This window comes from Nicotiana tabacum, chromosome 22 (assembly GCF_000715075.1).
Source record: "Nicotiana tabacum cultivar K326 chromosome 22, ASM71507v2, whole genome shotgun sequence".
In the NCBI taxonomy this organism is placed as follows: Eukaryota; Viridiplantae; Streptophyta; class Magnoliopsida; order Solanales; family Solanaceae; genus Nicotiana; species Nicotiana tabacum.
This window is the reverse complement of record NC_134101.1, coordinates 78,590,093-78,662,181: the sequence shown is the minus strand read 5'-3', so window position 1 is coordinate 78,662,181 and position 72,089 is coordinate 78,590,093. Positions and strand designations below refer to the sequence as shown.

The 72,089-nt window shown below is 40.1% G+C and overlaps 2 protein-coding genes across 2 annotated transcripts; one reads left to right on the top strand and one right to left on the bottom strand.

The window, feature by feature from the left end:
* Positions 1-29,802: 29,802 nt before the first annotated feature.
* LOC142176749 (mitochondrial pyruvate carrier 1-like) lies at positions 29,803-31,851 on the top strand. Its single transcript, XM_075245008.1, has 5 exons — positions 29,803-29,995; positions 30,820-30,934; positions 31,048-31,102; positions 31,295-31,430; positions 31,669-31,851. Exons 2-5 carry the CDS (start codon positions 30,842-30,844, stop codon positions 31,700-31,702), a joined length of 318 nt encoding a protein of 105 aa, XP_075101109.1. The 5' UTR covers positions 29,803-29,995; positions 30,820-30,841; the 3' UTR covers positions 31,703-31,851.
* Positions 31,852-46,585: 14,734 nt separating this feature from the next.
* LOC142175945 (uncharacterized) lies at positions 46,586-47,134 on the bottom strand. Its single transcript, XM_075242955.1, has one exon. It carries the CDS (start codon positions 47,132-47,134, stop codon positions 46,586-46,588), a length of 549 nt encoding a protein of 182 aa, XP_075099056.1.
* Between the last annotated feature and the right edge of the window lie 24,955 nt (positions 47,135-72,089).

The window sequence follows — 72,089 nt, the reverse complement described above, 5'->3', positions numbered from 1 at the left end:
TCCTCCATTGACCACGGGAGGGTCAAGCCTCTTAAAGCGCTCCTACCCCGTCTGCTCCTCATCAGTCATAAATGGACCAACCTCGTCCCGAGCAGCAACACCTGGCTGAATCGATAACACCTCTGGTGTTTGATAACCCTGAGCTAGCTACTCCGATGTAAGGGCGGCGGGAGTTTGGGCTCACCCCAAGCCTCTGAGGTAGCTGGTGCATCTGGTATTGTAACCGCCTGAGCCAAGCTCATCCATAGACTCAAGATCTGAGCCAAGGCCTCCTGAAGTCTAGGTGTTACAATAGGTACTGCTGGTGTTTGAACTGGTCCCACCGGCTCAACTATATCTATAACTTGCTCTTCCACTGGAGCGACTGGCGGCTCCACATGTGCTGCTCTAGCTGTATAATGAGCCCCACCTCGGCCTCTATCTCGAACCCGGCCTCTCTAGTGGTACTGGTGCCTGCCCGCCCTATCTGACTGAACATGTCCTCACTATCTGTGAGAGAATAGAAGAGTAAAGGTTCAAACTTCAGAAATAACAAATCTGCACGACAAGAATGCAAGAAAGTGAAGTTTTTTTTCCTAATAGTTCAGTAGCCTCTCGAAGATAAGTATAAACGTCTCTATACTGATCCACAAGAATCTACTAAAATTGCTCATGACCCGTAAAACCTATGAACCTGGGGCTCTGATACCAACTGTCATGACCAAAAATCACTAACTAACCGTGATGGTGCCTAACTCACTTGCTAGGCAAGCCAAGCATAACAAAAATGAAATGTAAATACTGAATTAATAGAAATAGTACAAATCTAAGGCTAATCAATATAAACAACAACATTGATACATAACAAATCCTCCCTAGAACATAAGCTTTAAAACGAAAATACAAGTCTAAAAAGCTAAATAATAATACAGTCCTAAATAAAGACAATAATACAAAATAAAAAGAGATGCCAAGACCGCGATCGAGATGCAGCTCTACCTTGTCTCTCGGATGACAACTTAGCAATAAGCCTCAGCTACTGTTGGCTTGGTCCAACAGAAAGATCTGCACAATTAAGTGCAGAGTATCGTATGAGCACAACCATTTACTTAGCAAGTATCATAACTAACTTCGGCGACATAATAGAAGCAGGAATTATAAATGATATTTGCTAATCAAATGTACAGTTCATGAATTCAACAAGTACAGAACAATAATACGACCAAGTCATAAATCTCATAAAGAACCACCTTGGTGCATATAGTTTCTGAACATACTTTGCTCAGTCAACGATCCAGCATATAAAGGAGATATGCAAATATATCATGTAAACAACCAAGGAAATTGCAAGTAATGATGTAATTTAATAACCAAATCAAACACTAGCCAGCTTTTCTTCAGAATTTCCTTAGCAGTACCAAACCACTAATCAATTCTCTTCAAACCCGCGTACACACCATCAAGAAGAAACATGTGAGGGTGACCCTAGGGGGATAGATCCATATCCGCACGATGCACGGCGTAGTCACGTGCAATCCACCCGATGTGGTCATAGGAAAAATATCACAATCCGCTCGGCATGGGCACAAGCTTAATAACACAATCCGCATGATGTGGTAACATACTTAATATCACATTCGCCCAGCATGGTCACATGCTTAATATCACAATCCACCCGACATGGTCACTGGATCAATATCACAATTATTCCGTTGTGGTCACAGGCTCAATATCACAATCCGCACAGCATGGTCACGTGCTACAAGTCCAATCCATATCACACAGAAATCAAATATACAAGAATATCTGTATATGGTATAAGTGATATGATAAGGTGTATGCATGTGCAAAGTGTTCTATCATAGCTCAAACCAGAAAATTACCTCACAAAAATAGTAATTAGTCAGGAGATTAACCTCTATGTAACCTCAAGCATGGCTCAAATAGTTTACAACACGGTACAAGTATAAGAAGCATCACAACATGAAACTTAGCAATAAATTCAAGGCATATTATAGCCCAAGCACTACCCTGAGCATGAAATATTTACCCTGGTGCACGCACATGGGCTCAACCCCGCACATGTGCGCCATCCATAGCATGTAGATATCATAAATAACTCAGTCAACTAGTACCTCAATCAAGTTTAAATAAGATACTTACTTCAAGCAAGCCAAATCAATCCTCTAATAAGCCCTCCCTTCGTGAATCAACCTACGGACGGCTTGAATCTAGCCAAAAAAAACTTAATATCATCAATAAAAGTCATAAGAAATGAATCAAAATGATAAAGCTACGATCTTTTAACCAACATAAAAAAATTCCCAAAAAGTCAACCCCGGGCTCGCACCCGGAACCTGACCAAACTCAAAACTTCTGAACATGCATTCCGATACGAGTCCAAATATATGTGTTTTATCCAAATCCGACCTCAAATCGACCATCAAATTATCAATTTATACTTTAGGTAAGTTTTTACTAAAATCCTCAACTCGCGATAATGAACAAATCTGAGTCAAAAACACATACCTCAATCCAAATCGTGAAAATCCCCTCCAAAGTCACCCAAATCTGAGCTCCACAACTCAAAATATGTTAAAATTGCTAAAAACCTAAAACAAATAGAGTATTTATGGTCTGCCTAGGCATACACTTTGCGATCGCGAAGCACAACTAAAATCTTCCTCAGAAAAGTCCTATGCAGACGCGAGCTCCTGGTCGCGAACGCCATGCACTGCGACTCTGAGGCTACGTGAATGCGGTCACACCGTCACGATCGCGAAGGCTAAAAGCCTGTTGACACCCCAGCCGTCCTCCCCTTCTACATGAACGCGCCCCCCTCATCACGATCACGAAGGCCACTGCCTCCAAACAGTTCGCGAATGCGATCACTCTTTTGCGAACACGAAGAACAACTCACCTTCCATCATAAATACCCTCCGCGAACGTGACTTCCCCATCACAATCGCGAAGAAGGAAACAAGAATTGAGAATCAATAGTTCTAAAGCATGGAGAAATGGTCTGAAACACACCCGAGGCCCCCGGGACCCCGTCCAATCACACTAACCAATCCCAAAACATAACATGCACTTACTCGAGACCTCAAATAATACATAACAACATTAAAATTACGAATCACACCTCAATTTAAGCCCAAAGAACTAATCCAATTGTCTATATTCAAAACTTACGTCGAACAAACCTAAATAACTCAGAATGACCTCAAATTTTGCATGCAAGTCCCAAATGACACAACAAAACCTATTCCAACTCCCATAATCAAAATCCAAACCCGATGCCATCAAAGTCAACTCTCATCCCAACCTATCGACCTTCCAAACCTTCAACTTTTTAATTTTTACCAAAAAGCACCAAATCAACCTACGGACCTCCAAATACACATACGGACATACTCCTAAGTCACAAAATTACCATACGAAGCTATTGGAACCATGAAAACTCCATTCTAGATTCGTCTACTCAAAAGTCAATCTCCAAGGTCAACTCATACAACTTAAGCTTCTAACCTTGGGACTAAGTGTTCCAATTCACTCAAAAACTTCTCTGAAACCAAAGTAACCACCCCGGAAAGTTGCGTAACCTCAAACACACATAAGTAAGGCATCAAATAGGGGAAACGAGGCTAAAGTATTCAAAATAACCGGCCGAGTCATTATATGCTCCTTACTAGTATATCTGTGACTCTATTTTGTTCCTTGTATTAGTGGCAGATCTCAGTCCCCAATGACATTATCAATGACTTGCATTCGTTTAGAATAGCAGAGTACGTAATATTATCATCTACAAACTTCTATTGAATCTGTGCTAATCTACAATGGTTTAAAATTCTTGTTTATTAGCTATCTGGAGGCCATGAAGAATTGCCAACAATTCTTCTCTAAAAATTGTTTAAATTCTTGTTTATATTTATTCGGAGGCCATGAAGAATTTCCAGAAATTCTGCTCTGTTATTCGTGGTTTTGGGTAGTCCTTTCATGTATCTAACCTCCTAGTTGCCATGTTGGTAAGGAAATATCTCCCTTCACCTCCCATTCTTGGATTGTCTTGCGTAGATCCCTCTGTGTTCAGTAAATAGTGATTTCACGTACCCAATATACTCCTAAAATCTATTTTAAAATTTAAATATTTTATTTATTACCTATTTTATAACTTTATCATGAGATATCATGAGTTAAAATAATCCTTTAATATTATTTCACTCATGATACTTATCTCAAACGCTATAATAAATTTTTATAATTTAAACTATGATAGTGTAAACTCTAGGAAAACATTATGGAGCTTGAGCTGCCATAGCTCAAATTTTGAGAATTTTTCTTGGAATTTGTACTGCATTTGTAACTCTAGAAATTTTTCGATCTTGATGGAGTTTTTGTAGGATTTCCGAGTATTTTGACAGAATTTTCTTCCGTATTATATTTTGTGTGTATGCTTTGTACATGACTGTTATACATATACATTAAAGAATGCTAAAAAGAATCTTACTCCTCACTAACTAACTCCAGTTGTCTATACATTATTGGTTGGTCTATAACTAATTTATATTCTCTATAAAAGAAAAAGGAAAAATACAGTATTAGCTATAACTTAGGATCCTATTTCTAGAAGCTGGTAACGTTCCTGAATATTCTTCAGAAGGCCTTAATGTATATGATCCTTTGGGCCTTTTATGTGTAACTTCTAGGCCCAACATTGATTATTCTAGTTTGTTGCTTTTGTCCTGCTCTGAAGTCCCAATAGAAGCTTTCCCTTTATCAGATATAGATAGTAACGAAGAAACCCTAACCTTGTTTTTATCGAACACTTTCCCTTTGTTGTATGATACCTTGTTCGTCTAATCCCCCTCCCCCCCCTCAAGTCGAAAGGGTGAGAATCAACCCCCAACTTGCCAATGATCTGCTGATAGTGAATGATAGTTAAGGGTTTAGTATACACATCGGCGAGTTGAGAAGCAGAGGGAATGCAATTTAGAGAAATGAGGTCAAGAAGGAACTGTTGATGGACAAAATGACAATCAAACTCCACTGCTTAGTTCGTTCATGGAAGACGGGATTTTTGGCGATATGGATGGCTGCTTGACTGTCTGAGTGAAGAGATACTGGAATCTACGGAGACACAGTGAGATAAAAAGAAGACAAACAAGCCAAGTGATTTCCGCAACAACTCGTTGCATAGACCTACTCTCTACTTCGTCAGATGAAAGGGAAATCAAAGGTTGCTTCTTTGATTTCCAAGAAACGGGTGAGCCACACAAAGAGATAAAGTACCCACTGACAGAGCGATGAGAGTCGGAACAAGAACCCCAGTCGAAGTCACAAAAAGCAACAAGCTTGAAGGAAGAATATGTCTGAAAAAACAACCCAAGGCCTGGATTGGTGAGAAGATAACGAAGACAGCGAAGTGCATCATGAAAATGGGGCTGACGAGGAGCTTGCATATACTGGCTCAGATGTTGAGCGGCAAAAGACATATCTGGACGAGTATGGGTTTAGAATTCAATTTTCCCAACTGACGCTGATAAGTAGTGGGATCTGGGAGTAATTCACCAACATCCGCACACAATTTCATTGAAGGTTCGAGCAGAGAAGCAACTGCCCTTTTATCAAGCCAGTCAAATTTAGAGAGCACCTCAAGGGTAAATTTCCTTTGTGTAACAATTAGACCATGAGATTCTCCAATGAGTTCCATCCACAGAAAACAAAGTGCATGCCCCAAGTCCTTAATTTTGAATTCTGAATGAAGAAACTCCTTTAAGCTAGTTATTTCCATTAGATCATCCCCTTTTAAGAGTATGTCGTCCATATACACTGCAAGAATACTAACTCCCCTAGCAGTCTTTTTAAAGAACAGAGAGTAGTCATTTAGGGAATGTGAAAAACACTTGAATCTTAGGGCTACAGTGAGCTTGGCATACCACTATCGTGAAGCTTGTTACAGCCCAAAGAGGGACTTCTTTAATTTGCAAACATGATGTGAAGTAGAAGATTTCATACCTGTAGGGAACTGCATATAAACTTCTTCCTGCAGGTCACCATGAAGAAAAGCATTGTTAAGATCTAATTGGAAAAGATCCTAATTCTTTTTGATCGCCACTGCAAAGAGACACCTCACAGTGGTCATTTTGACCACTGAAGAAAACGTTTTGGTGTAGTCAATCCCTTCCCTTTGGGTATGATCTCTAATGACCAATCGATCTTTAAACCTATCAACAGTCCCATTAGCTTTATACTTGACCTTGTAGACCCACTTTCAAGGCAAAGCCTTCTGTCCCCTAGGTAGTTCCATAACCTCCCAAGTTTGGTTGGCTTCCAAAGCCTCAAACTCTTGTGACATTGCCTCCTGCCAACAAGGATGTACAGATGCCTAGGAAAAACTAGTTGATTCTTGAATGTGTAAAACTGAATTCAAAAGAGTCTGATTTGAATGAGACAGAACAAAAAATGGGTAAGTAGAAGGGGAAGGTGAGGCTGCAAGACAAATAGTAGTTAGATTAGTTAAATAAACAACATTGCATATATAATCTGCCAAATAGGTGGGGGATTAGTTACTCTGTTTGAATTTCTGAGTTAAAGTATAGGACTATGTGATCCAGAGGAAGAAGGAGGAGAAATATACCTGGAAGTAAACTTGATTGACATAGGGGTGGAAGCGGAGGCAGAAGAGGAGGGCGTAGGTAAGGAAGAACTGGAGGCAAGTGAGGGGCTTGGAGTTGAGAGGGAGTTGTGAGAGGTATCAGAGGTAATAGGAGAAGAGGGAGGAGAAAAATAAGAGTGTGAATGTGGAGTGTTAGCAGAGGAATGAGAATCACTAGACAGAATAGGTGAGAAAGAGGTAGGGAAGATGTGAGAAGCGGAGGATAGGGAGGAAAAAGAATAGATATCCTCATATAACTTGACATCCCTGGAAACAAAAATCTTATGTGAATGAGATCTAGTAATTTATAGCCCTTTTGATTAAAGGGATAACCAATGAAAACACACTTGGTGGCTCTAGGATTAAGTTTAGATCTTAGGTGAGTAGGGGTAGATGCATAGAAGAGACAACTAAAACATCTTAAAGATGCATAAGAAGGTATTTTACCAAACAAAACTTCATAAGGACATTTGAAACTCAAAACTCTAGAATGGAATCTATTGATGAGGTAAGTGGCAGTTAAAAGGTATTCCCCTAGTAGGACATAGGCAAATGAGACTGAAAAAGAAGAGCCCTACAAGTTTCTAATAAGTGTTTGTGCTTTCTCTCCACTATCTCATTTGGTTGTAGTGTCCCAACACAAGTGGTTTGGTGTATAATTCCATGGGTTGTTAAATATTTTGAATGAGATAGGTTGGACCCTAATTCCTTTGTTGTCTGATCTAATGATATTAACTTTGGTGTTGAATTGTCTTTCCACCATAGCAAGGAAACATTTTAGGATAGGAAAGGCTACTTTTGGTTTTGAGCAGATAGGTCCAGGTTCCTCGGCTGAAGTCATCTACTATGTCATGATCCAAAATCCCGCCTTAGGCATCGTGATGGCACCTAATCTCTAAAACTAGGTAAGCTGATTACTTTCATTAATTAAGCCAGTTTAACAGTGATACTATAAAATAGAGTTTTATATAAATACCGAAAGAAATGTGAAACAAGCCTACATAACAATAATCACTACAACTCCCAAGACTAGGTGATATAGAGTCACGAACTCTAGCTGAATACATGGAAAGATCTCAAAGATCGAAATACAATACTGTTGAAATAACAAGCTGACAGTACAATGAAAGGAAAGGACTCCAAGGGACTGCGACAACCAAGCAACTCTTCCTTGAATCCTCGCGATCAATAAGCTAACTCTGCCTGAGTCCGATGTCTCCAATACCCGTATTTGCACAAAACAATGTGTAGAAGTGTAGTATGAGTACACCACGGTTGATACCTAGTAAGTATCAAGACTAACCTCGGTGGAGTAGTGACAACGTACATGTCAAGACACCTACTAGTCAAAATAACCGGTGCAGTATAGAAGTATAAAGCTAATAATGAAAGCAAGAATCAGTAAATAGCAACAAGAATAAACATGTCATATAAATAGTTAAGTAATAAGAACACCGTGAAAGTACAATTGAAACCAAATAAGGAAAAACAATAACAACCAATTAATCAAGTCGTTTTAACACAAGTTTCGCAAAGAAATTACTCTGAGACACCTCATCTCACAATCACAAGTCACGAGTCTCAGCCCACAATCATATGCTCACGGCACCTTGGGTCCACATTTCTAATCACAATCACACAAACAACTCACGTGCCAATACCTCAATCTGCCCGACATGATCACATGATCACAATCACAATCCGCACGGCATGGTCAGAGGCTCACTATCATAATCTGCCCGACATGGTCACAATCTTAATATCATGATCTGCCAGGCATGGTCACAGGCTCCATACCACAGTTCGCTCGGCATGGTCACGGGCTCATTATCAACATGAAAGCAGATAATACAAGAATACATGGGCATGATCAATAAATGTTAAGTTTCATACTCCTGACTAGTATAAATGCCCTGCTACGGTGTATGCTTGTGCGCGTGTACTAGTATAGAAGTCAACAAGTAATATCAAAGGCATCGAGTAGCTCATTGAAAGCAAATCTCTCTGATAGCCACCCGTATCACTCCACCCTGACAATATCATTAGCCACTTGTATCACTATGATAGCCACTCATATAACTCCGAATTGTAGCCACCCTTATGGCTCCACCCGGAACACAACTCAATAGCCACCCGTATCGCTCTGCACAATCAACAACAGTGAGATGTCACCCTTATGTTCTGCATAACAACAACAGTAAGTTGCCACCCTTATGCTCCACATAACAACAACCAATCCACACAAAAATTCACATGTGCTAACATTACAACAACACGATAAATCAACTCGTACCACAAGTGCCCATAGGCCACAACCTCTCTAAAAGAATCAACAATTTCAATATTTTCACAACAAATAGCCCACGGCTCGAACACAATATGTATAGAATCTCAATAACGACAAAATGAATGGGAAAGTAACTCAACAATAAACAAAACCCCCTGTAGACACAACTTCAATTAAAATAGATTAATGAACTTTCAATAACTTCAACTTTAATTAATTGTATAAGGATAACTTGATAGTGAAGGTATTTTCATGAAATGGAAAACTTCGGATTCTAGTGTATGAAATAAGCTAACAATGAAAGAGATGACATGAACTACCAACTACGTCTAAATGCATGAGAATAACCCGGAAACAAAAGGGATATGATGTAACAACAATTCCAATTAGGAATAACTCAACAATAAAGGAAGTCACATAATGATAAAAGAGGTATAACTTCAACTAAAGCATATAAGAGCAGACTTGACAAATAAATGATATGACAAGTGTTAACAACTTCAAATAAATCATGTGAGAGTAAACATGACAAATAAAAGATATAACATGGGCTAACAATTTCAAACAAATATATGAAAGAAGCCTAAGAATCTAAAATGGTCAATTTCCACCTGTAAGCCCGAGTACGCACTCGTCACCACGCGTACACGGCTTTCAAATAACACAAATAGCACCAACAACTCAAATCCTAAGGGGTAGTTCCCCCACATAAAGTTAGGCAAGTTACTTATCTCAAAGAAGCCTAATCAATACTCTAAAATGACCTTTTCGTGTGAAACAAACCTCCGAACGGCTCAAATCTAGTCAAAATAATTTCATGTCATAAATAAAAACAATTGGAAACAATTATGGATAATAAAGCTTCGATCTTTAATGAAAACTAAAAAGTCAACTCAAAAGATCAACCTCGAGCTTGCACCTCGGAACCCGACAAATCTCACAAAATCCGAACACCTATTCTTATACAAGTCCGACCATACCAAAACAATCCAATTCCGATATCAAATCGGCCTTCAAATACTCATTTTATATTTAAGAAAGTTTTATAAAAATTCCCAATTTTCTCCAACTCAAATCACTTATTTAATGATAAAAATAAAGATGGAATCATGAAATATAATCAAATACGGGTGAAGAACACTTACCACAATCCAAAGCACGAAAATGCTCTCCAAAATCGCCCAAAACCGAGCTCTCTAACCCAAAAAGTGATAAAATATCAAAAGCCCTCGAAATAGAGTACTTTATAATTTGCCCAGTGATTTACTCATCGCAAGAAAAGGCTTCGTGATCGCGAAACACAAAACATGAACTACCAACATTACATCTGCGCGATCGTGACAATGCGATCGTGAACACGGTGACCAGGACCACAGCAACATCGCGAACGCGCCAGCTCTCTCGCGAACACGGAGAGCAAACCCTGATAACCCCCTTCCATATTTCCTTGTACGGGATCGCGCATTCCATAACGCGAACGCGAAGACAAAAGTCCTCAAAGCTTCACGAACACGGTCGCCTCTTCACGACCGCGAATAACAAAATGCGTCCTCCACAGAAAGCTCTATGCGAACGCGGAAGTTTAGTCGTGAACGCGAATAAGGATACACCAGATGACAGAACAACAATCTAAAATGGGAGTAAATGGCATGTAGCCCATCTGACACACACCCGAGGCCCCCAGGACCTCGTCCAAACATACCAACAAGCTCCATAACATAACGCGGACCTGCTCAAGGCCTCAAATCACATCAAAACTACGAATCGCACCTCAAATTGAACTTAATGTACTTATGAACTTTCAACTTCTACAACTCGCGCCGAATCATGCCAAATCAACCCGGAATTATGTCAAATTTTGCATGCAAGTCCCAAATGACATAACGGAGCTATTCCAACTCCCGTAATTGCAATACGAACCCGATATCAACAAAGTCAACTCCCGGTCAAACCTCTTAATTTTCCAAATCTTAAACTTTCCAACTTTCCCCAAAATGCATTACATCAACCTACTGACCTTCAAATCTAAATCCGGGCTTACTCCTAAGTCTAAAATCACAATATAAAGCTTTTGGAATCATCAAAACACAATTCCGGAGTCGTCTACATAAAAGTCAAACTCCGATCAACTCTTGCCACTTAAGCTTCTAAAACAAGAATCATTCTTCCAAATCCATCCCGAATCATCCGAAAACCAAACTCGACCACACACGCAAGTCACAATACATAATACGAAGCTTTTCGAGACCTTAACCCACCGAACGGGATGCTAATTCTGAAAATGACCGGTCGAGTCGTTACATTCCCCCCCTCTTAAACAAACGTTCGTCGTCGATTATGCCAAGAATCGTTCCGAAGCCACAAAATCATTGAATGAACTCACCATACATATACTCGTAGGTGATCCCACATCACCCCAATCCACATAATATTTACAACACCATCTCAACTGAAGATTATTCCTTCCACCCACACCGATATGCCTTAGAACCAATAAGCACAACGGGAATATGATTGGATATGGAAAGAGAAACACATGAGAAAACTATCAAACACGTCCGACATGCATAACTCCCTATCAGTACCATACTACGAATCTATTCCATAAGGAAGAATCAAATCATATGAACTAGTCACAAGGATCTCATTCTAATATATCTCCACCATGACACGTAACCCGGTTCAAGCATATCAAACCACACGAAAATGCGAGGATGCCATCCTCAGCTCTGAATCATAAGTAGAATACACATCACACCAACCGAAACCTTCCACTAACTCTATTCCGCAAAACTAAATCACAACACGGAACAGACATCCTATACAAGTATAGCACCTAAATCACAAATCGTAACAAAACCATCCAGAAATCTCATCAAAACCTACAGTAATGAGTAAAAGAAAATTCATCCTAGTCTCATAACTCTCAATGGTGAACAAAATAAAATGATAGACACAAGCTACCACTATACAATCTCCCAATAGGGGTAAACATATAAGCAGAGTACAAGAATCACGAAGCTCACCCATATATGAAGTAATGTAGGAGAACTCACTCCGATAAGCAGAACCGAATCAAAATAAGAATGATGCTCCTCTATAACAAATCGAAACCATACCTCTAACGACACCACCTGGTGCAACGACCTCGATCCTACCATGTAAAGCATATCAACGGGTCGGGCCTCCCCCTCTAGGGAGCCCTTTAGCCGCCTATCCTCCATCCCTAGCTGGCTGTGCGGGTGGAGTAGCAACTGGGATGGATCCCATAGCCTGAGTGCTCTGATGAAATCCGCCTCTCCCGAGTCTGGGATAATCTCTCATGATGTGCCTAGTATCGCCACACTCATAACAACCCATCTGCAGGCGTGGCTACTGGTACTGAGTTTATGTCGAATATCTGGAATAACTCACTAAACCTGATGGAATATTCCGACACCGTCATGGTGCCATGCGCCACGCATCTCGGAGGGTCTAGGGAACAAACTCCCTCATAAACATCTCTAAAATTTGAGTCCATGTGAGTTTTGCTGCATCAACTGGTCTACCCTCCTCATAAACCTGCCACCACTGATACGCTGCTCCCGACAACTAAAATAAAGTAAAAGCAGCTCTACTAACCTCCACAATACCCATGGTACGGAGAATACGATGACACTTCGTTAGAAAACCCTATGCATCCTCAATATCTGTGCCACTAAAAGTAGGTGGGCCATACCTCTTAAACCTCTCAAGCCTCTTCTACTCCTCCTATGATGCCACTGTCTTGACCTGAGGCTGATTCAGAATAACAGGTTATACCGGCACCACACCCGGAACCTGACCAATGTGAGCCTGTTGCTCAGAAGTACGGGCGGTGGGAGTCTGAGCTCCTCGTCCAATCTGTGAAGTGGCTGGTGCAACTGAGATCAATCCCACCTGAGCTAATGTACCAAACATGATCAAGAACTATGCCAATCGGAGCTACTGGCGGCTCCTCAACTGCTGTTGTGACAGGTGCTATAGTTGCGGCACGTGCCTCTCCTCATCCTCTACCTCGGCCCTTGCATCTCATGGCATTAGTAGGGGCGCGGGTGTCTGCTCGGCTGATCCGATAGCGTGTGTCCTCACCATATGTGAGAGAATAGTGATACAAAGGCTCAACTAAACTTGCTCGTAACTCGTAAAACCTATGAACCTAGAGCTCTGATACCAGCTTGTCATGACCTAAAATCTCACCTCAGGCGTCATGATGGCACCTAGTCTCTAAGACTAGGTAAGCTGATTACTTTCAATAATTAAGCCAGTTTAACAGTGATAATATAAAACAGAGTTTAATATAAATACCGAAACAAATGTGAAACAAGCTTACGCGGCAATAATCACTACAACCTCCCAAGACTAGGTGATATAGAGTCACGAACTCTAGATGAATAAATGGAAAGATCTCAAAAATCAAAATGCAATACTGTACAAATAACAAGTTGACAGTACAATGAAAGAAAAGAACTCCAAGGGACTGCGATGACCAAGCAGCTCTACCTTAAATCCTCACGATCATTAAGCTAACTTTGCCTAAGTCCGATATCTCTAATACCCGGATCTGCATAGAAAATTGTGCAGAAGTGTAGTATGAGTACACCATGATTGTTACCCAATAAGTATCAAGACTAACCTCGGTGGAGTAGTGACGAGGTACAAGTTAAGACACCTACTAGTCAAAATAACATGTGCAGTATAGAAGTATAAAGCTAATAATGAAAGAAAGAATCAGTAAATGAAAACAAGAATCAACATGTGATATAAACAGTAAAGTAATAAGAACACTGTGAAAGTACCATTGAAACCAAATAAGGAAAACAAATAAAAAAACCAATTAATCAAGCCGTTCTAACACAAGTTTCACAACGAAATTACTCTGAGACACCTCATCACATAATCCCAAGTCACGAGTCTCAACCCACAATCATATGGTCACGGTACCTTGTGCCCACATTTCTAATCACAACAACATAGACAACTCACGTTCCAATACCTCAATCCGTTCGGCATGATCACAGGCTCACAATCACAATCCGCCTAGCGTGGTCACAGGATCACTATCATAATCCTCCGGGCATGGTCACATGCTCAATATCACAATCCACCCGCCATGGTCACAAGCTCAATATCACAATCCGCACAGCGTGGTCACAGGCTCCATATCACAATCTGCCTGGCATGGTCACAGGCTCAATATCAACATGAAAGCAGATAATTCAAAATTACATTGGCATGATCAATAAATGTTAAGTTTCATACTCCTGAACTAGTATAAGTGGCATGCTATGGTGTATGCTTGTGCAAGTGTACTAGTACAACCCAAGTCAACAAGTAATATCAAGGGCATCGAGTAGCTCATTGAAAGCAACACAACAAGTCACGTGAGGTGTATGACATACACAAGGAGAATCCACCCTAACACATGAATATCTTCAACATAATGCCCCCATGCTATCACACATCATCCCAGACATTTACCGCCTTTATCTCTCCGATAGCCACCCGTATCACTCCACCACTGACAATATCATTAGCCACCCGTATCACTCCGATAGCCACTTGTATCACTCTACATAATAGCCACCCTTATCACTCTGCCCGAACCATAAAACAATAGCCATGTGTATCTCTCTACACAATCAACAACGGTGAGATGCCACCCTTATGCTCCGCATAACAAAAAAAGTGAGATTCAACCCTTATGCTCCGAATAACAACAACAAATCTACACAAAAATTCACATGTGTTAACATCACAACAACACTACATATCAACTCGTACCACAAGTGCTCATTGGCCACAAACTTTCCAAAAGGATCAACAATTTTAATATTTCCACAACAAATAACCCACGGCTCAAAGACAGTGTGTATAGAATCTCAATAACAACAAAATGAACGGGAAAGTGACTCAACAATGAACAACACCCCCTGTAGACACAACTTCAATTAAAATAGATTAATGACTTTCGATAACTTCATCTTCAATTAATTGCTTAAGGATAACTCGATAATGAATGTATTTCTATGAAATGGAAACCTTCAGATTCCAGTGTATGAAATAATCTAACAATGAAAGAGATGGAATGAACTAGCAATTATGTCTAAATGCATGAGAATAACTAGGCAATGAAACCATACCTGTAACGACACCAACTGGTCCAGCGGCCTCAGTCCTACCATGGAAATTATATAAACGGGCTGGGCCTCCCCTTCTAAGGTGACCTTTACCCGCCTATCCTCCACCCCTAGCTAGCTGTGCGGGTGGAGTAGCAACTGGAATGGAGCCCAGAGCCTGAGTGCTCTGATAGAATCCGCCTCTCCCAAGGCTGGGACAATCTCTCATGATGTGCCTAGTATCGCCACACTCATAACAACCCATCTGCGAGCGTGGATGCTAGTATTGAGTTTGTGCCGAATAACTGGAATAACCGCTGTAGGAACCCCATGAAAGTGGTACAAGAAATGATGACTGCCCCATGTAAGTACCCTGAGGTCACTGACTAACTGAAGCACCACGAGTAGTCTGGAGTGCGAACTGGACTGGCCGACTGGCCGAGCCTCCACCGTGATGGGTCATAGCTGAAAGTAGAACCCACTAAATCTTCCAGAACCTCCAGACCTCTTGGTCTCCTTATCCTCCCTCTCCTCATCCCGAATATGCCTTAACCTTCCTGTAATCTCCACAACCTTCTGAAATGGAGTATCAGTCTCCAACTCCCCAGCCATGCTGAATCTACGACCATAACGGAGCCCCTCGATAAATCTACGAACTCACTCTCTGTCTGTAGGAACCAAAGTAGGTGCATGATAGTATAACTCACTGAACCTGGTGGAATTCTCTAACACCGCCATGGTGCCCTGACTTAGCTACTAAAACTATGTGGCCACGTATCTCGGAGGGTCTGGGGAACAAACTCCCTCAAAAATATCTTCAAAAACTGAGTCCTTGTGAGTGGTGCTGCATCCGCTGGTCTACCCTTCTCATAAACCTGCCAGCACTAATATGTTGCTCCCGACAGTTGAAATGTAGTAAAAGCAACTCCGCTCTTTCCACAATACCCATGGTGTGGAGATTACAATGACACTTCTCTAGAAAATCTTGCACATCCTCGGTAGTTGTGCCACTAAAAGTAGGTGGGCCATACCTCTTGAACCTCTCAAACCTCTTCTGCTCATCCACTAATGCCCCTAGACTGACCTCAAGCTGAACCAGAATAACAAGTTGTACCGGCACCACACCCAGAACCTGACCAATGTGAGCCTGCTGCTTAGGAGTACGAGCGGTGGGAGTCTGAGCTACTCCTCAAATCTGTGAAGTAGCTGGTGCAACAGAGATCAATCCTGCTTGAGCCAATGTACCAAACATGCTCTAGAACTGTGCTAAAGTCTCTTGAAGTACGGGGGTAACAACAGGCGCCTCAGGTGCCTGTCCCATAGCGGAGCTACTGGCAACTCCTCAACTGCCAATGTGGCAGGTGCTTTAGCTACGCCCCTCTCCTTGTCCTCTTTCTTGCCCCGGCCTCGCGCGGCTCTAGCAGGGGGCACGGGTGTCTGCTCGGTTGATTCGGTAGCGCGTGTCCTCACTATCTGTGAGAAAATTGAAGATATAAAGGCTCAATATTCGAAATCAACAAATCCGCATGATAGGAATAAAAGAAGTGGAGTTTTCCTAATAGTTATGTGTCCTCTCGAACATAAGTACAGATGTCTCCGTACGGATCTGCATAACTCTACTAAACTTGCTCGTGACTCGTAGAACTTATGAACCTAGAGCTCTGATACCAACTTGTCACGACCCAAAATTCCATCTCAGGCGTCATGATGGCACCTAGTCTCTAAGACTAGGTAAGCCGATTACTTTTAATAATTAAGCTAGTTTAACAGTGATAATATAAAACAGAATTTAATATAAATATCGAAATAAATGTGAAAAAAGCCTACGCGGCAATAATCACTATAACCTCCCAAGACTAGGTGATACAGAGTCACGAACTCTAGCTGAATACATGGAAAGCTCTCAAAGATCGAAATACAAAACTGTTCAAATAACAAGCTGACAGTAAAATGAAAGGAAAGGACTCCAAGGGACTATGACGACCAAGCAGCTCTTCCTTGAATCCTCCCGATCAATAAGCTAACTTTTCCTGAGTCCGATATCTCCAATACCCGGATCTGCACAAAAACTGTGCAGAAGTATAGTATGAGTACACCATGATCGGTACCCATTAAGTATCAAGACTAACCTCGGTGGAGTAATGACGAGGTACAAGTTAAGACACCAACTAGTCAAAATAATCTATGCAGTATAAAAGTATAAAGCTAACAATGAAAGCAGGAATAAGTAAATGGAAACAAGAATCAACATGTGATTTAAACATTAAAGTAATAAGAACACCGTGAAAATACCATTGAAACCAAATAAGGAAAACAAATAACAACCAATTAATCAAGTCATTCTAACACAAGTTTCGCAACGAAATTACTCCGAGACACCTCATCTCATAATCCCAGGTCACGAGTCTCAACCCATAATCATATGGCCACAGTATCTTGTGCCCATATTTCTAATCACAACCGCACGGATAACTTACGTGCCAATACCTTAATCCGTTCGACATGATCACAAGCTCACAATCACAATCCACCATGCGTGGTCACAAGATCACTATCACAATCGTTCGGGCATGGTCACAGGCTCAATATCACAATCCGCCTGGCATGGTCACAAGTTCAATATCACAATCCGCCCGGTGTGGTCACATGCTCATTATCACAGTCTGCCCGACATGGTCACAAACTCAATATTAACATGAAAGCAGATAATTCAAGAATACATTGGCATGATCAATAAATGTTAAGTTTCATACTCCTGAACTAGTATTAGTGGCATGCTATGGTGTATGCTTGTGCGATTGTACTAGCACATCCCAAGTCAACAAGTAATATCAAAGGCATCGAGTAGCTCATTGAGAGCAACACAACAGGTCACATAAGGTGTATGACATACACAAGGAGAATCCTCCCTAACACATTAATATCGTCAATATAATGCCCCCAGGTCATCACAGATCATTCCTCACATTTGCCACCCTTATCTCTCTGATAGTCACCCATATTACTCCAACCCTGACAATATCAGTAGTCACCTGTATCACTCTGATAGACACATGTATCACTCTGCATAACAGCCACCCTTATCGCTCTGCTCAGACCATAAAACAATAGCCACATGTATCTCTCTACACAATCAACAACGGTGAGATGCCACCCTTATGCTCCGCATAACAATAAAAGTGAGATTCAACCCTTATGCTCCGAATAACAACAACAAATCTACACAAAAATTCACATGTGTTAACATCACAACAACACTACATATCAACTCGTACCACAAGTGCTCATTGGCCACAAACGTTCCAAAAGGATCAACAATTTTAATATTTCCACAACAAATAGCCCACGGCTCAAACACAATGTGTATAAAATCTCAATAACAACAAAATGAACGGAAAAGTGACTCAACAATGAACAACACCCCATGTAGACACAACTTCAATTAAAATAGATTAATGACTTTGGATAACTTCATTTTCAAGTAATTGCTTAAGGATAACTCGATAATGAACGTATTTCTATGAAATGGAAAACTTCGGATTCCGGTGTATGAAATAAGCTAACAATGAAAGAGATGGCATGAACTAGCAACAACGTCTAAATGCATGAGAATAACTAGGCAACAAAAAGGATATCATGTAACAACAATTCCAATTAAGAATAACTCAACAATAAAGGAAGTCACATAATGATAAAAGAGGTACAACTTCAAATAAAGCATATAAGAGCAGACTTGACAAATAAATGATATTACAAGTGTTAACAACTTCCAAAAAAAATGTGAGAGTAAACATGACAAATAAAAGATATAACATGGGCTAACAATTTCAAACAAATATATGAAAGACGCCTAAGAATCTAAACCGGTCAATTTCCACCTATAAGCCCGAGTACGCACTCGTCACCTCGTGTTCACGGCTTTCACATAACAAAATAGCACAAACAACCCAAATCCTAAGGGGTAGTTCCCTCACACAAAGTTAGACTTGATACTTACCTCAAAGAAGCCAAATCAATACTCTAAAATGACCTTCTCGTGTGAAATAAACCTCCGGACGGCTCAAATCTAGCAAAAATAACTTAATATCATAAATAAAAATCGTAGGAAACAATTCCCGATAGTATTCCTCCAATCTTAAATGAAAACTAAAAAGTCAATTCAAAAGGTCAACCTCGGGTCTGCACCTTGGAACCCGACAAAACTCACAAAATCCGAACTCTTATTACGATGAATTCGACCATATCAAAATTATCCAATTCCGACATTAAATCGACCTTCAAATCCTCATTTTATATTTTAGAAAGTTTTTACAAAAATTCCCAATTTTCTCCAACTCAAATCACTAATTTAATGATAAAACCATATATTGAATCAGGAAATATAACCAAAACCGGGTGAAGAACACTTACCCTAATCCAAAGCAAGAAATCCCCTCCAAAATCGCCAAATATCTAGCTCTCTAACCCAAAAAGTGATAAAATATAAAAAGCCCTCGAAATAGAGTACTTTATATTCTGCCTACTGATTTACTCATCGCGATCGCGGAAAAGGCTTCGCGAAGTGATAAAATATAAAAAGCCCTCGAAATAGAGTACTTTATATTCTGCCTACTGATTTACTCATCGCGATCGCGGAAAAGGCTTCGCGATCGCGAAGCATGAACTGCGAACATTGCCTCCACGCGAACGCCACAATGTCGTCGTGAACGCGGTGACCAGGACCACAGCGACATCACGAAAGTGTTAGCTCTCTCGGGAATGCGGAGAGCAAACCCTGATGACCCCCGTCCATATTTCCTTGAATGGGATCGCGCATTCCATAACACGAACGCGAAGACAAAAGTCCTCAAAGCTTCGCGAATGCGGTCACCTCTTCGCGACCGCGAAGACCAAAATGCGGCCTCAATAGAAAGCTCTACGCGAACGCAGAAGTATAGTTGCGAACGCAAATAAGGATACACCATACGAAGAAATAGGAATCATCAAAACACCATTCCGGAGTCGTCTACACAAAAGTCAAACTCCGGTCAATTCTTGCCACTTAAGCTTCTAAAACAAGAATCATTCTTCCAAATCAATCCCGAATCATCCGAAAACCAAACTCGACCACCCACGCAAGTCATAATACATAATACGAAGCTTCTCGATACCTTAAGCCACCGAACGGGATGCTAATTCTCAAAATGACCGGTGGGGTCGTTACATTCTCCCCCTCTGAAACTAACGATCGTCCTCGAGCGTGCCAAGAACCGTTCTAAAGCCACAAAATCACTAAATGAACTCAACATACATATACTCACGGGTGATCCCATGTCACCCAATCCACATAAGCCCGACAACACCATATCAACTGAAGATTATTCCTTCTAACACACCGATAAGCCTTAGAACTAAATTCTTCACCATCCGATCATTTCCCACATACCCGATTCCCAAATATTCACACTATATCAACCTCAACCAACTACAACGGCTCATGCATACACCTATAAGGTATAACCACACTTCATAACACATCACACATATGTCCATAACAACAACTCTGAAAAGAATAGCTGCCCATAACCAAATCTAGCACCGGTAAATAATCTCATAGCAACTAGAACCCTGTTCCAAACCATCACAACACTAAAAACGATGCAGGAAACATGAAGATCCCATAACCAGTCACCCAAATAAACAAGTCACACCCAACGCCACTCGGGCACATTCCTCGCAAGCTAAATCCAATAAGCACAACGCGAATATGACTGAATATGGAAAGAGAAACACATGAGAAAACTATCAAACACGTCCGACAGGAACAACTCCCTATCAGTACCATACTACGAATCCATTACACAAGGGATAATCAAAACATATGAACTACTCACAGGGATCTCATTCTAATATATCTCTACCGCGGCACGTAGCCCGGTTCAAACATATCAAACCACACGAAAACACGAGGATCCCATCCTCAACTCTGAATCACAAGAAGAATACACATCACACCAACTGAAACCTTCTACTAACTCAATTCCACGAAACTAAACCACAACACGAAACAAACTTCCCATACCGGTATAGCACCTAAATCACAAATCGTAACAAAACCATCCAGAAATCTCATCAAAACCTACCGTAATGAGTAAAAGAAAATTCATCCTAGTCTCATAACTCTCAATGGTGAACAAAACAAAATGATAGACACAAGCTACCACTATACAATCTCCCAATAGGGGTAAACATATAAGCAGAGTACAAGAATCACGAAACTCACCCATATATGAAGCAACGTAGAAGGACTCTCTCTGATAAGCAGAACCGAATCAAAATAAGAATGATGCTCCTCTATAAAATATCGAAACCATACATGTAAAGACACCAAGTGGTGCACCGGCCTCAGTCCTACCATGGAAAGCATATCAACGGGCTGGGCCTCCCCCTCTAAGGTGCCCTTTACCCGCCTATCCTCCACCCCTAGCTAGCTATGCGGGTGGAGTAGCAACTGGAATGGAGCCCATAACCTAAGTGCTATGATAGAATCCGCCTCACCCGAGTTTGGGACAATCTCTCAAGATGTGCCTAGTATCACCACACTCATAACAACCCATCTGCGGGCGCGGATGCTGGTACTGAGTTTGTGTCGAATAACTGGAATAACAACTGTAGGAACCCCATGCAAGTGGTAGAAAAAAAAATGACTTCCCCATATAAGTAACCTAAGTTCCCTGACTAACTGGAGCACCACGAGTAGTCTGGAGTGCAAATTGGACTGGCCGACTGCCCGAGCCTCCACCGTGATGGGTTATAGCTCAAGGTAGAAACCACTGAATCTTCCAGACCCTCCAGACCTCTTGGTCTCCTTATCCTCCCTCTCCTCATCCCGAATACGCTCTAACCTTCTGGCAATCTCCACAACCTTCTGAAATGGAGTATCAGTCTCCAACTCCCAAGCCATGCTGAATCTAAGACCATAACGGAGCCCCTCGATAAATCTGCGGACTCGCTCTCCGACTGTAGGAACAAAATTAGGTGCATGACGGGTTAACTCACTGAACCTGATGGCATTCTCCGACACCGTCATGGTGCCTTGACGCAGCTGCTCGAACTCTGTGGCCACACATCTCGGAGGGTCTGGAGAACAAACTCACTTAAAAACATCTTCAAAAACTGAGTCCCTATGAATGGTGTTGCATCCGCTGGTCTACCCTCTTCATAAACCTTCCACCACTGATACGCTGCTCCCGACAGCTAAAATGTAGTAAGAGCAACTCCACTCACCTCCACAATACCCATGGTGCGGAGAATACAATGACACCTTCTCTAGAAAACCTTGCTCATCCTCGGTAGTTATGCCACTGATTGTAGGTGGGCCATACCTCTTGAACCTCTCAAGACTCTTCTGGTCCTCCTCTGATGCCCTTGGCCTAACATCAGGCTGAACCAGAATAACAAGTTGTACCGGCACCATACCCGGAACCTGACCAATGTGAGCCTGCTGCTCAAGAGTATGGGCGGTGGGAGTTTGAGCTACTCCTCCAATATGTGAAATAGATGGTGCAACGGATATCAATACCGCCTGAGCCAATGTACCAAACATGCTCAGGAACTGCGCTAAAGTCTCCTGAAGTCGGGGGTAACAACAGGAACCTTCGGTGCTTGTCCCCTAACCGAAGCTACTGGCAGCTCCTCAACTGCTGATGTGACAGGTGCTCTAGCTATGGCACGTGCCTCTCCTCGTCCTCTACCTCGCCCCGACCTCTCGCTGCTCTAGCAGGGGAAGGGGTGTCTACTCGGCTGATCCGGTAGCGCGTGTCCTCACCATCTGTGAGAGAATAAAATATACAAAGGCTAAAAATTCAGAATCAACAAATCTGCACGACATGAATGAAAGAAATGGAGTTTTCCTAATAGTTCTGTATCCTCTTGAAGATAAGTACAAACGTCTCCGTACTGATCCGCAAGACTCTACTAAACTTGCTCGTGACTCGTAGAACCTATGAACCTAGAGCTCTAATACGAACTTGTCACGACCCAAAATCCCACCTCAGGTGTCGTGATGGCATCTAGTCTCTAAGACTAGGTAAGTCGATTACTTTCAACAATTAAGCCATTTTAACAGTGATAATTTTAAACAAAGTTTAATATAAAGATCGAAATAAATGTGAAATAAGCCTATGCGGCAATAATCACTACAACCTCCCAAGACTAGGTGATACAGAGTCACGAACTCTAGCTGAATATATGGAAAGATCTCAAAGATTGAAATACAATACTGTTTAAATAACAAGTTGATGGTACAATGCAAGGAAAGGACTCCAAGGGACTGCGACAATCAAGCAGCTTTACCTTGAATCCTCGCGAATAAGTAGGCTAACTCTACCTGAGTCCGATATCTCTAATTCCCGGATCTGCACTAAAAATGTGCAGAAGTATAGTATGAGTACACCACGGTCGGTACCTAGTAAGTATCAAGACTAACCTCGGTAGAGTAGTGATGGGGTACAAGTCAAGACACCTACTAGTAAAAATAACTTGTGTAGTATAGAAGTATAAAGCTAATAGTCAAAGCAGGAATCAGTAAATGGCAATAAGAATCAACATGTAATATAAACAGTAAGGTAATAAGGAACACCGTGAAAGTATCATTAAAACCAAATAAGGAAAACAAATAACAACCAATTAATCAAGCCGTTCTAACACAAGTTTCGCAACGAAATTACTCTGAGATACCTTATCTCATAATCACAAATTACAAGTCTCAACCACAATCATATGCTCACAGCACCCTGTGCCCACATTTCTAATCACAACTGCACGGACAACTCACGTGTCAATACCTCAATCCGCCCGGCCTTATCACAGGCTCACAATCACAATTCGCCCGTCGTGGTCACAGGCTTACTATCACAATCCGCCCGGCATGATCACAGGCTTAATATCACAAACCGTCTGGCATGGTCACAGGCTCCATATCACAGTCCGCCCAGCATGGTCACATGCTCAATATCAACATGAAAGCAGATAATACAAGAAAATATGGGCATGATCAATAAATGTTAAGTTTCATACTCCTGAGCTAGTATAGTGGCATAATATGGTGTATGCTTGTATGAGTATACTAGTACAGCCCAAGTCAACAAGTAATATCAAAGGCATCGAGTAGCTCATTGAAAGCAACACAACAAGTCACGTAAGGTGTATGTCATACACAAGGAGAATCACCCTAACATACGAATATCGTAAAAATAATGCCCCCAGGCCATCACACATCATTCCTGATGTTTGCCACCCTTATCTCTCCGATAGCCACCCATATTACTCCGGCCTAATAATATCATTAGCCACCTGTATCGCCCTACATAATAGCCACCCTTATCACTCCGCCTGGACCATAACACAATAGCTACATGTATCGCTCCGCACAATCAATAACAATGATATGCCACCCTTATGCTCCGCATAACAACAACCAATCCACACAACAATTCACATGTGCTTACATCACAACAACACGACATATCAACTCGTACCACAAGTTCCCATAGGCTACAACCTTTATAAAAGAATAAATAATTTCAATATTTCCATAATAAATAGCACACGGCTCAAATATAGTGTGTATAGAATCTGAAAAATAATAAAATGAACGGGAAAGTAATTCAACAATGAACAACACCCCATGTAGACACAACTTTAATTAAATTAGATTAATGACTTTTGATAACTTCATCTTCAATTAATTGCTTAAGAATAACTCGATAATGAAGGTATTTCCATAAAATGAAAAACTTCGGATTCTAATGTATGAAATAAGCTAACAATGAAAGAGAGGGCATGAACTAGCAACAACGTCTAAATGCATGAGAATAACCCGCTAAAAAAAGGATATCGTGTAACAACAATTCCAATTAAGAATAACTCAACAATAAAGGAAGTCATATAATGATAAAAGAGGTGCAACTTCAAATAAAGCATATAAGAGCAGACTTAACAAATAAAGGATATGACATGTGTTAACAACTTCAAATAAAGTATGGGAGAGTAAACATGACAAATAAAAGATATAACATGGGCTAACAATTTCAAACAAATATATGAAAGAAACCTAAGAATCTAAACCGGTCAATTTTCACCTATAAGCCTGAGTACGCACTCGTCACCTTGCATACACGGCTTTCACAAAACACAAATTGCACAAACACCTAAAATCCTAAGGGGTAGTTCCCCCGCACAAAGTTAGGCAAGATACTTACCTCAAAGAAGCAAAATTATTACTCTAAAATGACCTTCTCGTGTGAATCAAACCTCCGGACGGCTCAAATCTAGCATAAATAACTTAATATCATAAATAAAAATCATAGGATATAATTTCGGATAATAAATCTTCTATCTTTAATGTAAACTGAAAAGTCAACTCAAAACGTCAACCCCGGGTCCGCACCTCAGAACTTAATAAAACTCATAAAATCCGAACACCCATTCCGATATGAGTTTGACCATACCAAAATTATCCAATTCCAACATCAAATCGGCCTTCAGATCCTCATTTTATATTTTAGAAAGTTTTTTTAAAAATTTCCAAGTTTCTCCAACTCAAATTACTAATTTAATGATAAAAACAAAGATGGAATCATGAAATATAATCAAATCTGGGTGAAGAACACTTACCATAACCAGATAATGAAAATCCCCTCAAAAATCGCCCAAAACCGAGCTCTATAATCCAAAACGTGATAAAATGTCAAAAGCCCTCGAAATAGAATACTTTATATTCTGCCCAGTGATTTACTCATCGCAATCGTGGAAAAGGCTTCACGATCATGAAGCACAAAACATGAACTGCCAACATTACCTCTACGCGAATGCAACAATGCGGTTGCGAACGCGGTGACCAGGACCACAGCAACATTGCGAAGGCGTCAACTCTCTCGCGAAGGTGAAGAACAAGCCCTGATGACCCCTATACATATTTCCTTGCACGCGATCGCGTATTCCATAATGAGAACGCGAAGACAAAAGTCCTCAAAGCTTTGCGAACGCGGTCGCCTCTTCGTGACAACGAAGAACTAAATGCGGCCTCCATAGAAAGCTTTACGCGAAGGCGGAAATATAGTTGCGAACGCGAATAAGGATACACTAGATGACAGAACAACAATCTAAAATGGAAGAAAATGGCCTGTAGCCCATCCGAAACACACCCGAGGCCCCCGGGACCAGGTCCAAACATACCAACAAGCTCCATTACATAACGCGGACCTGCTCGAGGTGTCAAATCATATCAAACAACATCAAAATTATGAATCGTACTTCAAATCAACTTATGAACTTATGAACTTTCAACTTCTACAACTCGCGCCGAATCATATCAAATCAACCCGTAATGACGTCAAATTTTGCATGCATGTCCCAAATGACACAACAGAGCTATTCCAACTCCTGGAATTGCAATCTGAACCCAATATCAATAAAGTCAACTCCCGGTCAAACCTCTCAACATTCCAAATCTTCAACTTTCCAACTTTCGCCAAAATTCATCAAATCAGCCTACTGGCCTCCAAATCCAAATCCGAGCATACGCCTAAGTCCAAAATCACCACACAAAGCTATTTGAATCATCAAAATACCATTCTAGAGTCGTCTATACAAAGTCAAACTCCGGTCAACTCTTGTCACTTAAGCTTCTAAAACAAGAATTGTTCATCCAAATCAATCTCGAATTATCCAAAAATCGAACTGGACCACACACGTAAGTCATAATATATAATATGAAGCTCTTTGAGACATTAAGCCACCGAACAGGACGCTAAAATGACATATCGGATCGTTACACGCTATAGTAAGAAAATATTTGTATCCATCATGAATGTTAGTTTTATATGGTCCACATGTGTCCATATGAATAAGCTCAAAAATTGAATTAGTGGAAATGTTGTTATTGGAAAAAGGCAGCTTGGCCTGCCTTGCTTTTGCACAAACATCACAGGCAATATTAGAATTGGAAAGAGATGACAAATTAAAATTTGATAAATTCTTCGTACTAGTAAAAGGCAAATGCCCCAATCTCCTATGCCATAGGCTTACAGTATGGGGAAATTGATTAGGATTAGACTTAGAAGCACTGCTAGGAGAATTAGAAGTTGTACTAGTAATACTGCTATTATAATTAGATTTTGAAACTAGAACATCTGCAGAAACTGCATTAGGGAAAGCTAAAAATGAACTAGGCTTGAGTTTAGATCCTAATACTTTTTCACTCTCTTGTCACATTGTTTTTCACTCATGGATTCTTGATTCTGGAGCATCAGAACATATGAACTATGACAAGTTTATCCTTAAAAAATAACACCCTTGTCTACAACATTGTATGTAAATCTGCCCAACTCACAAAGACTTAAAGTCACTCACAAAGAAAGTGTCACTATTTTATCAGATCCGGTTCTTCGTAATGTTCTTTTTGTGTATGATTCCGGGTTCAATCTTCTTCCAGTTCATAAGTTCACCACTCAGTTAAATTGTTTGTTGATTTTTGATTCTTTTGGTATAATATTGCAGGCCCCTTCAATGAAGAGTCAAGTGGTTCTTGGTGAATTTAAACAAGGGCTCTAGCTACTCAAGACAACCCTAGAGGTGTGATGATACCCGCACAGGTTGTAGAGATATTAGCATAAGAGATCTGATCACTTTGTTGTCCAACCTTGACCTCTTGGAGTAACTGGAACAATTGAGAAAACTGCTCCTGTGTGATCACATTCCCACTAGAGGTACTTCCCAGATCCTGAACTGAGTAAGTGTTGCTTGAATCAGAGTCAACTGCTGAAGCATTATTATGTGTTGTAGGCTGAAACCATTTGATTTTGTTGAATTTGAAATCTGGTGGGAATCCAATCAACCTGTAACAATTTCCAACAACATGATTTGTCATTTTTTAATAGGTACAAAATATTCCTCCCTTTTATTTGTCAAAGTTTGTTTTGTATCTCCCTTCTATGCCAATGAACTTGTGTGTGTTTGCAGGTTTCTGCCCTCCATTGAACTTCTGAGTTGACACCATAAAAGCAGTTTCCGACGGATGATGTGCAAAAACATGCACCTCCCTTTGCTTCTCATCTTGGATTAGCAGAGAGTAGGCATAATGAACTGAAGGAAGATGATCCATCATCAATATGTTGCTCTTGACTCCTGAGTAAGCTTCATCGAGCCCCATCAAGAATTGTATCAATCTTCCATCCTGATGAGATTTCAAGGTTTTCACCTTGCCTCCAAAGATGCATGTGCAGGAGCAATGATCAAAAGTGGTAAGTGCATCTAGCTCATCCCAAATCTTTTTAACTTTAGTGAAATAGCCCGCTATATCTGAAGCTCCCTGGACTGCATCTGATAGCTCCTTTTAAAGTTGGTACAGTTAAGCTCCATTACATTACCCAAATCTGGTCTCTAACTCCTTCCATATCTGTCTTGCAGTTTTGGAGTAGAGCACATATTCAGCAATGTCCTTTGACGGTGAGTTGAGTATCCATAAGATCACCATATCATTGCATCGACTCCAAGCCCTATATTGAGGAGAACCAACAGCTGGAGCAGAGGAAGATCCATCAATGATACCAACTTTATTCTTGGATGAAAGAGCTATAACAATAGCTCTACTCCACCCAGCATAACCTTTTCCATCGAAAAGAGAATTGACCAGCACCATTCCTGGTGAATCAGAAGGATGAAAATAGTAAGGGTTAGAAAAATACATTAAGGTAGAGGTTCCAGTAACAGAGAAAGTCTGATTTTCACTGGTAGGATCCATTGAGAAGAAAGAAGACGACTGAAAAAAATGAAAAGAGACAAGCACCTAAAGCTCTGATACCATGTAGGATTTCAGAGTAGAGAGAATTTTCTTCTATATTCTATTTCGGGTGTATGCTTTGTATTAGACTGTTCTATATATACAAGAAAGAATGCTAAAAAGAATCTTACTCCTCACTAACTAACTCCAGCTGTCTGTACATTATTGGCTGGTCTATAACTAATTTATATTCTCTATAAAAGAAAAAGGGAAAATATAGTATTATCTATAACTCAGTATCATATTTCTAGAAGCTGGTAACGTTTCAGAATATTCTTCAAAAGGCCTTAATGTATAGGATCCTTTGGGCCTTTTATGTGTAACTTCTGGGCCCAACTTTGATTGTTCTTGTTTGTTTCATATGGCCTGCTCCGAAGGCCCAATAGAAGTTTTCCCCTTTTCAGATATAGATAGTAACGAAGGAGCCCTAACCTTGTTTTTATCGAACATTTTCCCTTTGTCTGATACCTTGTACATCTCATCAGTTTTACTTGTCAAAATTTCGAACTACAATATTCTATATTGAAGCAATGTGTTTTTACTTGGGATATTTTTACTCAAATATTATCATCTTAAAAATAATTATTTACCTATTAAATTTTAAAAACTGCGATTAAATATTATAGACGGTCCAAAAATTGGCCATCCAACAAGTTTTTACAGAGAATGGAGCCTCGACTTTTTGCAATGTACCCACAATTCGAATACCCTTCCAAATATCATTTTCGAAGTGGATAAGAATGATACACCTTTATTTATGGCGTACTCTCCTCTGCCCTTTTTGATGCAATAATAATTAATGTGGGTAGATATACCCCCGCGTGACATAACTAATTACACGTGAACGTGATATGGTCTTAAAATTAGGTACCATAATCTCTGACATTTAAAGTGTCAAATGTATAACTTGGAATTTCAAATGAAACAAAACCAGTTGGTCCAAATCGATTTCCAATGGTTATTTATATAGTCGGCAGCCATTGCTATCACCTTCGCAGCTGCTCATAACTCCAATTCGTATCAAAGCGACCACCGAAAACCTAGCTGCTACTGCTATTTCTCCCTCACCGGCGGCTTCTCTCCCCTTGTTTAGCCATCTGCTGCAGCGGCAAACGGTACTAAGGGCTCATTACTTATTTGGAAGAATTTGCAAATGTTTTCAAAGATTTTGTTTCACTGATAAGTATATTTGAAAGTTCTTCAGATTTTCTTTGGTTGTGGTATATTTTGAAAAAAGTTTGTAAAGCACATATAAATAAAGAATATCTGCAAAGAGGCATTTCATGTCCTTAGCTAAAAATAAGCGCGCAGTTCCCTATTTGTTTTCTCATTAAGAGGAAAATGATTAGGATTGAATTTAATTGCAATTTACGAATAAGGGTCTTGAGTATGAATTAATAATTTCATTGCATTAATTAAAGTTTGGTTCAGATTATTGGGGCTAGTAGGAAATAAAAATTACCCGTTCGGTGTTTTCACCAAACAAATGCAAGACATGTATCTTATATTCACTGATGGTTAAGTGATATGAATCATTCACCACTCATGATTAAGTGATATGTATTTTTAACTATTACGGTTAAGTTGCATAATCTGGTGTAAACATCAGAGTGCAAATAAGTATTTGCCGTAGGAAACAACATAAGATTTTGTTAATTAAACCCTCGGTGCTAGATAGATAAACACATAGAAATTAAGTTGCTAGTATTTGTTTTCTGTTATATTATGGAGTTTCTATTTAACATTAGACACCATATCTCTCAACAAATTTAGGAGGTTAGATTTTCAAGCCTGTCTTCTAGGGCGTATCCGATATAGAGAAGATTTCAAGCCTGGTAGACAGCTAGAAATTTGTCATTTATAATGAACATGTCATTTGTTGATACTTGCAAAGTCTTGTAAATTTTGATAAGCTTGGATGTTGTTTAAATATATGCAGAGACAATTGAAATTACAAGTTCATGGCTTTCTTCCGGGCATTCTTGAACAGTCCTGTTGGCCCTAAAACAACTCACTTCTGGGGACCTATGGCCAATTGGGGATTTGTCATTGCTGTGTGTTCCCAACCTCAGTTTGTCGTTTTCGTTAAATTATCTAATGTATAAAGTTCCTTCTCTTTTTTTCTCCGAGTGCAACTCTCTGAAATTTATGTGAACCAATATGTTAGGGAATGATGGATTCAAGGAAGCCCGCAGATGCAATATCCGGGAATATGACTGCAGGTGAATATTATTGTCATTTTACTAAAACAATTGTCTGTTTGTATTGTCCTTTCTTTTTGGTGCAAAATAAGACGATTTTCTGGGGAAGCAGAACTTCTGGTGCTCGGCTTTTGATCTTGCATCAAATATTGTCTCAGTTTTAGACCATTTTAAATTGTGGAATTCTGATTGCTTGTGTCTCTTTGGGTGCAGTATTATGTGTGTATTCCTTATTGTGTATGAGATTTGCATGGATGGTACATCCTCGCAATCATCTGCTTCTGGCTTGCCATGTTTCAAATGAGTCAGTGCAGCTCTATCAACTTTCCCGTTGGCTAAAGCATCAGCGGTAAATGTCTCAATTCACGAGTTCAGTAGTGACATTAGCAGAAATAACAACACTATTTGAACAATTACAAAATACTTCATAAGTTCTGGTACCTGAAGCAGAGTTTGAGCACCTTAATTTGATGTAATTCTGGCAGGATCAACTTTCCCTTTTCCTGTATTAATCACCTTTTAGCTTTTGCCTTCTTGTTTCAGTGAAAAATAAAATCTGATCTTTTTCATGTTGTGCTTATCTTTAGGTACTTGCCGCCGAAGGAAGACAATGTTTCTTAATGACTTAAGTTCCTTCGTTTTCATTCCCCGATAAGTTGACGACCAAAAGAGAGCAAAAGTTGTTTCATTCCGCTTGTACTAAAACAATTTGTATTTTTACACTAAATTATATATATATATATATATATGCAAGGTGCCAAATTATTGCATGTTATCTTATTCCTTCGATAATAGAGTTAGCTATCTTTGTGGTAATCTACAAAGTTGTGAAGAGAACCGAACAGATGGAACGAGGGAAGCAGCTCATTGACAACAGCTAGCTCCATAGTCTTCTGCTCATAATCCTAATAACTTATCTGACATTATTGGAGCACCAGAATGGAGTGGTGAAGGAAAATCACATTATTCTTGTACTAACCATTCAACTACTGTTAGCATGAGATAAAGTTCAATATTACTACGCCCTCCGTTTCAATTTATGTGAACCTATTTCCTTTTTAGTCCGTGCCAAAAAGAATGACCTCTTTCCCTATTTGGAAACAATTTACCTTTATGCAATTATTTATAGCCACACAAAATATATGTGCCTCATTTTACACCACAAGTTTAAAAGTCTTCTCTCTTTTCTTAAACTCCGTGCCCAGTCAAATGGGTTCACATAAATTGAAACGGAGGGAGTATATATTTGCAACTATCATTCTTCAAAGGCACATGTCCTTAATCATCTTGCTTTCTGAATCTCTTATGCTTAAACAAAACCTGGACCTGGGCGATTCCTGCTACTCTTCTGCATTGATTAATTTTCTGTATTCATCAAAATTAAGCAACACATAAAGTCATCAATCGATTACTAACGTTCAAGTTGTGAATTTTATCAACTTTAGTCCCTCAAGTTTGAAGCATCTCATCAAGCTGCATGCAGAAAAGGCATTATTTTCCATCACTGCATAGGTTTTGAAGAATAATTGTAGGTCAATATAAGAATAAATATTCAGGTGACTAAAAACGATTACATGGAATCTATGTCCTGCTCTTTAATTTTATTGGAAAAGAAAGTAAAATCCGCCGGAATAAAGCAAAACTTGAACTATTAAGTACCAGAAATACTGCCAACGGTCAAGCGGATTCATCCCATCTAGGAGGTTAAGTGTTTGAAATTTATTTTACCTATTGACTTATTTTTACACCAAATTATTTATAATTTATTTAACCTACCGACACTATTTTTATACCAAACTATGAAGTAATCTTTCTGCTTATCGCTTTATTATTCTTATATGAATGATACAAAATAAACGATTAGAAATATACTCTATTTGTCACATTTTGTGTGGCAGTGTTTTACTGGACATTTAGTTTTAAGAAAGAAAGATAAACTTTCAAAATTTGTGATTCAAAATAAGCATTGATATTTATGTGGCTATAAAATCATCTCATTTAGGCTAAAATGAGAATACTAAAATTAAATTATTTTTAAATATAAAAATATATCAATCTTTTTTGGGATAATTGCGGCATGAGTCGGTTGGCCATCTAGTTAACTAATTGTAGACGTATAAATTTTATTCAAATTAAACCCATAAAATAATTTGGACTATATTTTAAATTCAAGATATATTGGTCCAAATAGATATTATGGGCTAATATAATTGAATTAATTATATAAGTCAAATATATATGGATTAAATAAATAAGTCTTAATCCATTGGGCTAAATTGATGAGCCCACTTCATTAAGCCCGAAATGTCATTTTCCTAGAGGCTCAGTCTGGTGCCACGTGTCAAATGACGTGGCACGCCAAGTCAAACGGAAAAGCCAATAGGATCATGCCACGTGTCAAAATGACAAGGCATGCCAAGTCACATTAAAAGGCCAATGAAACTACGCCACGCGTGCAAGTGATATGTTTTAGTCAATCAAATGCGGCCTTGTCACACTTCAATTTGATTGGTCGGAAAGAGTTTGTTCTTATCATAACTCTTCCCTCCCACAACTATAAATAGGGGTCTTCATAACCCCAAAAGACACCAGAAGTTATAACAAGAAGCAAGAAAGAGTTCGTGGATCAATCCCTGCAAATTCCTCCATAAGTTTCAAGCTTCAAACAATCAAGTTCAATTTCAACAAATCAAGTTCAAGCTCAAGAACGAAGAACAAATCAAGTTCAAGCTCAAGAACGAAGAACAAATCAAGATTCAAGGAGTACGAGTTCAAATCAAAGTTCGTGCTAGTTGAATTCAAGATTATCGTTCGTGACAATAAATATAGGTTCAAGCTCAAGCTCAAAGGCCCTTGAATTTATTTACTATTGAAAAGAAGAATCAGAGGATTCATAGAGATTGTACACTCAAATTACTTGAAATCAAATACTACGATTGTTGCAATATTTTTCCGTCTTGATTTTATTTTCTCGACACAAATTTATTGTCTACAAATTCTGGCACGCCCAGTGGGACAATCTCTACCTCTCATCTCAACTTTTCAATCACCAAAGTTCAAGAACATTAAAATAACTTCAAAGAAAATCAACTCCAGTTCAACTTCTACCAATGCTGATAATTTCAGGTTCTATGCTGATGTACAAAGCATCCTCAATATTACTTTTGGAAGCTTTGGACCAGTTACGAGGAGCAAAACAAGCTCGTTAGGACAACAAGCACCCCAAGTGTCGTCCGTATCAACCCCTATTTTCGGATCTTCATCCTCAAGAAGAGCAAGATCTTCCACAAACACACCCGAAGGAGGAAGCGATGTTGCTGATCGTTCGTACGTAGCACCCAAAGCACGTAGCACATATCAAATAAAATACCTACGGGGATAATTTACTCTTACAAAATTAAGCAAGAGACTTACCTTGCTTTCATGTCCAGTACTCGGTTCCCACACCTTACTAAAACCTCAAATCGATGCCGAGCAATATAAAACTAGCCAAAGGAACGTGCAAACCAATCAATATATGCTCAAAAGCTCATAATTGAACTATTAGAATCAATTTTCAACCCCACTCGAAAAGTAAATAAAAGTCAACCCCGGGCCCACACACCTGGATTTCGAAAACTTTTGAAGATAAATATTTTTTATGGCATCAGGAATTCAAATATATAATTTATATCCAACTTCCTAACCAATTTTTTGGTCAAATCATATTTTTACTAATTTTAGGTTTTCTAACCAAACCTCCCCAATATTATACTAATTTCGATGTTAGAATCCTCATATAATGCATGTAATTAACTCATAATAGGTAAAACAAATCACTTACCAAGTGATGCTTTGTAACGATCTGACTTGTCATTTTGAACATTTACGCTCCTTTCAACTATTTGAAGTCTTGAGTAGCTTCATATGATGTATTATGACCAAGTTTGAGTTTGTTTTTGTATTCGACCTCGGAATGGAGTTTTGATGACTATGTTAGGTCCGGATGGTAATTTTGGACTCGGGCGTATGCCTGGAATTTAATTTGGATATTTCTAGGATGTTTTAATGTCGTTTCTTCGAGTATAAGTGGTATTACATTAAGAAAATGAGCTCTAAATTCAGTTTTGATTAAAGTATTATATCCGTATGGAAATTACGGAGCCATAGCAAAAAGAATCATCGAATTCGGACATCGTATGAGAGAGTTATGATCATTTTCGGGTGAAGTAGATATGATTTCCCATCGCCATCGCCTAGGGTAGCGTGGGGCGCTATACCTGGCACTGGGAATCTTGAGGTTCTGGAACCAGCGCGACAGGTAGCGCCCCATGCCACTTCTAGTGCCCGAAACATTATATATTCATTTCGGCGATCATTTTTCCCCATTTCTCTTGGCCGAATTTTGGGGTTCTCCTCCACTCTCTCAAGACCTCCAACTCCCCCCATCTTCAAGATCTTTAAGAACTCAAAGGAAGGTTTTGCAAGATTTCTTCCAAAATATTGAAGTTTCTTAGTGTACTGGATCATTGTAGTATCATTAAGGGACGAATTTGAGGTATGTTGGCTAAATCTCTCTCCTAAAATTGAATCCCATGATGTTCTTGTAAGTCCCGAGTTATTCATTATAAATTGACTATTCGGAATAAGCTTTGTGTCCAAAAGATATATACTCAATATGTATTCCAAATGTTCCTACTGTGTTAGGTGCTATTTGAAAATGTGCTCGAAGCTTGGGTTGCGTATCTAATTGGTATAACTTCAAGTCGTTGCCCAAATGAAAGCTATTATGCCAAATTGTGAAAGAAATCTCAATGTGCTTAACAATCGTATTTGTTTACATGTGGACTTAAAGTCTTGAATAGAAATGCTTTATTGTTGATGATCCATGATGATGTTTGAAAGTGAAAGAAGCGGGTGTGAGATGTAGAAATGTAGCCATCGTGCCAAGAATGAGAATTACATTTGTGGCCAATAGTGCGAATGAAATGAAAGAATGTGTGAACATTATGAGATGAGTTTTAACCCCTTTATATAATAATGTCATTAATGTCCTATGATCACCCGTGGCTAGTACAAGTAAGTAAAAGTATGAACATGAACAGTGGTCATTTGCCAAAATGAGAATCATGAGGCATTGTATGTTCCAACGGTTTCAACTATAGGTGTATGCTTCAGAAATAATGAATGTAAATGACTTCGATGTTAAGTCACCGAGTATAAGGAACTTAGCTAGTGACCTTAAGATGACAAAGAGGTATATAATGAGTTGGAAAAGAGACGTCCTATGCTAAATGATGATGAACCTTAAGAAGAGAAATTGGGTCTATGTACCATTGAAATCTACTTGGTGATTTGCCATGCATGTGTTAATGTAATGAGGTATGTTTCTCTATGATGAGCATGAACATGAAGTGTTCCAATGATCCGAGAACTTACGACCTTAAAAGTAGCATTAGTCATGTCACTTGAGTTTATATATGGTTATGTACATAAAGATGTGTTATGGAATCCTAGGGATGGTCTATGAAACGTATAGGTATATTGAGTTTGGAATCCTATGGACGGTCTATGAAACGCATAGGTACATTGTGTATGGAATCTTACGGACGGTCTATGAAACTCATAGGTACATTGTGTATGGAATCCTATGGACAATCTATGAAACACATAGGTACATTGTGTATGGAATCCTATGAACGGTCTATGAAACGCATATGTACATTGTGTATGGAATCCTATGGACGGTCTATGAAACACATAGGTTTATTGTGTATGAAATCCTATGGACGGTTTATGAAATGCATAGGTGTATTGTGTATGAAATGTATAGGTGTACGGTATGAATAAACACTATGGACGGTCTATGAGACGCATAGGTGTATAATATGATATGTGAACACTATGGACGGTCTAGTGAGACGCATTATTAATGCAGACAATAGATGCCACTTTCATTGGCCTTGTTTGTACATGTTGTTTCAATTGCATTATATTATGTATTCCACGTATAGTTCATATGGCTTAGTTGATCCTAAAAGAAGTTTAGATTGACACAAATATAATAAGACTTGAAATTTGATTTCAAATGGAGGTTTCATAGTTTCTTGATGTACTTTATTTGCCTCTGATTTGAGTTACCGTATTTTTCATATGTTGTTTTGTCTGCCTTACATATGAGTACTATTCCACATGCACTCATGTCCCATTTTTCGGGGGCGCTGCCTCTTTTAATGGATGCAGGTGGTTCCATAGCAGGCGACATCGATCAGTGATAATAGTATATCCTCTTCTTAGCTGACTTGGTGAGCCCCACTTCATATCGGCGTCATGTACCTTTTGTTTCTCATGTATTGTATTTTGAGGTATAGCCGGGGCCTTGTTGCCGACACTATCCTGGTACACTTTTGGTAATCGTTAGAGGCTCTATCGACATGGTGTGGGTTGTACGTTGGTATTAGGAAGGTCAAACTAATGAGGTTGTAATTGTATCACATGTTCCACTTCTAAACTATGGATGTGTAATATAATATTTTGAGGACTTATAAATAAAGTAGCTAATAGTAATGGATTTGTATTGTATACATGATCTCCTTATTGTCTAATTAACGAAAATATGTATTCTCTTTATTCATAAGTGAATTTGGGTAGAAAGTATCTGACAGGCTTGCTTGACCAGGTTCACTCGGTTGAGCGCCAGTCGCGCTCCTCGAGTTCGGGGCATGACAAACTTGGTATCATAGTCTAAGGTTTTAAAGTGTCCTAGGATGTCTCAGAGCCGTGTCTAGTTGAGTCCTTCTTATCGGTGTGTTGTCAACCACTTCTATAATTAGGAGTATACTTGGGCATTTAGGAATAATACCCTTATTTGATGTTCTCGATCGTGCGATAAAGCTGATTGTAAGACTGTTCCTCCTTTAACTCGTGTTTTGCTCTAACTTTCAGTACATGATGCCTAGGAAGAAAGCAAGAACTGGCCAAAGAGCCAATGTCACCCCAGGAGTGGCTGTTGATTCTATATTTTATGATGCGGGTGAGCAACCGAGGAGTGAGAACATTCCCCCGACTACTACACTGCCTGATTCCACTTCACCTGATCAGACTGCACCAGTTCCTGCACCTACTAAGGGTGCAATGATTCCTCCGACTGATATCTCAGTTCGACCTCCAGCCTCAACTCCCGGTCCTAGTGTTTCTGATGCGGACCTTAGGGGAGCCATACAAATGTTGGCTCAGATAGTGGCTTCCCAGGCCCAGAGATCGAATGTTGCACCTACTTCTTCTATTTTGCAAGGGGATTCTGCTAGTTCCAGAGTGAACAGGTTTCTTCAGTTAGATCCTCTGTTGTTCACGGGTACTAACCCCGAGGAGGACCCCCAGGACTTCATTGATGAGATGCACAAAACTCTTCGAGTTATGTATGCCACTAAGACGGAGGGAGTGGAGTTGGCGTCCTACTACCTGAAAGAGGTGGCATATTCTTCGTTTGAGCTATAGGAGGAGTCCAGTGAGGAGGGAAGTCCTCCGGCGAGGTGGAGTGAGTTTACCGATGCTTTAATTGATCATTTCTTGCCTGCCGAAACTAAGGCAGCCCGCGCCGTTGAGTTTGAGAGTCTGAGGCAAGGTAGCCTGAGTGTGTGGGAGTACCATATGAGGTTCGTGTGCCTGTCCAAGTATGCTATTTACATGTTGCCCACTATGGAGGCTAGAGTGCATCGTTTTGTGCAAGTCCTTAGCCCCTTGGTTATTAATGAGGCTGCTACAGCTGCCTTGAATTCTGATATGAATTTTGGGAAAATGGTGGCGTTCGCTCAAGCTACGGAGGATCAAAAGTTAAAAAGAAAGATGGAGCAAGATAACAACAAAAAGACCCGATTCGCGGGCAATTTTAATAGATCCTACAATGAGGGTTATGGTGGAAAGGCATTACACAGGACAGTGTCATCCGGACCCACACAATCAGTTTTTTAGTCTTCAACTAGAGCACTACTATCATGGCCTGATCAGCAGCGGTGGGGCCATAGTATGCCAGACCAAGGCAACAAGGGATCTAATCAGCAGGTTCAGTCAAGCGTGAACGATCAGCTGCAGTAAATGCCCCCATGTCCCAAGTGCAGAAGACGTCATTTGGGGGTGTGCCGATGTGGCACTGATGAATGATTCGAGTGCGGAGTCAAGGGTCATCAGCTAAGGCACTGCCCCAACAACCAAGGAACAACAAATAAGTCACTCAACCCCCTTTCCCCTTATTTCATGAGGTGTGTGAATGAGTATAACCATAGAGTTGCCTGCCATGTATGCTTGACCATGGGATGATACTTCCTTACATGTTTGTACCTTCAACCATGGTAAGTTTAATGAGGTGCGATGGCAATAGGTTTTGGTAGGGGATTGTGTTAACCTAAGCTTATAACGTGACATAAGTGATTAGGAAGGATGTCTGAGGGGTTATTCATATAAGAGAAAGATGTGGGTGAAGGTGTATACCCTTAGTCACTAGGCGTATGTGCATAAGCTTTCACCTACAAGGAAATGCAATTTTCTTGTCATTTTTCAATATCCAGGTGTGGACAAACGTGTTCAGAATATTTCACGAATGTTGCATGAGGCGGAAGGTCGGTGCTAGAAATTATAAGATCATGTTTCATATTATCTCTTAAAAGTAGAGATTCAGGAAGAGCAAGAAAAGTTGCGAGGTTTCCACAATGATGTACTCTAGTATGTCGAATCATGACTGGGTCAAGGAGTGGCTACATGAATGTGTTTTGAAGAGTATAGGGCAAATGAAGGCTGTGGTTATCGTGTATTACGTTGTTGTTCCATTGTGTGGTGTGTCGTGTGGCGGGAGATGAAAGTTGCCCATGGATGGTCCAAAGTTGGTGTGGCAGAGTTGATAGGGGCCAGAACACGTTCACTAATTTATGAAGAAAGTCAATATCATCACAGAATTGTTGTGTTAAAAGAATGTTAGGAGTTTACTTTCTATGAGTGGCGTTCAGACTTGTACAGTTTATGCAAATGCTCCTGTTGATAATATAATGCCTAGGATGTCACGATTGGTATTGTTTTGATGTCTGTGGTACAATGTGGTGTTATCTATTTGTTGTTAGGATCAATTTTTAGGATTCTCTGACAGGTGGATATGCCTAGTTATAGGGGAAACTCTGCTAAGCGTTTTGGAAATTTAGAGAGTTAGCCAAATTTTGAAACTGATGGTGAATGTGAATTAGTAGTTGGGCCATATTGGATGCTAATGATGAATTCTAACCCTCATTCGAGGACGAATGATCTTAAGTGAGGGAGAATGTAACGACTCGACTTGTCATTTTGAACATTTATGCTCCTTTCAACTATTTGAAGTCTTGAGTAGCTTCATATATCTATTATGACTAAGTTTGAGTTTGGTTTTGTATTCGACCTCGGAATGGAGTTTTGATGATTCCGTTAGGTCCGGATGGTAATTTTAGACTCGGGCGTATGCCCGGAATTTAATTTGAATATTTCTAGGATTTTTCGACATCATTTCTTCGAGTATAAGTAGTATAATATTAAGCCAATGAGATCCAAATTCATTTTTGATTAAAGCATTATATCCCTATGGAAATTACGGAGCCATAGCAAAAAGAATCGTCAAATTCAGACATCGTATGAGAGAATTATGACCATTTTCGAGCGAAGTAGAAACGATTTTCCATCGCCATCGCCCAGGGTAGCATGGGGCGCTATCCTTGGCGCTGGGAATTTTGAGGTTCTGGAACCAGTGCCACAGGCAGTGCCCCACGCCACCTGTGGCGCCCGAAACATTATATACTCATTTCGGCGTTCATTTTTCCCCATTTCTCTTGGCTGAATTTTAGGCTTTCCTCCACTCTCTCAAGACCTCCAACTCCCCCCATCTTCAAGATCATCAAGAAATTTCTTCAAGAACTCAAAGGAGGGTTTTGCAAGATTTCTTCCAAAATATTAAAGTTGCTTAGTGTAGTGGATCGTTGTAGTATCATTAAGGGACGAATTTGGGGTATGTTAGCTAAATATCTCTCCTAGAATTGAATCCCATGATGTTCTTGTAAATCCCAAGTTATTCATTATAAATTGACTATTCCAAATAAGCTTTGTGTCCAAAGGATATATATTCAATATGTATTCCAAATGTTCCTACTATGTTAGGTGTTATTTGAAAATGTTCTCGAAGCATGGGTTGCGTATCTAATTGTCATAACTTCAAGTCGTGGCCCAAATGAAAGATATAATGCCAAATTGTGTAAGAAATCTCATTGTGCTTAACATTCATATTTGCTCACATGTGGACTTAAAGTCTTGAATATAAATGCTTTGTTGTTGATGATCCATGATGATGTTTGAAAGTGAAAGAAGCGAGTGTGAGATGTAGAAATGTGGCCGTCGTGCCAAGAATGAGAATTACATTTGTTATTAATAGTGCGAATGAAATGAAAGAATGTGTGAACATTATGAGATGAGTTTTAAACCCTTTATATAATAATGTCATTAATGTCCTATGATCACCCGTGGCTAGTACAAGTAAGTGAAAGTATGAACATGAAATATGGCCGTTTGCCAAAATGAGAATCATGAGGTATTGTATGTTCCAATGGTTTCAACTATAGGTGTATGCTTCGGAAATAATGAATGTAAATGACTTCGATGTTAAGTCACCGAGAATCATAAACTTAGCTAGTGACCTTAAGATGACAAAGAGGTATATAATGAGTTGTAAAAGAGATGTCCTATGCTAAATGATGATGAACCTTAAGAAGAGAAATTGGTTCTATGTACCATTGAAAACTACTTGGTGATTTGCCATGCATGTGCTAATGTAATGAGGTATGTTTCTCCATGATGAGCATGAACATGAAGTGTTCCAATGATCCGGGAACTTACGACCTTAAAAGTAGCGTTAGTCATGTCGCTTGAGTTTATATATGGTTATGTGCATAATGATGTGTTATGAACCCTATGGACGGTCTATGAAACACATAGGTGTATTGTATATGGAATCCTATGGACAGTCTATAAAATGCATAGGTACATTGTGTATGGAATCCTATGGACGGTCTATGAAACGCATAGGTACATTGTGTATGGAATCCTATGGACGGTCTATGTAATGCATAGGTATATTGTGTATGGAATCCTATGGACGGTCTATGAAACGCATAGGTACATTGTGTATGGAATGCTATGGACGGTCTATGAAACACATAGGTACATTGTGTATGGAATCCGATGGACGGTCTATGAAACGCATAGGTTTATTGTATATGGAATCCTATGGACGGTCTATGAAACGCATAGATGTATTGTGTATTAAATGTATAGGTGTACGGTATGAATAACCACTATGGAAGGTCTATGAGATGCATAGGTGTATAATATGATATGTGAACACTGTGGACGATCTAGTGAGACGCATTATTAATGCAGAGAATAGGTGCCACTTTCATTGGCCTTGTTTGTACATGTTGTTTCAATTACATTATGTTATGTATTCCACGTATAGTTCATATGGCTCAGTTGATCCTAAAAGAAGTTTAGAATGATGCAAATATAATAAGACTTGAAATTTGATTTCAAATGGAGGTTTCGTAGTTTCTTGATGTACTTTATTTGCCTCTTATTTGAGTTTCCGTATTTTTCATATGTTGTTTTGTCTGCCTTACATACGTGTACTATTCCACATGCACTCACGTCCCTTTTTCCGGGGGCGTTGCAATTTTTAATGGATGCAGGTGGTTCCATAGTAGGCGGCATCGATCAGTGATAGCAGTACATCCTCCTCTCAGCTGACTTGGTGAGCCCCACTTCATATCGGGGTCATGTACCTTTTGTTTCTCATATATTTTTTTTTGAGGTGTAGCGGGGGCCTTGTTGCCGGCACTATTCTAGGACTCTTTTGGTAACCGTTAGAGGCTCCATATACATGGTGTGGGTTGTACGTTGGTATTGGGAAGGTCAAACTAATGAGGTTGTAATTGTATCACATGTTCCACTTCTAAACTATGGATGTGTAATATAATATTTTGAGGACTTATAAATGAAGTAGCTAATAGTAATGGATTGGTATTGTATACATGATCTCCTTATTATCTAATTAATGAAAATATGTATTCTCTTTATTCATAAGTGAGTTTGGGTAGAAAGCATCTGACATGCTTGCTTAACCGGGTTCACTCGGTTGAGCACCGGTCGCACTCCGCGAGTTCGGGGCGTGACATGCTTGATGAGAATGTCCCTTCAAAAACCTCCCAAATCGTCCAAGCCAATAGAAAAGAGGGTGAAATGAGCCTAAGTCCCGTATTAAAACTTATAATCTGCCCAGGTGTCCTTCATCACGATCGCGTAAGCACCTTCATGATCGTGAAGGCTAATGCTTCCCTTGCCTAGGTCTTCTTCTTCGCATTCGCGATTGCCCAGCTGCTTCGCAAAGAACACCCTCAGCCAACCTTTTGCGTTCGTGGACCCACATCCACGTTCGTGAATGTCAAAGTCTGCCAGCCCATTCTTTTCTCTTCCTTCTTCGCGTTTACAAAGGCACCTCCGCATTCGTGAAGAGGAGAAAGGTCCTCCATCATGTTCGCGATGCCTTCTTCGCATTCACGAAGAGCAACCACTGCCCCACTCCAAATTCCTTCTTCGCGATCGCGGGACAATAAACCTTCAAAATACCAACATTTAACAATAAGCTAAAACGCTCGTGGTCCACTCGAAACTAGATCCAAACATATGCCCAAGTCCAAAATTTCCGTGCGAACCTATTGGAACCTTGAAGTCACGATTTTGAGGTCGTTTACTCAAAGTGTTAACTTAAGTCAAACTCGGCCACCTTCGGCCACAATTATGGAAATAAGTGTTCCGAATTCAACCCGAACCCTTCTAAAATCAAGCCAACCGTCCTACAAGTCATAAAATAGGAAAAACACATACAATAAGTCTTTAATAGGGGAACAAGGTTCTAGAAAGAAAAACAATCAGTTGGACCTTTATTTCTCCACCTCTTAGATTTAATGTCCGTCCTCGAACGGGTTCAAAATCATACCTAAAGTGCTGAATAAGTGTGGATATCTGTTTCGCATGTCCTCCTCGGTCTCCTAAGTCACCTCCTTGACTGGATGACCCCTCCACTGAAATCTCCTTAGACCTCAACCTTTGAACTTGCCTATCAACAATGGCAATCGGCTCCTCCTCGTAACTCGAGCTCTCATCCATTTGAATTGTGCTATAATCCAACACGTGGGACCTTTCGGCATGGTACCTCCGGAGCATAGACACGTGAAATACCGGATGAACGCCTAATAGGCTAGGACGCAAATCAAGCTTGTATGCAACCTCACGAACTTGCTCCAAAACCTTAAACATACCGATAAACCTCGGACTCAACTTTACCAAATTAGTACCATACAACCTAGCCTCGCCGAGCTCGAACCAATCGATAGGGGAACTACATCGTCGACCATACAAGGCCTCAAAAGGAGCCATCTCGATGTTGGACTGATAGTTGTTGTTGTATACAAACTCAACCAATGGTAAGAATCGATCCCACTTCCCTCCGAAGTCAATCAGACACGCTCTGAGCATATCCTCCAGAATCTAAATTGTCCGCTCTAATTGTCCGCCGGTCTGCAAATGAAAGGTCGTGCTGAGCTCTAATCGGGTACCCAACTCACTTTGTACTGCTCTCTAGAAATGCAAAGTGAACTGAGTGCCTCGATCTGAAATAATAGAAATAGGCACTTCATGCAACCGGACGATCTCCTGGATATAAATCTGGGCCAACCTCTTCGAATTATATGTAGTCATCACCGGAATGAAGTGCGCAGACTTGGTCAGTCTATCGATAATGACCTAAATAACATCAAATTTCCTCAACGTCCGCGGAAAGACAACCATGAAATCTATAGTGATGCGCTCTTATTTCCACTCCGGTATAACCATCTGCTGAAGTAAGCCACCTGGCCTCTGGTGCTCGTACTTAACCTACTAGAAATTCAAATATCTCTACACATACTCAACTATGTCATTCTTCATTCTACACCACCAGTAATGCTACCTCAGGTCATGATACATCTTCATGGCACCTGTGTGAATGGAATAATATGAATTGTGTGCCTCTTATAGAATCAACTCCCTCAGGCCATCAATATTAGGAACACATAAGTGACCCTGGATTCGCAGTACACCATCATCTCCGATTGTCACCTCCTTGGCATCACCTCATAATACCATCTCTCTAAGGACCAACAAGTGCGGATCATCACACCGACGAGCCTTAATCCTTTTGAATAAAGAAGACTGAGCCACAATACATGCAAGAACTCGACTGGGCTCTAAAATATCCAACCTCACAAGTCGGTTAGCTAAAGACTGGATGTCCAAATCCAATGGCTTCTCCTCTGCTGGAATGAATGCCAAACTACCCATACTCTCAACCTTTCTACTCAAGGCATCCCGATCACGTTCGTCTTGCCTAGATGATAAAGAATGGTGATATCATAGTCCTTTAGTAACTCAAGCCACCTGCGCTGCCTCAGATTAAGATCCTTCTGCTTAAAAAAATGATGCAAGATGTGCTGATTGGTGCAAACCTCACATGACACTCCATAAAGATAATGCCTCCAGATCTTAAGAGAATGAACTATCACATCCAACTCCAAATCATGCACATGGTAATTTTTCTCGTGGGGCTTCAACTGACGAGTGGATGTGTTTTAATCTTTTGTCATTTCAATCGTTACTCGCATGCTGTGGGGATTCGATGTTGAGTCCCAAGTGTACATCCCTGAACTAAAATGCAAAACCAACACCGATGCTATAGTCAATGCGGTCTTGAGATTTTGAAATCTCACATTGAAATCATCGGACTATCTAAACTGAACACCCTTTTGGGTGAATCTAGTCAAAGGAGCTACAATAGACCTCCACAGACTAACGATAATAACCTGCTAGCCCTAAGAAACTCCTGATCTCTATCGCTGTGGTAGGATGAGGCCAAGTCTGAACTGCTTTGATATATCTGGGATCCACCTTAATACCCTCACCTGACACAACATGCCCCAAGAAATACATAGAATCCAACTAGAACACGCACTTGGAGAACTTAGCATATACCTTTTATTCTGTAAAAGTCTGAAGCACTAACCTCAAATGCTGCTTATACCCCTCTATTCTATGCGAGTAGATCAATATGTCATCAATGAAGACAATGATATGAACACCTGATTCATCAAATTCATAAATGATGTCGGAGCATTAGTCAAGCTAAAGGACATCACTAAAAACTTGTAATGCCCATATCTAGTCTGAAAAGCCGTCTTCGGAACATCTGAAGCATGAACCATTGGTTGATGATACCCAGATCTCAAGTCGATCTTTGAGAAAACCCGGGATCCCTGAAGTTGATCAAATAAATCATGAATACGCGACAATGGATACTTATTCATGATGGTGACGGTAATCAATGCATATATGCATCCTCCCATCCTTCTTCTTCACAAATAACATCGGCGTGCCTTAAGGCGACACACTCGGCCTGATAAATTCCTTCTCGAGCAACTCCTGAAGTTTCTCCTTTAGCTCTCTCAACTCCGCTGGAGCCATACGATAAGGCAGAATAGAGATATACTGGGCGTCTGGTGCTAAATCAATGTCAAAATCGACACCATGATTCAGTAGCATGCCTGGTAACTCAGCAGGAAATACATCGAAAAACTCTCGCACCACAGTTACTGAATTTATTGTGGGAGTCTCCAAAACAGTATCTTGAACAAAGTCTAGATAGGCCAAACAACCCTTCTCAACCATATATCGAGCATTCAAGAAAGAAATAACCTGACAGGATGTACTACTAGATGAACCTCTCCACTCCAGCCTTGGCATCACCAAGGAAACAGTCTTGGCATGGCAATCAAGAATGGCATAATACAGAGACAATCTATCTATGCCTAGGATAACCTCGAAGTCAATCATATCGAGCAATAAAAGATCCGCTCTGGTCTCGTACCCACACAAAGTCACTACACAGGACCGGTCCACCCAATCCACAACAACAGAATCACCCATCGGAGTGGACACATATACAAGAATATCTAAGGACTCATGAGATACATCTAGATAAGGATCTAAAAGAAAAGATACATATGAATGGGTAGACCCTAGATCAAATAGTACTAAAGCATCTCTACAGAAAATGGAAATGATACGTGTGATCATGGCATCAGAGGCTACTGCCTCTGGTCTAGCTAGAAAGGCATAGAATCTAGATGTAGCGCCACCTGACTGGCCTCTACCTCTAGGGAGACCTCTACCCACCTGCCCTCTGCCTCTAGCCAGCTGTACAGGCGATGTGGAAGCTGGTGCGGTAATCATGGGTTGATGGCCCTGCTGCACTACCTTGTCCCGAAATCTGGGACAAAACCTCTTCACGTGACCAAACTCCCTTCACTCGAAACAACCTCTTGGGGTGGAAAATTGTTGACTCTGGATCTAGCCCTGATGGCCTGAGTACCCACTGGAGGAACCCTAAATAGCTGGCGGACTATAGGTTCCCTCTGGAATAACATTAAAGTAAGGCCGCATTGGAGCAACCCAAATAGGTTGTGGTGCTGAATACGTGGGCCTACTAGGATGGTCCCTCATTAACTGACCTCTACCCCCAAAAAGGGATCCACTGAACCTACTAGAATGCTAAGGCCATTTATCCCTTGATGTGAACTCTCTACCCTGCTTTATGCTCGATCCTCCGAGATATCTCCACAAACCTGAAGGAAAGGAGTCCCTAACTCTGCCTCTCGGGCTATAAAAACCTGAATTCGATAATGCAAGCCCGCAATAAACCTCCGCACTCTCTCTGCATCTGTGGGAAGTATGATAGTTGCATAGCGAGACAACTCAGTGAATCTCGCCTCATATTCGGTCACAAACATCTAACCCTACTGGAGCTGCTCGAACTGACCCCATAACTCCTCCTTATGTGAAGCTGGAATATACTTTTCCAGGAAGATATGCGTGAACTGATCCCAAGTGAATGGAGGTGGACGTGCTGGCCTGCTCAAGGGATAAGACTACCACCATCTACGGGCCTTCCCCTCTGGCTAAAATGTGGTGAAGTCTACCCCGTTGGACTCCACTAGCCCAAAATTATGCAGCCTCTTCTTATAATGGTCAATGAAATCTTGTGGGTCCTCCAACTGCTCACCAGAAAAGTGGGGAGGATGAAGCCTAGTAAATTTGTCCAGCCGCTTCTGCTCCTCAATGGTCGCAACCAATATGGTCCCTGCTCTAGTCGCTGAAACCAGCTGAACCCCGCATGCAGGTAGTGCACCTCGATCTGATAAATAGCAGTAGCATGCCCTGGCGCATTAGCGATAGGGGTTTGTGCTCCCCCTACTGCCTAAGATATGCCCGGGTCCACTGGAAATAATTCGGCCTGAGTCATAGAGTTCATAAATCGCAGCATACGGCTCATGACCTCCTGAAAGCCTGACAATGTCATGAAATCTATCGGCACCTACTCGGTTACAGGTACCTCATCATTCTCCTTAATAATAGATTCCTCCACCGGATCCACTGGTGGTGCTACTCTGGGATGACCTCATCCCCTAGCAGTAGCTCTGGCCCTGCCTCAGCCTCTGCCTTTCCCCCTGGCGATGTCATCGCACGCGTTCTCACAAGTTTGAAAGAATAAAAGAAAGATTTAGATATAAACAGCATCAGTAGCACGATATGAAATGAAGAAAGAGAAGTTTCATAACACCTTATAGCCTCTCTGAGATAAGTGCAGACATCTCCAAAACGATTCGCAAGATTCTACTAGGTCTATTTATGACTCATGAACCCTATGTAAGGTAGTGCTCTGATACCAAACCACTATAACTACTATCCGGAATGAAAAATAGATATAATACGACACACATAGGGGAAATGAGACTCTAGGTGTTGCGGTTGAAGCATAGAAAGTAGCTCACCACTAAATCTCTAGCTTATACGACCATGGGCCGGAGTGACCACCTGATGTACATATCTCAGTACCTGCACAACTAGTGCAAAAGTATAGTATGAGTACGTAAATCAATGCATACTTAGTAAGTATCTAGTCTAACCTCGAAGAAGTAGTAACGAGGGGTCGACATCGATACTTACTAGTGGTCCAATAACAACGTATAGAAAAGTAGACAGGTACGAAATCCAACAAATAGCAACAAAACAAATAAACATAAATAACATGGTTCTCAACGTAAGAATAATTACGAAATCATCAATTACCATAAACTGCCTTGAAGGAAACAAAGAATACTAATATCAAGTACAATGTCAAATCTCAAGTCAGGAAAACTCATATGTACTCTGATGCTCTAACGAATATAACGCATGATTCTGCCGTGGCGAACGGCCGATCCCATAAGGGTAGTGTTACATATTACTGTAGAGGTCGTACGACCCCATCCATATATGCATCTCGTAATACTATCGAGGCAAACAATCTGCTCCCATAATAATTTCATAACTCTACCGAGGCGAATGGCACGATCCCATAGGAATAGAGAAACTTTCATCGGGTCACTAGCCCCACTCGCGAAGATATGTGCGAGTCAAAAAAATATGGAACTACCGATAAGATAAATACAACACGAGGACAGGAATGCAAGAGAAAGCATAATTTTAATTCCAGTCTCAAGCCCAGTTATAAATTCAAGTAATCAAATAGGCAAGAATAATACAAGCAGCACAGTTAAGGCATGATGCAGGTCTAAGTCTACCTGGACATAAATAAGAATCTAGCTTACGTACGGACGCTCGTCAGCCCGTGCGTACGTAGCACCCATAACACGTAGCACATAGCGGCGTCCATACGTACGTAGCACCCATAACACGTAGCACATAGCGGCGTCCATACGTACGTAGCACCCATAACACGTAGCACATAGCAAATGAAATACTTACGAGGATAATTCCCTCTTACAAGATTAGGCAAGAGACTTACCTTGCTTTCAAGTCCACTACTCGGTTCCCACACTTTAATAACACCTCATATCCATGACGAGTAAAAAACTAGCCAAACAAACATGCAAACCAATCAATATATCCTCAAGAACTCACAATTTAACTATTAGAATCTATTCCCAACCCCACTCGAAAAGTTAACAAAAGTCAACCCCAGGCCCACACGCCCGAATTCTGGAAATTTTTAAAGATAAACATTACACATGGCATCACGAACTCAAATATATAATTTATATCCCATTTCAAAACCAATTTGGTGGTCAAATATCATTTTTACCAATTCTAAGTTTTCTAACCAAAACCCCCAAAATTCTACAAATGTTCATGTTAAGATCCTCACATAATACATGTATTTAACTCACAATATATAGAAATCACTACATAGTGAAGCTTGATGAGAATGTCCCTTCGAAAACCTCTCAAATCATCCTAGCCAAGAGAAAATAGGATGAAATGAGCCTAAGTCCTGTATTAAAACTTATAATCTGCCCAGACGTCCTTTATCGCGAAAACGAAAGCACCCTAGCGATCGTGAAGGCCAATGCTGACCTTGCCTAGGTCTCCTTCTTCGCGCTCGCAATTGTCCATCCACGTTCGAGAAGAACACCGTCTGACAACCCTTCGCTTTAATGGACACACAGCCTCGTTCACGATGGCAATAGTCTGCCAGCCCATTCATTCCTCTTCTTTCTTTGCGTTCGCGAAGGCACCTCCTTATTCACGACGAGGATCCAGGTCCTGCATTGCATTCGTGGGGTCTGCTTTACATTCGAAAAGATCAACCAATGCCCCCCTCTCAATTCTCTTTTCATGATCGCGGGACCACTTTCGCGATCGCGAAACACACCAGCACCAGCAAAAATCTGTCAATTTCAACATTGCTCCGGGTGGTCCAAAACTCACCCGAACCACCCAGGACCTGATGGTAGGCTATAATATCATATTTTAGTCTCTGATTGCACTCTACTTCACTGCACTTTATTCATGTTTGAGCTTTAATTGATAGTGTTTTGCACTTATTGTGTGTTTTATGCCTTGTAGGAGTGATTCCGAACTATGTAGATGTTATGGAATGAATTCGAGTGATAAGGAGCTTTGAAGTCTGTGTAAAAGCCCAAGGGATTAAGCCGAGATCATTTACGGGGGTCGAGGACCAAGTCTGGACATCAAAAATCGAGATTTAATCCGTACTCTGAGAAAAGTCCACAACCGCGGCGCATGGGGCGGCACGTAGGGCGGCGCATGGGGCGCCGCAACTGTCCAAATTTTTGCTGCCTGTTAGAATCAACTCTCTGGATTTCCCCACTAATGCCCCGCATAGCGCGTCTCCCCATGCGGCGCACCTGTGCAATTTTTACAGAGTGAAAATCTAATTTCGGCTAGGAAAAGGTGATTTCGTCTGGGCCCGACCCTACTTGGTATAAATACATGGGTAAACGTTATTTTCTGGACTTTTGACTTAATTTTGACCTAAGGAAGCTAAGGAGGAGTTGGAAGAATATAAGCACAAGGATTTCATCATTCCTTCCTCACTCAAGACGCGAGTTTGGATTGAATTTATGTTTTCCTATACTTTAATTTTATTTGTGATGAATTTCTCCATATCTATGGAATAGTTCTCTTTAGGGTTTGATAGATTTGGTGTATTGATGATTGTTTGTGGATTATAACTCTAGTTTTATGTATTGAAGCATTTTTGGATTATTTAATTGTTGCATCTATATTCAGTTGTTCATGTAATCGTGAGAGGCATAACTTGTGATATCTTTGCATTACATTATTAGTTAAGTTCATTAATTCTTCTTAGTAATCGAAATAGGCTAGTTGAATCATTGATTAAACTTAGTTAGGAGGATAATCAAGATAGGTTCTCCTAAAGACCAATCCACTACGCATTCTTACATATCTTCACGTGCTTAAATTGGTTTATCTTGTGAGGTTAAGACTTAATCGATAGAGGAGATTTTACTGAACGATTGAACTAATAATTGAGTGAATTTGAGAGACTCACTTAAACATTAGAAGTGAATTATCTAGAGTTAGATACCAAATAATTATCTTGCACATATCCTATCAACCCCTACTTTCTCCCATTGATAACATCCTTGCTTACCTTTGTTGCGATTGTCATTATTCAATAGCTTTAGATTCTTAGTTAATTGTAGTTAGAAATCATAGAAATCTCAATTGTTGATCATCTTGTATAGCAATCAAGCAAGAAACTACAACAATACTATTTAAATCCAATCCATGTGGATACGATATTATACTATACTATATTTGACTAGCGGGCATAATTTAAGTGTGTGTTTCGAGCTCGTCAAGACCCCATCCAATTATACCAGCAAGTCCATAAATATAATCCAGACATACTCGAGTCCTCGGAACACATAAATTAACATCGCAACCAATAATAAAATTCCAAACCAAACTAAACAACTTCTAAACTTCAAACTTCTTCCAACTAGCTCCGAACGCGACGAGTCATGCTTAGACAACTCGGAATGGTACCAAATTTCACACACAAGTATAAAATGACAAAACAAACCTAATCCCCAGCTTAGAATACCAAACGGGATTCGATATCATCAAAGTCCAATTCAAGTCAAACTTAGATATCCTTAAAACCTTTAATATGCCAACTTTTGACAATATACGTTGAAACGCACCCAGTCCATCAAAAACTCGATCCAAACATATACGCCTATGTCCAAAATCACCATATAAACTTATTGAAACCTTTAAATCATGATTCCAAAGTCGTTTACTCAAGTGTTGACCTAAGTCAAACTCGGCCATCTTAGGCCACTATTATGGAACTAAGTGTTCCGAATTCAACCCGAACCATTTTAAAATCAAACTAACCCCCCTCCCCCCGCAAGTCATGAAATAGGAAAAGCACACACGGAAAGTTTTAAATAGGGGAACAAGGTTATAAAAAGCAAAACGACCGGTCGGGTCATTACGTATTTCCAAGAAACAGCTCCTCCATCATTGGTAAAAATATATCCACATGTGAATTGTTTTTAGTTGATCCGGTGATTCAATTTTCATTACTACACCCTTAAATGGTAGCGGGAAACGTATTGTAGTGCAAAGAAAAGTTTTGAGAATATTTCAAATATTCCAAAACTTGTTTCGTTGCCATCTAACAAGTTTGATTGAGAATACTTGTATACCGACTCTGTTTAATTATTGCACAAGCAATATCTGATTGTATACAATTCATGATATACATCAAACTTCCCAACACTCTGACCTAATCTAACTGAAACTTGCTTCCATCCTTATTCTTATCAAGAGCAAATTTTATATCAATCGTAGTTTTTGCAACTTTGAAATCCAATATTTAAATTTTTCAAGTACCATTTTAAATATAATGATACTGAGATAATGCTTAACTTTGAGGAGTCTTAACGATCTTGATTCCCAAAATTAAGTCGGAAACTCCTAAATATTTTATATCAAACTTACTTATTAGCATACGCTTTGTAGCATTTATATTGGTTTGACAATATTGTAGGGTCAAATTTTGTACTCCATTATTTGGGTGCTTGTTTAAGTCCATAAAGAGATTTAATAAGTCATCACACCTTCTTTTCATTTTCGAAAATCACAAACACTTCGGGTTATTCTATGTAAATTTCTTCCTGCATATCTCCATTCAAGAAGGCGATTTTCATATCCATCTGATGAATTTGAAGACCTTACACGGCGGTCAATTCTATTAACATTCGAATGAATGTAATCCTCATTATTGACGAGTAATTGTCAAAATAATCAAGACCTTTTTGTTGTCAAAACCCTTTGACAACAAGTCTTGCCTTATATATATCAATAGTACCATCATCTTTTGTTTTTATTTTAAAAACCTGTTTGGAAACCCAGAGGTTTGTTCACTGGAGGAAGATCAATTATTTCTCAAGTATAGTTATTTAAAATAAATTCTATTTTACTATTGACTGCCTCTTTTTAAAATTGTGCTTCCGAGAAAGACATAGCCTCTTTAAAAGTTTGAAGCTCATCTTCCAATAAGAATGTTAAAAATCTTGTCCAAAGAAAGTAGATATCCTTTGATGCTTACTACATTTTGGATTTTCCTCATTAGGTGTACTTTTCTTTGCTTCTTCCCGAGGTCGATTACAATTTTTAGACATTCATATTTCTTTTTGTGCGGATATATATTTTTTCAAGAATTCAATATTATCTAATTCTATTACTGCATTAATGTGAATTTCGAGATTTTATTATTTATGAACCAGAAAATGATATGTTTTACTATTTGTTTCACATCATATGAAAATGTTAATAATAGTTTTTGGTCCTATTTTTACTCTTTTGGGTTTAGAAACTTGCACTTTAGCCAAATATCCCGAAACTTAGAAATATTTCAAGTTGAGATTTCTTCCTTTTTATTTTTCATATGAAATAAATTGTTTTGACTCATTGCATTCAAACTTAGGCAATACTTAATCATTTCTCGCATTGTTTTGAAGTTGATGTGTCATAAATTATTTGACTCAAGTAAGTAAGAAGAAGCTTCAACATTATTCATATCTATAGCTATTATATTCAGCTTAACAAGGCCCTCAGTTAGGTAATATTTTCCTACATATACATTATTCTTAGTTGTTATAATTTTATCAGAAATAAATATGCAGTTAAACCTATTCTTAACGTAAAGTGTGATGGAAACTAAGTTCTTGCAAATTTCAGGAATGTCACAACCACAATTTTCTACCTTAGGATGCAGTGATGGTACCTAGTCTCTAAGACTAGGTAAACCTAACAAACAAGATAACAAGAAATGTATAATGACTAAAAAGAAGATATAAACTGATAAGTCTTACAAAAATCACAATACTGAACCACAATACAATATTTTCCAAAACTCGGTGAGACTGAGTCATAAGCTATGCAGAAAATTACTAATATCTCAATACACATCAATGTCCGAATAGAGGAATAACAGTAATAAGAGAAATGTGGAAGGTGACCCCGAAGCCTGCAAGCATCGGTCAGGTATACCATTAAGTCTCCAGAAATAACTGAATGATCACTAGCGCCCGACACGAGCAGATATACCTAGATCTGTACAAAAATATGCAGAAACGTAGTATGAATACACCACAATTTTACCCAATAAGTATCAAGCCTAACCTCGATAAAGTAGTAACGAGGCCAGGTCAAGACACCTACTAGGATAAAAGAAATTGAACAAGGTATAGTACGGTTAAATAATGTGAAATGAAGAAATAGATGACAATAAAGAATTTCAATTATGTAAGCTAGCAACGGAATCTAAAAAAATAAAGGTAAAAAGGAATGAAAACGTGTTAATAACATCAAGAAATCAATGCGGACAAATACATGTAAAACAAATAAGGAAATGACAAAACTGTTCAACCAATAAGCCTCTTTAACATAGAGTGTCCAACAAGAATCACAACTGAGGTTCCGCCTCATTTCTACATTTCACAATTTCAATCATAATTTTTCCTTATATCACCACATGAGCCTTGCATTTAGTTTTAAAAATTATTTTTCCGAAATAGCTACACACGTTTTAGCTCCCTTATCTCACCGCATGACTTCAAGTAGTTCCCCTACTAGCAACACGTGTATCAAGCCCACCTTATCTTATCACATGTGTATCAACCCCTAACCTTATACCATCACATGCATATAAATATCACAATACAATCACAACTCGCACTACAAGTGCCCATATGCCACAACATGCCACAAAGTCAACAATACCAATGTTTCCACAACAAATAGCCCATGGATCAACCATGATGTGTACAAAAATCTCAACAATAATAAAATAAATGAGAATTTGCTCAACAATAAAGATATCTCAACAATTAACAACTTCATCTCAATGTGATAACAGCTTTTACAACTTCAACACCAATAACTCAACAAGAAGATATTCCACGAAATAGCAACTTCAAGTAAAAGTAATTCAACAATTTAAGAGGTAACAAGACAATGAGGAAGGAAATAATGTCAACTAAAGCATATAAGAGCAAAATAACAAGTAAGAGGTAGAAGAAGTATTGACAACGTCAAATAGAGCATGTAAGAGTAGATTAACAATGAGAAATATAACATGTATGACAATTCACTTAAAGGCATGAAAAGAGTCTAAATAACCAAAACCGGTCAAATACCACATATAGCCCGTGTACACACTCATCACCTCACGTACACGTCTTCCACATAACACAATTAGCACAATCAACTCAAATCCTAAGGGGTAGTTCCCACATAAAAAGTTAGGCAAGATACATACCTCAACTAGTCCCACTCAACTCTCGAAAATAGCTTTTCCCCTTAAACTCGCCTCCACACCGCTCAAATCTAACCAAAAATGACTTAATAACATCAAATAATACAAGAGAAATAAATTACAATAGATAAAGCTATGATCTTTACACATTTTCCAAAAAGTCAACAAAAGTTAACTCGGGCTTGCCCGGTCAAAACCTGGGTCTATGCCCATAACCTCACGAGTCCATATATGTGTTTTGTTTTCAAATCCGAGTCCAAATCAACTTTCAAAACTCAAATCTTCATTTTTCAAAACTTTGACAAAAATTCCCAAACTCCCTCTTTGATTCACATAAATTTGATATTAAATATAAGATATAATCATGAAATATAGTTGGAAATTGATTAGAATCACTTACCCAATGTTTGTTGATGAAAATCCCCTCTCCAAATCTATCCTCTACCGAGTCTAGGGTTATAAGATATGAGAAATGAGACCTAAATCCCGACTTTTCTAACTTTTGTTCAATTGTAGATATTGCAATTGCTGCAATTGCAAACCCTTGCAATTGCGAAAAATTTCTCGCAATTGCGGCGCTGTCAGACTTAAGGGGAACTTCGCAAATGTAATTGTGGGTTCGCAAATACGAACCTTGTTCCCATCGCAAATGCAAAATGTCCTACCCAGACCCATACTTCACAATTGAGACACCTGAGACCCCCCTCCTAGGTTCGCAATTGCGAGCACCAGCCTCATATGTGCTCGCATGTTCAGTTTCAGTCCAAAACATTCCAAATCACGTCCAAAACTCATCCGAGCCCTCGAGTCTCCAAACCAAACATACACACAAGTCTAAAAATAACATACGAACTCGCTCGCATGATCAAATCACAAAAACAACATTAGGAACCACAAATCGGACACCAAAATGCCTGAATTTTAAAGTAAAATTCAAGAACATCAAGAATTGCAACCAATCGTCTGAATATTATCAAATCAACTCCAATTGACACCAAACTTTGCAGACAAGTTCTAAATAGCATAGCAGACCTATTCCAAGCTCCAAAAGCAAATTCCGAACCCGATAGTCAAAAGTCAACCTACGATTAAACTTCTAAACTTCAAATTGCCAATTTTTGGCAAAACAACACAAATCAACCTACGGACCTCCGAACGTGATTCTGGGCATATGCCTAAGTCCAAAATCACGATACAAACCTATCGGAGATATCAAAATACCGTTCTGGGGTTGTTTTCACAAAAGTCAAACTTTGGTTAATATTTCTAACTTAGGCTTCTAAGCCAAGAACCAAAGTGTCTAAATCAACCCGAAACTTTTCCAGAAGAAAATCAATCAACCCCGTAAGTCATAAAGCCAAAATTACACATATGTGAAGCATCAAAAAGGGCAAATGGGGCGCAAATACACAAAATGACCGGTCGGGTCCGTACATTCTCCCCCTCTTAAAATAAATGTCCGTCGTCAAACGTGCATAGAGACATATCTGAAGTGACAAAAGGTGAGGATAACGACTCTACATGTCGTGCTCGGTTTCCTAGGTTGCCTCCTTGACTGGATAACCCCTCGATTGAACCTTCACTGAAGCAATATTCTTTGATCTCAACTTCCAGACCTGTCTGTCCAAGATAGCCACTGGCTCCTCAACATAGGTCAAATCCTTATCCAATTGTACTGAACAAAAATCTAACACATTGGTCGGATCACCATAATACTTCCGGAGCATGGAAATACAGAACACCGGGTGGCACGACGATAAGTTGGGTGGCAATGCAAGATTGTAGGCCATCTCACCAACTCTCTCAAGGATCTCAAAAGGACCAATGTACCTAGGGCTCAACTTGCCCTTCTTCCCGAACCTCATCACACCCTTCATGGGTGAAACCTAGAGCAAAACCCTCTCTCTAACCATAAATGCTACATCACGAGCCCTCCGATCGGCGTAACACTTTTGCCTAGACTTTGTTGTATGAAGTCTATCCTAAATCAACTTGACTTTCTCCAAGATATCTCGAACAAAATTGGTGCCCAACAACCAAGCCTCACCCGGCTCAATCCAACCCACTGAAGAACAACATCGTCTCCCATATAAGGCCTCATCAAGAGTCATCTGAATACTCGATTGGTAGTTGTTGTTGTAGGCGAACTCTGCAAGTGGTAAGAATTGATCCCAAGAACACCCAAAATCCATAAAACAGGCACGAAGCATGTCCTCTAAGACCTGAATGGTGCACGCGGACTGCCCGTCCGTCTGGGGTGAAATGTTGTACTCAACTCAACCCGTGTGCCTAACTCGCACTGTATAGCTTTCCATAAATGCGATGTGAACTACGTACTTTGATCGGAGATAATGGATATCGGCACACCGTGGAGATGAACGATATTGTAGATATAGATCTGAGCTAGCTGCTTAGAAGAATAGGTAGTCACCACCGAAATAAAATGAGCCGACTTGGTCAACATGTCCACAATCACCCATACATCGTCAAATTGTTTCAAAGTATGGGGGATCCCAACAACGAAATACATGGTAACATGCTCCCATTTCCACTCGAGAATCTCAAGTCTCTAAAGCAAATCGTCCGGCCTTTGATGCTCATACTTCACCTGTTGACAATTCTAGCACCGAGCCACATACTCCACTATATGTTTCTCCATTCTCCTCCACCAATAGTGCTGCCTCAAATCCTGATACATCTTAGCGGCACCCAGATTAATGGAGCACCGCAAACTGTGGGCCTCCTCAAGGATCAACTCGTGTAACTTATCTACATTGGTCATACATAACCGGAACTGCATCCGCAACACACCTTCATCTTCGATAGAAACCTCCTTGGCATCACCGTGTTGTACCGTGTCCTTAAAGACAAGCAAATAGGGGTCGTCATACTGATGCACTCATATAAGGTAGACCGAGAAACAACGCAAGCAAGAACCTAGCTGGGCTCCGAAACATCCAATCTAACATACTTATTGGCAAAAGATTCAACATCCATGGCTAGTGGCCTCTCTACTGTCGGTAGATATGCCAAACTGCCCATACTCTCTGCCTTTCGACTCATACCGGCCACCATATTGGCCCTCCTAGGATGATATAGAATAGTGATATCATAGTCTTTAAGAAACTCTAACCATCTCTGCTATCGCAAATTAAGATTTTTCTGCTTGAATAGAAGCTGGAGACTCTGATGGTCGGTATAGACCTCACATGGAACACCGTACAAGTAGTGCCTCCAAATCATCAATGCATGAACAATAGCTGCAAATTTCGTGTTGTGCACCGGCTAATTCTTCTTATGAACCTTCAGCTGCCGAGATGCGTAGGCAATCAACCTACCATCTTGAATCAACACCGCGCCAAGCCTAATACATGATGCATCACAATACACAGTGAAAGACCCCGAACTCGTAGGCAAAACCAACATTAGGGTTGTAGTCAAAGCAATCTTGAGCTTTTGAAAGCTCACCTCACATTCCTCAGACCATCTGAAAGAAGTACCCTTCTCGGTCAATTTGGTCATAGGTGGAGCAATGGATGAGAAATCCTCTACGAAACGGCGATAATACCCGACCAAACCAAGAAAACTCTGGATCTCAGTAGCTGAAGACGGTTTGGGCCAACTTTGAACTGCTTCAATCTTCTTCGGATCTACCTTGATCCCCTCGCTAGACACCACATGACCCAAAAACGCCACTGAATCAAGCTAGAATTTACACTTTGAGAATGTTGCATATAACTTCTACTCTCTCAAGGTCTGGAGTATGATCCTCAGATGCTGCTCATGATCCTCCCGACTGTAGGAGTACACCAAGATGTCGTAAATAAACAAAATGACAAACGAGTCAAGATACGAGTGGAATACACTATTTATCAGGTGCATAAATGCTGTTGGGGCGTTGGCCAGCCCAAATGACATCACAAGGAACTCGTAGTGACCATACCGAGTCCTGAAAGCAGTCTTCAAAATATTCGAATCCTGATTCTTCAGCTGATGCCACCCTGACCTCAAATTAATATTTGAAAATACTCTAGCACCTTGTATCTGGTCAAATAAGTCATCAATGTGCGGTAATGGGTACATGTTCTTCACTGTAACCTTGCTAGTAATCAATGCACATGCGCATAGAACCATCCTTCTTCTTCACAAACAGAACCGGAGCACCCCAAGGTGACACACTAGACCGGATGAAATCCTTTTCAAGCAACTCTTGCAGTTGTTCCTTTAACTCCGCTGGTGCCATACCAAATGGTGGAATAGAAATAGGATAAGTGTCTGGCACCAGGTCAATACCAAAATCAATATCTCTATCGGGTGGCATGCCCGGTAGGTCTACTGGAAACATATTAGTGAAATCTCTCACTATCGAACTGACTCAACGGTAGGAGTATCAGCACTAACACCCCTCACAAAGGCTAGATATGCCTCACACCCCTTCTAAACCATCAACTATGCCTTAAGGAGGGACATAAACCTGCTAGGAATGTAATCCAATGTACCCCTCCACTCTAACCATGGCAAACCTGGCATATCCAGTGTCCCAATCTTGGCGTGACAATCCAGAATAGCATGATAGGGTGACAACCAGTCCATGCCCAAGATCACATCAAATTCTACAATATTGAGTAGCAATATATCAACTCTAGTCTCAAAACCACCAATAAAAACTAAACACGACCTATACACACGGTCCACAACAATAGAATCTCCCACAGGCGTGGAGACATAAACAGGAGAACTCAAAGAATCATGAGATATATCCAAATACAAATCAAAGTAAGATAACATATATGAGTAAGTGGAGCCTGGATCAAATAAGACGGATGCATCTCTATGAATAACATATATGAGTAAGTGGAGCCTGGATCAAATAAGACTGATGCATCTCTATGACAAAACAGAACCATACCTAGGATGACAACATCTGATGCAACCGCCTCTGTCCTACCCAAAAACGTATAGAATCTGGCCTAGCCTCCCCTTCTAGAATGACCTCTACCCGCCTGTCCTCCACTCCTAACTGGCTGTCCAGGTGGAGCAGCAACCATGGCCTTTGAAGTCTGTGGACCAGGTGGAATTCGAGGAGCTTGAGTAGTCTGTGGAGGTGCACCCTTCCTAAGTCTGGGGCAATCCCTCACCATATGTCTGGTGTCGCCACACTCAAAACAATCTCTCGGTGGGCGTGGCTGTTGATGCTGACTTTGGCCTGGTCGACTAGACTAACCGCTGAAGGCACCCCGTACAGGAGGTGCACTGGATAGTGGCTGAGCAAAATGGGCAACCTGAGACCTCGGAATAGCCAGATCACCAATAGAAGCTGGAAGTGCTGAATGAACTAGACAACTCACATAGCTCCTGCCATGACGGGCTGCAGATGGGGCGCGGGCACCACTATATCCTCCAGAATCTCGAGGCATCTTGGCCTCCCTGTCCTCTCTCTCACGGCCCCACATATGATCCAATCTCCACGCAATCTCTACCACCTAATGATACGGAGTATCTGTCTCCAACTCTCGAGCCATGATAAATCTAAGACCATAACCGGGCCCCTCGATGAATCTGTGGACTCACTCTCTGACTGTAGAAACCAATACAGGGGCATGTCTGGATAACTCACTGAATCTTATGGCATACTCTGACACTGTCATAGTACCCTAGCGTAGCTGCTCAAACTCTGTGCGCCATGCATCCCGAAGGGTCTGGGGAACAAACTCTCTCAAGAATATCTCAAATAATTGAGTCCATTTGAGTGAGGTTGCATCTGCTGGGCTACCCTCCTCGTAATCCTGTCACCACAGATACACTGCTCTAGATAATTGGAACATAATAAAAACAACTCTATTCGCCTCCATAATAACCATAGTGCGGAGAATACGGTGGCAATTCTCTAGAAAACCGTATGCATCCTCGGTAGCTAGGCCTCTGTATGTAGGAGATGATACTTCTTGAATCTCTCGAGTCTTAGCTCCTCCTCCTTAGATGCCACTGCCCTAACCTCGGGTTGAACAGGAACTACCGAATTGAATACAACAACATACATCCCATGGCAAATAATTAGTAGCTACAGAATGTGATTAGCTAAACTATAGCTATGCCTAGCAATAAGCCTCCAAACAATAGTCATTTCTGAAAATTCCCCATTGAATAAAAGGGATTTGCCTGAAATCTTGCATATAATCACACACTAAACACTATATCAGTCCTGCTTGCTGTGAGGTACAACATTGAGCTAAACCTTTGGGGAAGAGTGAGTGTGAGTGATAAAGGGTATTTGGGGTGGGACCTAGTTTGTGACTAAGGTGCCCTTCCCTGATACAAGAACTGCTCGGGGTCCTTAAGAACTGATAAGTTGGTATTTTACCAAATTATCTCTTCTTGATACTTAGGCTTTTGTATGATTTTGTTGAGAAACTAAGGCATTTGTTGAGGTTTATTGGCATATTTCAGGTATCAAGTGATTTAGAGAAGATACAGAAGAAATCAAGTCAAAATGTGTTAAAATGAGAAAAATGGACTGCTTCCAATTAATGCTCTTCGCGATCGTGCAGATTCATATGCGATCGCGGAATTCTAGGAAAATATACATCGCGAACACGGGGAAAATTCTGCGAACGCGATGAAGAAGGTTGATCAGTGGATGTCAAGTGTCCTACGCGAACGTGAGGTTTGGTTTACAATCGCAGTGCTTTGCAGCATTGCTCTTCACGATCGCAGGCCTGTTTTCGCGAACGTAATTCACTTAACTGGGTAGAAATCTGGGCAGTTTTGGCATTTCACGTTTTTGAACCCCCAAACCATTTAATACGCGATTCAGCTCATTTGCAAAGTATCTTTGGCATGTCTTGGGCTTATTTTTCAGTCTCTTGACTAGAGAAGATAAGCACGGGAGCTAGGGTTCTTGCACACACACTTGGGACTTGAAGATTTGAAGCTTTCGGTTAAGAATTCTTTACCCATTTATGTTCATTTCCTTGCCTATTATTGAATATTTAAGTGTGTATTATTTTCTCTAACATTTGAATCTTGTTTATGGGAATATTCATATTTAAAGTGTGGACTAAATATCTTGTTGTGCTTATGTATTGAATGATTTTTATTAATATTGAAGTGAGTTAAAGTTTCTTTAATTATGCTTGTTATTTAATGTTTCCAAAGGGATTACTAACCCTAGGACTTGCCCATTAACTTCGAATTAATCTTGGAAGAGGTAATTTGGGGTTGGGAAAGATTAATTAACAAGAACTTGAGGTGTTAACCCTCATTTTATAGATTCTACCTAGGGATAGGATTGAACTACTTCTAGACACATCTGGTGCACTTAAATCTCTAAATTTCTTTAGGGATAATTCAATTAGAAAGTTTTGTTAGTCTTTGGAAGAAGCTAATAAAGAATTAATATCCGAGGCTAATTAGCATAAACTTGCTAATATTTGTAAAATCGTGAAACACATTGGACCGTTACTTGAGTGTAATTCCCCATGTATCCATGCTTGTAGCCATTGATCATTTTACTTGCTTTCTAGTTTAGTTTACAACTTCACATTTAGACAGAAATATTTTCTAAAAACCCTTTTAAGTGTTTGGCTTAGCATAATAAGCGATAATTCTCTTGCATTGCCTAATCGCCTACATATTGTTCTCTGTGGGATCAACCCCGACTCATAGTTGGGTATATTATATTGCATGAAACCATGTCCATTTACTTTAATAGTGGATTTGGAAGTCACCACCGGAGTCTGAGCTCCTCCCCCAGCCTGAGATGTAGCTGGTGCAAGTGGAATCAACCCTGCCTGAGCTAGATTACCGAACATGCTCAAGAACTGTGCTAGGGTCACCTGAAGTGCATGGGTGAAAACAGGTACCTCGGGTGCCTGTTCTCCAATAGGAGATAGTGGCGGCTCCTCAGTCGCTACTCGGGTGGGTGCTCTGGCTGCACCACGTGCCCTTCCATGGCCTCTGCCTCTGCCTCGGCCCCGACCACTCATGGCTCTAGTAGGGAGCGCGGGTGTCTGATCGTCGAATCCAGCAGTGCGTGTCCTCACCATCTGTGATAGAATAGAAAGTCAAAGATTTAGATTTTCGAAGTCAACCAATTCGCGTGATAAGGAATCAAATAAGTGGAATTTCCTAACAGTTCCGTAGCCTCTCGAAGATAAGCACAGACGTCTCTGTACCGATCTGCAAGACTCTATTAAACCTGCTTATGACTCGTAATATGTAATGACCCGATCGGTCGTTTCATTCTAATTGTGCCCCTTTACCCCTTTTATTGCTTCACATATGTGTGTTATTGCTTTTATGACTTGCGGTCTTGATTAGTTTCATTCCGGGAAACGTTAGGGTTGATTTGGACCCTTGATTTTTCACATAGAAGTTTAAATTGAAAATATTGACCAAAGTTGACTTTTGTGAAAATGACCCTGGAACTGTGTTTTTATGACTCCAATAGCGTCGTATCATGATTTCCGACTTGGGCTTATGCCCGGAATTGATTTTGGAAGTCCGTAGGTTGATTTGTGTAGATTTGCCAAAATTTAACAATTTAAAGTTGAAACGTTTGACCATAGGTTGACTTTCAACTATCGAGCTCGAAATTTAATTTTAGGGCTTGGAATAGGTCTGTTATGGCATTTAGAACTTGTCTGCAAAATTTTGTATCGTTTGGAGTTAATTTGATAGGTTTCGGATGCTTAGTTGTAATTCTAGAAGTTCTTGAAAATTTCTTTGAAAAGCATGCGTTTTAGTGTTCAATTTGTAGTTTAGATGTTATTTAAGTGTTTTGATCACGCGAACGAGTTTGTATGATGTTTTTAGATTTATGTGGATGTTTGGTATGGAGCCCCGAGGGCTCGGGTGAGTTTCGGACGCTTAGCGGAGTGTTGTTGGAATCAAAGCTATGGGTTTTTCTGCACATGCCTCAGATCTCGCATTTGTGAAGGTAGGCCATGTCTGTTGTGTTCGCATTTGCGAACCCAATGCTCGCATTTGCGAAGTGCACATGGGAAGAGCTTTTCGCATTTGCGATCAACATGGTCGCATTTGCGGAGGTCCATGGTTTGCAATTGCCAGCTATTCATCGCAATTGTGATAACAACAAAGATGGACCCGACTTTGCATTTGCGAAGAGTTTCCCCAAGCCTTTAGTGCCGCAATTGCAAGCTATATTCGCATTTGTGACATCTGCAACTTATCAAATAGCTGGGAGATGGGATTTTTGAGTTCATTCTCTCATTTTTGAACCCTAGACTCGATAGGAGGCGATTTGGAGAGGGGATTTTCACCTACAAACCTTGGGTAAGTGATTCTAATCTATTTATAATCATATTCCATCAACATATCTTATATTTTAACATCAAAATAATGTGAATGAAAGTAGAAATTTATGAAACTTGGTCAAGTCTTTGAAAAATAAGAAATTGAGTTTTGAGAGTCGATTTGGACTCGGATTTTGAAACTAATCACATATATGAACTCATGGGGTCATGGGTAGATTGAATCTACCATTGAACCCGGGTTTTGATAGGGCGGGCCCCGGATTGACTTTTGTTGATTTTTTAGAAAAAGTGTAAAGATCTTAACTTTATCTATTGCAATAAAATTTCCTAGCATTGTTTGATGATATTGAGTTGATTTTGGTTAGATTTGCGCCGTGTGGAGGCAGATTTTAAGGGAAAAGCTATTTTCAAGTGTTGAATTGGCCTAGTTGAGGTAAGTGTCTTGCCTAACTTCGTGTGGGAGAATACCCCTTAAGATTGGTATTGTTTGATTTAATTGTGCCAAGTAAAATCCGTGTATGCAAAGTGACGAGTGGGTACACGGGTTGTAAGTGTTATTTGACCGGTTTAGGTTACTTAGACTATTTCCATGCTCTAATTGAAATGCCATATTATGTTCTAAATTCTCATAGTCAAATTATCCTTAATTGTATTAGACTATCCTTAAATACCTTAGTTGACTTGTTTAGTATTTGTTGTACATCCTACTTGCTAAATTGCTCCCATGCTTTAGTTGAACTTGTTGTCTCCTTTATTATTACATGTTATCACTTCATTGTTAATTATTATTGTTTGAAGTAATTATTTATCCCTTTACTTGTTGATTTCCATTATTTGAGTCTCATTGTTGAATATTATTTTCTTTATTGTGAAGTTAGTCTTATCTATTATCTTGGTTATATATTATTTTCTCATTGTTGAGTTATTTGGTGTTGAAGTTGCGAGTCATTAATACGTCGAGGCGATGTTGGTTATTGTTGACATATCTATCTTATTGAGCAGTTTTCATCCATTGTTGTTGTTGATATTCTTGTATACGTTGTGGTGGAGCCATGGGCTATTGTTGTGGAAACATTGATATTGTTGTTGTTGGCAAGTTGTGATGTGTGGACACTTGTGCGAATTGTTATTGTGATATGATATTAATGCATATCCGGTGGTATAAGGCTTGGGTTGATGTGCATGCAGCGGTATAAGGCGGGACCTATGTGTGTGTTGCTTGTAGGGACCTAAAGTGCGTGTAGCTATTTCAGAAAAATTGTTTTCAAAACCTATTTTCAAATGTAAGGCTCACGCGGAAGTATAAGGAAAGATTGTGATTGAATTTGAGAAAAGTGAATACGAGGTGGTACATAGGTTGTGATTCTTGATTATACGAGGTGGTACCTCGGTTTGATCTCATTATACACGAGGCGGTACCTCGTTGTGATTCTTGTTGTTATTTCATGTTGCAAAGTGTTTTGATGAAAATATATCTTGTTGTTTCACTCTTAATTGTTCAAGTAGTGATTGGCCGTACATGATCATTGTAGCTTTTTAGTTGCTTCTTTTTCTGCTATTTCCGTTGTTGGTTTATGGTACTAGTTCATGTTATTATCTTGGTTTCATTTCAATTGTTCTTCATTTTCCTTTACATGCATGTATTACACTTTCATAGTGTCTATTTTATATTCTAGTAGGTGTCTTGACTTAGCCTCGTCACTACTCTACTGAGGTTAGGTTTGATACTTACTGGGTACCGTTGTGGTGTACTCATACTATGCTTCTGCATATCGTTTTGTGCAGATCCAGGTACGTCTGCTTGTGCTGGTCGTTAGAGGACTGTTGTGGCTGCTGCTTGGGAGACTTCAAGGTATACCTACTCCACGTCCGTAGGCCTCGAAGTCACCTTCCTTATTTTATTTCCTGTTGCATTTTCTTTCGGACAGTGATATAGTAGTACTCTAGTTGTATTCTGTAGAGCTTATGACTCAGTTCCACCGGTTTTGGGTTGTGTATTGTGAAATTTTGTTTTTCGGAAGGATTTATATATTATTCAGTTGTTTTCAGTAACTTGTTAAATTTATATCCGTTCAGTTGTCATTATTTGTTAGGCTTACCTAGTCATAAAGACTAGGTGCCATCACGACATCCTTCGGAGGGAAATTGGGGTCGTGACATAACACCTATGAACCTAGCGCTCTGATACCAACTTGTCATGACACTAATTTTTCACCTTAGGATGTCGTGATGGCACATAGTCTCTAAGACTAGGTAAGCCTAACAAACAGGATAACAAGAAACAAGTAACGACTAAAAACAAGATATAAACTGATAAGTCTTACAAAAATCTCAATACTGAACCACAATACAATATTTTCCAAAATTCGGTGATACCGAGCCATAAGCTCTACAGAAAAGTACTAATATCTCAATACACATCACTGTCGGAATAGAGGAATATCATTAATGAGAGAAATGCGGAAGGTGACTCTGAGGCCTGCGAGCGTCGGACAAGTATACCTTGAAGTCTCCTGAAACAGCTGAATGATCACTACCGTCCGGCACGAGTTGTTGTACCTGGATCTGCACAAAAATACGCAGGAGCGTAGTATGAGTACACCACAACGGTACCCAGTAAGTATCATGCCTAACCTTGGTAGAGTAGTGATGAGGTCAGGTCAAGACACCTACTAGGATAAAGAAACTGAACAAGGTATAGTACGGTTAAATAATGTGAAACGAAGAAATAGATGACAATAAAGCATTTCAATGATGTAAGCTAGAAACGGAATAAAAAACAATAAAGGTAATAAGGAATGAACATATGTTAAGAACATCAAGACATCAATGCGGACAAATACAGGTAAAACAAATAAGTAAATGACAAAACTGTTCAACCAACAAGCCTCTTTAACATAAAGTGTGCAACAAGAATCACAACCGAGGTTCCGCCTCGTTTTTACATTTCACAATCTTTCCTTATATCACCGCGAGAGCCTTGCATTTAGTTTTAAAAATCATTTTCCCAAAATAGCTACACACGTTTTAGCCCCCTTATCTCACTGTATGGCTTCAAGTAGTTCCCCTACTAGCAACACGCGTATCAAGCCCATTTTATCTCACTGCATGCGTATCAACCCCTAGCCTTATACCACCGCATGCGTATCAATATCATAAGATAATCACAACTCGCACCACAAGTGCCCATATGCCACAACTTGCCACAAAGTCAACAATACCAATGTTTCCTATTCAACAATATAAAAATGAATAGGAATTTGCTCAACAATATATCTCAATAATTAACAACTTCACCTCAATGTGATAATGGCTTTTACAACTTCAACACCAATAACTCAACAAGAAGATATTCCACAAAATAAGAACTTCAAGTAAAAGTAATTCAACAATTTAAGAGGTAACAAGGAAATGAGGAAGGCAATAGCGTCAACTAAAGCATATAAGAGCAAAATTGTCACTACCCAAACTCCCTCCGTATAACGTCGTGACGGCACCCAGTCTCTACGACTAGGTAAGCCTAACAAATTGCGGAAAATAACAAAACGAAAGTAAAACTTGGCAACTAATAGCAGTGGATAACTGAATAAATAGTAACAATGCCGCTCGGCATGTACAATAACTAATAATCTATAAATACACAGTCTTCCCAAAACCCGGAACATCGTAAGTCACAAGCTATAGAAGGAAACTAGTATTTCTATACACCAGAGTCTAATAAAAGAATTATAGAAGGTAATTGACAGAGGGGAGAATAGGAGGGGACTCCGAGGTCTACGGACGCGGCAGATGTACCTTGAAGTCTTCGTACAGCAACAAGCACTCTTATCTAATAACGGGGCTGATAAGAAGTACCTGAACCTGCACACAAAAATAGGTGCAGAAGAATAGCATGAGTACACCACAACGCTACACAGTAAGTGCCAAGCCTAACCTCGGTCGAGTAGTGACGAGGTCATGTCAGGCCCACTGGTAAATAATAAATAAGGAAGGAGAATATACAGTATAATAAGAGACTAGAATTTAACAAAAGGAAACACTGCAAGGCAACAGTACAACACACAGGGGTAAACAGCAGGGGATCTCCCGAGATACCGTCTTGTAGTCCCAAAATAAATATACAGGGAGAACTCCCGAGGTACCGCCTCGTAGTTTCAAAAGTAAATATACAGGGAGAACTCCTGAGGTATTGCCTTGTAGTCTCAAAAGTAAATATGCAGGGAGAACTCCCGAGGAACCGCCTCGTAGTCTCAAAAGTAAATGTGCAGGGAGAACTCCCGAGGAACCACCTTGTAGTCTCAAAAGTAAATGTGCAGGGAGAACTCCCGAGGAACCGCCTCGTAGTCTCAAAAGTAAACACACAGCCCAAACCGATAAATACAATAGTTAACAATAAGATTTCTATAGTTATACTGATAAAGAATAAGGAAAAGCAGGAAATCAACTAGGCATGCTTCACAAAGTTCAAATAAGCAGTTAAAGCACGTAGACATGCGATATTAGACTAAACATGATAACTACACATATTGGAATAGCTCAATTAAGAATGAAAACAGACAAATACTCATTTAAACGGTATAACTCAAATTAAAGGAAAAACAGGTTGCTACTCAGTAAAAAAATTGGGTTTAACAACAAATAGCCCATGTACGTACTCGTCACCTCACGTACACGGCACTCACATATCACAAAAGTACCAAATCCTAAGGGGATTTCTCCCACACAAGGTTAGGCAAGCCACTTACCTCGAATCAAGCTCAATCAATCGGTAACGATGCCCTTTCCACGAATATCCGACTCTGAATGGCCCAAATCTAGCCAAAATCAATTACATACCATTAATACAACTATAAGATACTAAATCTAATTAATGAAATCAAAGCTAAAGCAAAAAATTAGAAAATCGCCCCAAAAAGTCGACCCGGGCCCACGTCTCGATATCGGATAAAAGTCACAAAATATGAACACCCATTCACTCATGATTTCACTCGTACCAAAATTAACAAAATCCGATATCAAAAATCTGAATCAAAACTCAAATTTTAGTTGAAGAACTTCGAGCCTTTTTCCCCAAATTTCTCAACCAAATTCCTTAATTAAATGAAGAAATCAACTATATATTAGTGGAATATAACCATAAACGAGTTAAGAATCATTACCCCAAAGTTCTCTCTGAAAAATCCTTGAATTATTGCCTCAATCCGAGCTCTCAAAGACCTAAAATGAAAATGAGATCAAACCCTCGAAATTTCCCCTTTTCTGCCCAGCGATCTCACACATGCGGACCACCAGTCGCACCTGTCACGCCGCACATGCGGAATTTGCATCGCAGGTGCGGAGATGCCTTAAGGTTTAAAGATCCGCTTCTGCAGACCAGGGCACGTACCTGCGGGCCCGCTTCTGCGGATGACCTTCCGCATCTGCGACTCTGCTCAGGCCGCTCCTTTTCGCTCATGCGGTCAATCCTCCGCATTTGCGGATACGCAGATGCGGCTCCCATTTCGCACCTGCGCTCACAGACCAATCTTGACCAAACCGCATATGCGCTCCTCCTTCCGCACGTGCGATCCCGCACCTGCGGTCTCCTCTCCGCAGATGCGAAACACAAGAAACCAGAAAACTTCAGCCTTTTGCCTAAGTCCAATTTGAATCCGTTAAGTATCTAAAACACACCCGAGGCCCACGAGACCTCAATCAAACATACCAACAAGTCCTAAAATACCATACGAACTTAGTCGAGCCCTCAAATCACATCAAACAACGTTAAAAACATGAATCACCCTCCAATTCAAACTTAAAAATCTTTAAAACTTCAAACTTCTACAACCGATGCTGAAACCTATCAAATCGCGTCTGATTGACCTCAAATTTTGCACACACGTTATAATTGACATTACGGACCTACTCCAATCTCCGGAATCGGAATCCGACCCCGATATCAAAAAGTCCACTAGCGGTCAAAATTTCCAAAAATTTGACTTTTGCAAATTCAAGCCTAAATCAGCTACAGACCTCCAAAACACAATCCGGACACGCTCCTAATTTCAAAATCACTCAACGGAGCTAACGGAACCGACAAAACTCCATTCCGAAGTCATCTTCACACAGTTCCAAATACAGTCAAAAATCCTAAGACTTAAGCTTCTATTTAGGGACTAAGTGTCCCAATTCACTCCGAAACCACAACAACAACCTCCCAGCAAGTCACATAAGCAGAAAAAATACGGGGAAATCAGTAAATAGGGGATCGAAGCTATAACTCTCTAAACGACCAATCGGGTCGTTATATCCTCCCCCTCTTAAAATAATCGTTCGTCCTCAAACGAGTATAGAGATATACCTGAAGTGGTGAAAGAGATGAGGATAACGGTTGCGCATATCATGCTTGGTCTCCCAAGTCGCCTCCTCGACCGGCTGACCCCTCCATTGAACCTTCACAGAAGCA

Excerpts from the sequence above, each read along its gene's own strand:
- LOC142175945 (XM_075242955.1), bottom strand. The coding sequence starts at position 47,134 with ATGGGTGATTCTGTTGTTGTGGATTGGGTGGACCGGTCCTGTGTAGTG.
- LOC142176749 (XM_075245008.1), top strand. The coding sequence starts at position 30,842 with ATGGCTTTCTTCCGGGCATTCTTGAACAGTCCTGTTGGCCCTAAAACA. Across the intron at positions 30,935-31,047 it reads ATTGGGGATTTGTCATTGCT|GGAATGATGGATTCAAGGAA; the intron begins GTGTGTTCCCAA and ends CCAATATGTTAG. Across the intron at positions 31,431-31,668 it reads CGTTGGCTAAAGCATCAGCG|GTACTTGCCGCCGAAGGAAG; the intron begins GTAAATGTCTCA and ends GCTTATCTTTAG.